The sequence below is a fragment of the Carcharodon carcharias genome, chromosome 6 (genome assembly GCF_017639515.1).
Source record: "Carcharodon carcharias isolate sCarCar2 chromosome 6, sCarCar2.pri, whole genome shotgun sequence".
Lineage (NCBI taxonomy): Eukaryota > Metazoa > Chordata > Chondrichthyes > Lamniformes > Lamnidae > Carcharodon > Carcharodon carcharias.
The window spans coordinates 194,995,309-195,064,597 of record NC_054472.1 but is presented as its reverse complement, the minus strand read 5'-3'; the positions used below and the strand labels follow the sequence as shown (position 1 = coordinate 195,064,597).

At 58.4% G+C, this 69,289-nt stretch overlaps 2 protein-coding genes and 1 pseudogene across 2 annotated transcripts; all 3 read right to left on the bottom strand.

The window, feature by feature from the left end:
- Nucleotides 1–31,600: 31,600 nt before the first annotated feature.
- Nucleotides 31,601–39,214, bottom strand: LOC121278872 (basic proline-rich protein-like; the record flags this gene model as incomplete). The annotated part of the gene is made up of 8 exons (XM_041189330.1): nt 31,601–31,724; nt 35,695–35,764; nt 36,351–36,539; nt 36,641–36,976; nt 37,257–37,565; nt 37,967–38,377; nt 38,495–38,599; nt 39,064–39,214. Coding segments are annotated over 8 exons (1,695 nt in total), but the record flags the coding sequence as incomplete, so codon positions are not given.
- A 24-nt stretch (nt 39,215–39,238) lies between these two features.
- LOC121278780 lies at nt 39,239–41,172 on the bottom strand (annotated as a pseudogene).
- A 119-nt stretch (nt 41,173–41,291) lies between these two features.
- LOC121278916 (basic proline-rich protein-like) lies at nt 41,292–43,313 on the bottom strand (the record flags this gene model as incomplete). Its single annotated transcript, XM_041189453.1, has 4 exons — nt 41,292–41,833; nt 42,221–42,793; nt 42,834–43,019; nt 43,070–43,313. Coding segments are annotated over 4 exons (1,545 nt in total), but the record flags the coding sequence as incomplete, so codon positions are not given.
- Nucleotides 43,314–69,289: the final 25,976 nt, after the last annotated feature.

Sequence of the window (69,289 nt, the reverse complement as noted above, 5' to 3'; positions counted from 1 at the left end):
AGTGCGTCTTTTCCTGTTGGATTGGACACATACTGCTGTAGAAAATTCTCCTGAACAAAAGCTAGGAACTTTTGTCCCTCTCCACCTTTTACACTACCAATGTCCTAGTCTAAATTCGGGTAATTAAAGTCCCCATTATAACTACTGTATAATGCCTGCATCTCTCTATAATTTCCCTGCAGATTTGCAACATAACTGAATGATATTCTGTTTATGAGACCTGGTTCAAACAGCCATACCCAAGAAATCAGTAACCAGATGTTGTGCTGATGTTTTACAGGTACACTCACCAATTGTTGCAGCCATCACCTCGATGTATAACTGTGCCTGGTAAGTATCTCTTCCTTGTTCTCAGATCCAGACACGTACATTCCTGTTTCTCAATACAGGATGTCTTGTTTGCATTTAAAACCTTCCCATTTGTACAGTAACAGCCCGGCTCACAGCTCCAGACACAGTGCTAAAAAACAGTAACACACAGGGAGACGCAGTGAGGGCGAGATGCAGTGACAGTGACAGGGAGACACAGTCATAGTGAGAGAGAGTGACACAGTGATGGAAACAGGGATACTCAGTAACATTGAAAAGTCATTGTAAAGCAGAGTCAATGATGGGTTTTACCTTTGCCAGTAATTGGTTTGATTTGGGTCAGTGTCCCGTCAGTGGCCATTCTCTATTTGGACCCGGGCATTGTCCAGTCAGTGACCATTCTCTGGTTCAAAGCTAGTCAGTGCCTAGTCAGTAGCTATTCTTTGTTTGAACTGGCCACTGCCCAGTCAATGGCCATTCTCTGATTGTCACCTGATATTTGTGTTACTGAAAAAGGACACCTTATTGAAATTTTGCATCTTGCGCTCGTTTGGACAATTCGCAAGAATACGGAAGGTAAAAGGAACAACCATTCATACTTCATGAGAAGAGAGTGCTGATTGGTTGGCAAGTGGACTGTGATTGGTAGAGGCATTGCCATGGAGAATGTACCAGTTAATTGATAACTGACAACTTGAACAAAACTTCTAGGGAATTGACTGGTGATACTCACCGAGATGTCATCACAGCTTCGGGGGCAGGAGGGTCCACAATGGTCATAGATGGACCCCTCGATTAATGAACAGTTGCTTGCTGAAATAAAATGAAGCATAGGTCAGCAGAACCTGTGACATCAGAGCTCCTCGACCCTGTGATATGACAAATTTTGTTAAAATTTTTTTAAATGGACACAAGGGGAGGGAGGTGGTGGCGTAGTAGTATTGTTGCTGTAGTAATCCAGAGACCCAGGGTAATGCCCTGAGAGCCCAGGTTCAATTCCCACCCAAATCCCAGATGGTGGAATTTGAATTCAATAAAAAATCTGGAACTAAAAGTCTAATGATGACCATGAAACCATTGCTGATTGTTGTAAAAACCCATCTGGTTCACTGAGGTCCTTTAGGAAAAGAAACCTTCTGGTCTGGCCTACACATGACTTCAGATCACAGCAATGTTGACTCTTAAGTGCCTTCTGAACAAGGGCAATTAGGGATGGGCAACAAATGCTAGCCTAGCCAGCTACACCCACATCCCATGAATAAATAAATTTAAAAAAGGATGTCGGCCAAAAGTCACCTGGTCTTTTGCAACTGCAATGTCAGACTCCCAGAAAGCTCCACATGGATTATCCACATATATGAAATCTGATTCACATTCTCCCATGGGTAAAGGGAATCTTATTGTGATCTCCTCCCTGGAGTGCAAGTAGCTCTTTCTTGTCTCCTCACACTTGGGAGAATGAGAACCATTCAGGTTAATGGATGAGGCCTTTAAAAGGTTAATTACCTTGGCTAAAACGACGCTAGGTGAGACTATGCCCCCTAGACTCACCCAATACCGAATATGGGAGCATGATTTGACAGTTTGGGATAGCAGCAATTTTAAGCTTTGGAGCTGGATAAAGTTTGGCTGTGACCAGCCATTTTATGAACATATGAACAAGGAGCAGGAGGAGGCCACTCGGCCCCTCGAGCCTGCTCTGCCATTCAACAAAATCATGGCTGATCTGATTGTAACCTCAACTCCACATTCCCACCTACTCCTTATAACCTTTGACTCCCTTGTTAGATAAGAATGTATCTACCTCTGCCTTAAAAGGACTCACTGACCCAGCCTCCAACACTCTTTGAGGAAGAATCATAGAATCACAGTGCAGAAGAGGCCCTTCGGCCCATCGAGTCTGCACTGACACGTGAGAAACACCTGAACTACCTACCTAATCCCATTTACCAGCACTTGGCCCATAGCCTTGAATGTTATGACGTGCCAAGTGCTCATCTAGGTACTTTTTAAAGGGTGTGAGGCAACCCACCTCCACCACCCTCCCAGTCAGCGCATTCCAGACCGTCACCACCCTCACATCCCCCCTAAACCTCCTGCCCCTCACCTTGAACTTATGCCCCCTCGTGACTGACCCTTCAACTAAGGGGAACAGCTGCTCCCTATCCACCCTGTCCATGCCCCTCATAATCTTGTACACCTCGATCAGGTCGCCCCTCAGCCTTCTCTGCTCCAACAAAAACAACGCAAGTCTATCCCACCTCTCTTCATAACTTAAATGTTTCATCCAAGGCAACATCCTGGTGAATCTCCTCTTTACCCCCTCCAGTGCAATCACATCCTTCCTATAATGTGGTGACCAGAACTGTACACATTACCCCAGCTGTGGCCTCACCAAGGTTCTATACAACTTCAACATGATCTCCCTACTTTTGTAATCTATGCCTTGATTGATAAAGACAAGTGTCCCCATATGCCTTTTTCATCACCCCACTAACATGCCCCTCCACCTTCAGAGATCTATGGACACACACGCCAAGGTCCCTTTGTTCCTCAGAACTTCCTAGTGTCATGCCGTTCATTGAATACTTCCTTGTCAAATTACTCCTTCCAAAGTGTATCACCTCACACTTTTCAGGGTTAAATTCCATCTGCCACTTATCTGCCCATTTGACCATCCCGGCTATACCTTTCTGTAGCCTAAGACACTCAACCTCACTGTTAATCACCTGGCCAATCTTTGTGTCATCCACAAACTTACTAATCCTAAACCTCACTTAGTCATCTCTGTCGTTTATAAAAATGACAAATAATAGGGGACCCAGCACAGATCCCTGTGGTACACCACTGGACAATGGCTTCCAGTCACTAAAGCTTCCTTCTGTCATCACCCTCTGTCTCCTACAACTAAGTCAATTTTGAATCCACCTTATCAAATTTCTATAGAATCCCCTATTACTATTGCTCTTCCTCCCCTCCTGTACAGACAGGCTGCTTGTGGTGCCAGAAACTTGGCTCTGTCCGCACTCCCTGGAGGAACCAGCACCCTCATCAGTCTCCAAAATGGAATACCGATTTGCGAGCGGGACCCCAGGGGACTCCTGAACTACCTGCCTGTTTCTCTTGGAATGCATGGTGGTCACCCATTCCTTTCCTTCCTCAAGTCCCTTCATCTGCGGTGTGACCACCTCTCTAAACATGCTACCTATGATGCTCTCAGACTCGTGGATGCTCCACAGTGTCCCCAGCCGCCGTTCCAGCTCTGAAACCAGAGCTTCCAGGAGCTGCAGCTGAACACACTTCCTGCACACATGCTGGTCCCGGGCACTGGAAATGTTCCCAGCTTCCCACATGGAGCACGAGGAGAACACCACGGCTTTGAGCTCTCCTGCCATGACTTATCCCTTTAAATTAAACCTTTTAAATCAATTACTCTAGGGCCCTTCTTTCCTGATCCACGTTACCAGAGAATATACAAACTATAAACCACAAAAATACTTTAAACTATTAGCGATAAAAGTTGTAAATACTTACCCGACCCTGCCCACTTCAATTAGTAATCATCATCTATTCAGGTCCTAATCAGGCTTCAGGTGATTGAAAGTTAACTGTCACACAGTCAGCTGAGTCAGCTGCCTTACCAACCTTTTAACTAGACCACTGAACTTACAAAAATTAAAGAGAAATTAAAGAGAAAGACTGACCAGTTCAATTCCCACTGTGCACCAACTTGCCAATCCCCGAGATAAAAACAAAAAACTGCGGATGCTGGAAATCCAAAACAAAAACAGAATTACCTGGAAAAACTCAGCAGGTCTGGAAGCATAGGCGGAGAAGAAAAGAGTTGACGTTTCGAGTCCTCATGACCCTTCGACAGAACTTGCGTTCGAGTCCAAGAAAGAGTTGAAATATAAGCTGGTTTAAGGTGTGTGTGTGGGGGGCGGAGAGATAGAGAGGCAAAGAGGTGGAGGGGGGGCGGTGTGGTTGTAGGGACAAACAAGCAGTGATAGAAGCAGATCATCAAAAGATGTCAACGACAATAGTACAATAGAACACATAGGTGTTAAAATTAAAGTTGGTGATATTATCTAAACGAATGTGCTAATTAGGAATGGATGGTAGGGCACTCAAGGTATAGCTCTAGTGGGGTTTTTTTTTTACATAATGGAAATAGGTGGCAAAAGGAAAATCTTTATAATTTATTGGAAAAAAAGGGGAAGGGGGAAACAGAAAGGGGGTGGGGATGGGGGAGGGAGCTTACGACCTAAAGTTGTTGAATTCATTATTCAGTCCGGAAGGCTGTAAAGTCCCTAGTCGGAAGATGAGGTGTTGTTCCTCCAGTTTGCGTTGGGCTTCACTGGAACAATGCAGCAAGCCAAGGACAGACATGTGGGCAAGAGAGCAGGGTGGAGTGTTGAAATGGCAAGCGACAGGGAGGTTTGGGTCATTCTTGCGGACAGACCGCAGGTGTTCTGCAAAGCGGTCGCCCAGTTTACGTTTGGTCTCTTCAATGTAGAGGAGACCACATTGGGAGCAACGAATGCAGTAGACTAAGTTGGGGGAAATGCAAGTGAAATGCTGCTTCACTTGAAAGGAGTGTTTGGGTCCTTGGACGGTGAGGAGAGAGGAAGTGAAGGGGCAGGTGTTGCATCTTTTGCGTGGGCATGGGGTGGTGCCATAGGAGGGGGTTGAGGAGTAGGGGGTGATGGAGGAGTGGACCAGGGTGTCCCGGAGGGAGCGATCCCTACGGAATGCCGATAAGGGGGGTGAAGGGAAGATGTGTTTGGTGGTGGCATCATGCTGGAGTTGGCGGAAATGGCGGAGGATGATCCTTTGAATGCGGAGGCTGGTGGGGTGATAAGTGAGGACAAGGGGGACCCTATCATGTTTCTGGGAGGGAGGAGAAGGCATGAGGGCGGATGCGCGGGAGATGGGCCAGACACGGTTGAGGGCCCTGTCAACGACCGTGGGTGGAAAACCTCGGTTAAGGAAGAAGGAGGACATGTCAGAGGAACTGTTTTTGAATGTAGCATCATCGGAACAGATGCGACGGAGGCGAAGGAACTGAGAGAATGGGATGGAGTCCTTACAGGAAGCAGGGTGTGAGGAGCTGTAGTCGAGATAGCTGTGGGAGTCGGTGAGTTTGTAATGGATATTGGTGGACAGTCTATCACCAGAGATTGAGACAGAGAGGTCAAGGAAGGGAAGGGAAGTGTCAGAGATGGACCACGTGAAAATGATGGAGGGGTGGAGATTGGAAGCAAAATTAATAAATTTTTCCAAGTCCTGACGAGAGCATGAAGCGGCACCGAAGTAATCATCGATGTACCGGAGAAAGAGTTGTGGAAGGGGGCCGGAGTAGGACTGCAACAAGGAATGTTCCACAAACCCCATAAAGAGACAGGCACAGCTGGGGCCCATGCAGGTACCCATAGCCACACCTTTTATTTGGAGGAAGTGAGAGGAGTTGAAGGAGAAATTGTTCAGTGTGAGAACAAGTTCGGCCAGACGGAGGAGAGTAGTGGTGGATGGGGATTGTTCGGACCTCTGTTCGAGGAAGAAGCTAAGGGCCCTCAGACCATCCTGGTGGGGGATGGAGGTGTAGAGGGATTGGACGTCCATGGTGAAGAGGAAGCGGTAGGGGCCAGGGAACTGGAAATTGTTGATGTGACGTAAGGTGTCAGAGGAATCATGGATGTAGGTGGGAAGGGACTGGACAAGGGGAGAGAGAAGGGAGTCAAGATAACGAGAAATGAGTTCTGTGGGGCAGGAGCAAGCTGAGACGATCGGTCTACCGGGGCAGTTCTGTTTGTGGATTTTGAGTAGGAGATAGAAGCGGGCTGTCCGAGGTTGGGCGACTATCAGGTTGCAAGCTGTGGGAGGGAGATCCCCAGAGGAGATGAGGTCACTGACAGTCCTGGAAACAATGGCTTGATGTTCAGTGGTGGGGTCATGGTCCAGGGAGAGGTAGGAGGAAGTGTCTGCGAGTTGACGCTCAGCCTCCGCGAGGTAGAGGTTTCACTGACCTCTAGAAAACAGGTCCAACCCTGACATTGTCATCAAACCCGCTGACAAGGGTGGTGCTGTTGTTGACTGGCGCACTGACCTCTAGAAAAGGTCTGTCCGCAAGAATGACCCAAACCTCCCTGTCGCTTGCCATTTCAACACTCCACCCTGCTCTCTTGCCCACATGTCTGTCCTTGGCTTGCTGCATTGTTCCAGTGAAGCCCAACGCAAACTGGAGGAACAACACCTCATCTTCCGACTAGGGACTTTACAGCCTTCCGGACTGAATATTGAATTCAACAACTTTAGGTCGTAAGCTCCCTCCCCCATCCCCACCCCCTTTCTGTTTCCCCCTTCCCTTTTTTTTCCAATAAATTATAAAGATTTTCCTTTTCCCACCTATTTCCATTATGTAAAAAAAAACCCCACTAGAGCTATACCTTGAGTGCCCTACCATCCATTCTTAATTAGCACATTCGTTTAGATAATATCACCAACTTTAATTTTAACACCTATGTGTTCTATTGTACTATTGTCGTTGACATCTTTTGATGATCTGCTTCTATCACTGCTTGTTTGTCCCTACAACCACACCGCCCCCCCTCCACCTCTTTGTCTCTCTATCTCTCCGCCCCCCACACACACACCTTAAACCAGCTTATATTTCAACTCTTTCTTGGACTCGAACGCAAGTTCTGTCGAAGGGTCATGAGGACTCGAAACGTCAACTCTTTTCTTCTCCGCCGATGCTGCCAGACCTGCTGAGTTTTTCCAGGTAATTCTGTTTTTGTTTTGGATTTCCAGCATCCGCAGTTTTTTTGTTTTTATCTCTGTGTTTAATTGACTGCCACTGCTCTTCAAGAAATGCCTACCTCCTTGAGGAAGTTCTGTTCCTCTCTGCGACAAGATTTCCGTATCTCTCTGTTGTCTTGCTCACCTTCCTTGCTTTCCATTTCCCTCCTAGTGTTTGACAAGTGTTTACTAAAACCCGCTTTCACAGCCATATCTCCTTTCTCAGTGACTGTCTCCATCTCCGACTTACCCCACGTGGATTTCAACTGAAATTCCACCCCTCATGTTTCGAACCCACCCAGGATTACAGGTATCTCCGGGACATAAAACGTTTCTTGGACTGCTGTTCCCGTCACATTCTGAAATCCACACTCAGTGCCATGCGCCGCCATATGAACACACTCGACCTCTCCCTCCAGCAGCACCGCCGTACCCTTTTTCAAAGCTGCGCGTGCCCCCAGTTCCATTTTATTCTTCGGCTCATCTGACGCCTCAACAAGAAACTTTTTCTCTTTCTCTCAAGTGCTAAGGAACGCAAGCTGCAACAACTCATCGACACCAACACCCATCTAGGACCCTCCACCCCGGCCTGTCCCTCCGTCCCCACCCTTCTTCCAATCCCAGCCCCAGCCGTGTATTCACTATACCCCCTGACCTTCCCCTCTCCGATGCTGAACGTTCAGTGCTCAGCAAAGGACTTAGTTTCATACCTTACGCCCTCACCTCAATGAATTTCGGGCTCGGCATGATACTGAACTCTTCTTCCACCGTCTTCGTCTCCGGGCTCACTTCTTTGGGCAGGAGTCCTCTCCCAGTTCAACGGATCCTTTTACCCATCTCCAATATTCTCCCTCCACCTGGACCCCTCCCTCTGGATTCTTACCTTCTCTCGATCTTTTCATTGAGAACTGTCGGCGCGACATTAGTCGTCTCAATTTCTCTGCTCCTCTCACCCATTCTAACCTGTCTCTCTCTGAACTTACTGCACTCCATTCTCTCAGGTCCAACCCTGACATTGTCATCAAACCCGCTGACAAGGGTGGTGCTGTTGTTGTCTGGCGCACTGACTTCTACCTCGCGGAGGCTGAGCGTCAACTCCTCCTACCTCTCCCTGGACCATGACCCCACCACTGAACATCAAGCCATTGTTTCCAGGACTGTCAGTGACCTCATCTCCTCTGGGCATCTCCCTCCCACAGCTTCCAACCTGATAGTCGCCCAATTTCGGACGGCCCGCTTCTAACTCCTACTCAAAATCCACAAACAGAACTGCCCCGGTAGACCGATCGTCTCAGCTTGCTCCTGCCCCACAGAACTCATTTCTCGTTATCTTGACTCCCTTCTCTCTCCCATCGTCCAGTCCCTTCCCACCTACATCCGTGATTCCTCTGATACCTTACGTCACATCAACAATTTCCAGTTCCTTGGCCCCAACCGCTTACTCTTCACCATGGACGTCCAATCCCTCTACACCTCCATCCCCCACTAGGATGGTCTGAGGGCCCTTAGCTTCTTCCTCGAACAGAGGTCCGAACAATCCCCATCCACCACTACTCTCCTCCGTCTGGCTGAACTTGTTCTCACACTGAACAATTTCTCCTTCAACTCCTCTCACTTCCTCCAAATAAAAGGTGTGGCTATGGGTACCCGCATGGGCCCCAGCTATGCCTGTCTCTTTATGGGGTATGTGGAACATTCCTTGTTCCAGTCCTACTCCGGCCCCCTTCCACAACTCTTTCTCCGGTACATCGATGATTACTTCGGTGCTGCTTCATGCTCTCGTCAGGACTTGGAAAAATTTATTAATTTTGCTTCCAATCTCCACCCCTCCATCATTTTCACGTGGTCCATCTCTGACACTTCTCTTCCCTTCCTTGACCTCTCTGTCTCAATCTCTGGTGATAGACTGTCCACCAATGTCCATTACAAACCCACCGACTCCCACAGCTATCTCGACTACAGCTCCTCACACCCCGCTTCCTGTAAGGACTCCATCCCATTCTCTCAGTTCCTTCGCCTCCGTCGCATCTGTTCCGATGATGCTACATTCAAAAACAGTTCCTCTGACATGTCCTCCTTCTTCCTTAACCGAGGTTTTCCACCCACGGTCGTTGACAGGGCCCTCAACCGTGTCCAGCCCATCTCCCGCGCATCCGCCCTCATGCCTTCTCCTCCCTCCCAGAAACATGATAGGGTCCCCCTTGTCCTCACTTATCACCCCACCAGCCTCCGCATTCAAAGGATCATCCTCCGCCATTTCCGCCAACTCCAGCATGATGCCACCACCAAACACATCTTCCCTTCACCCTCCTTATCGGCATTCCGTAGGGATCGCTCCCTCCGGGACACCCTGGTCCACTCCTCCATCACCCCCTACTCCTCAACCCCCTCCTATGGCACCACCCCATGCCCACGCAAAAGATGCAACACCTGCCCCTTCACTTCCTCTCTCCTCACCGTCCAAGGACCCAAACACTCCTTTCAAGTGAAGCAGCATTTCACTTGCATTTCCCCCAACTTAGTCTACTGCATTCGTTGCTCCCAATGTGGTCTCCTCTACATTGGAGAGACCAAACGTAAACTGGGCGACCGCTTTGCAGAACACCTGCGGTCTGTCCGCAAGAATGACCCAAACCTCCCTGTCACTTGCCATTTCAACACTCCACCCTGCTCTCTTGCCCACATGTCTGTCCTTGGCTTGCTGCATTGTTCCAGTGAAGCCCAACGCAAACTGGAGGAACAACACCTCATCTTCTGGCTAGGGACTTTACAGCCTTCCGGACTGAATATTGAATTCAACAACTTTAGGTCGTAAGCTCCCTCCCCCATCCCCACCCCCTTTCTGTTTCCCCCTTCCCTTTTTTTTCCAATAAATTATAAAGATTTTCCTTTTCCCACCTATTTCCATTATGTAAAAAAAAAACCCCACTAGAGCTATACCTTGAGTGCCCTACCATCCATTCTTAATTAGCACATTCGTTTAGATAATATCACCAACTTTAATTTTAACACCTATGTGTTCTATTGTACTATTGTCGTTGACATCTTTTGATGATCTGCTTCTATCACTGCTTGTTTGTCCCTACAACCACACCGCCCCCCCTCCACCTCTTTGTCTCTCTATCTCTCCGCCCCCCACACACACACCTTAAACCAGCTTATATTTCAACTCTTTCTTGGACTCGAACGCAAGTTCTGTCGAAGGGTCATGAGGACTCGAAACATCAACTCTTTTCTTCTCCGCCTATGCTGCCAGACCTGCTGAGTTTTTCCAGGTTTTTCTGTTTTTGTTTTGCCAATCCCCACACTCACTCTGGCTGTGTCTCACTCAGGATGAGGTCTCTCCCCAGTTCATGTGCATGCTTACTGATCTTTGTTTCCTATTAGCTAACCAATTCTCTATCCATGCTAACATGCTACCCCTTACACCATGAGCCCTTATTTTGTGTCGTTACCATCGATGTGGCACTTTGTCAAATGGCTTCTGGAAATCTAAATATAGCACATTGACAGGTTCCCCTTTATCCACATTGTTTGTTACTTCCTTGAGTAACTCCAATAAATTCGTCAAACGTTATTTCCCTTTCACAAAACCACGTTGACTCTGCCTGATTGAGATTTTCTCTCCGGTTGGTGCTAGAATGTGCTGCTTGATGAAATTGTCCCCGCAGCACTCTATGACTCATTATCTAGGTTACATTTGTGAATATATATGTAGATTAAAATCACCTATGATTATTGCTGTACCTTTTTCACTAGCCCTATTTATTTCTTCCTGTATACCCTGTCATGTACTTACTGTTGGGGGGCCTATAAATTACTCCCCACAAGGGACTTCTTACCTTTACTATTTCTCATCTCCAGAACTAAGTTCATCTCTCTCTATTGTACCAATGTCATCCTTAATTAACACAGTTACCCCTCTACCTTTTGCTAGTTCCCTGCAGAATCATAGAACCATAGAAAAGTTACAACACAGAAGGGGGCCATTTGGCCCATCTTGTCCATGCCATGTACTTCCTAAATGCCATGGACCCTTGAACATTCAGGTCCCAGTCTTTGTCATCCTGCAGCCATGTCTCTGTAATGGCTATCAGATCGTACTGATTTATTTCTAGTTGAGCTGTCAAACAATATGTTTTCTTACAAATGCTATGTGCATTCAGATACAGAGCCTTTAGTTCTGTTTTTTTTACTATTTTTGTAACCTCTAGCATTATCTGCTGGTGCACTCTGAGGTTAATAAACTCTGTCACTTCCTCTCCCACTCTGCTCATCATTTCCTTTATTCCTATCTTGCTGTCTTGCCTTGTCTTCTCTATTTAATTTATCACATCTGCCCAAATTTGATCCCTTCCCCCCAGTTATTTTGTTTTAGGCCCTCCCTACTGCTGTCTTTATACAACTTGCCAGAACAATGGTCCCAGCACGGTTCAGGTGTAGACTGTCTCAATGTTACAGCTCCCACATTCCCCAGTACCACTGCCTGTGCCCCATGAATCAAAACCCATTGTTCCCACAACAATCCTTCAGCCACACATTTAACTCTCTAATCTTATTTACCTGATTCCAATTTGCTTGTGGTTCGGGGAATAATCCAGAGATTAACACATTTGAGATTCTGCTTTTTAATTTAGTCCCCTAGCTGCTCATACTACCTCAGCAGAACCTCTTTTCTAGTTCTGCTATGTCATTGGTACCTACGTGGACCAGGACAACTGGATCATCCAGCACCCCCCTACCACCCCCCCTCCCCCACCCACTGCAAGTTCCTCTCCAGCACACAGTCATCTGAACTCTTGCTCTTTTCTGCAGAGAACAGAGTATGTCCTCCTCATTACACTGTCCCATACTACCACTATATTCCTAATAACTCCTTCCACTTGAATGGCTTCCTGTCCCACGGTGCCATGGTCAGTTTGTTCATCCACCCTGCAGTCCCCACTCTCATCCAAACAAACTGAGAGAACTTCAATCCTACTGGGCAACTGCAAGGGCTGAGGCTCCTGTACTCCTGCCCTCCGGGTCCCCTTTCCTGCCTCACTCGCAGTCCCACCCTCCTGTCCCTGGCCACTGATCAAATCAGAAGACCCCATCCTAAGGGGTGTGAGCACCTCCTGGTATAAAGCATCCAGGTAATGTTTCCCCCTCCCTGATGTGTCGCAGTGTCTGCAGCTCGGCCTCCAGCTCACTGACTCTGAGCCAAAGCTCCACAAGTCACAGACGTGTTTCCCCTGGATCACAGTGTTACTCAGGAGCACCCACATGCTGCAGCCTTGACACATCACCTGTCCTGCCATCCTTAATGTCTTTTAATTAGCTAATTATTTATTTTCCCTTTTTTTAAAATACATTTTATTTAGTGCCTCTCTTGGCCACCACTTACTGTTTTAATCTGAACCTTAGTGATAGAGTAGATCTTTACCATTCAAAATAAATATTTAAAACTGTTGGTTTTTCTAATTTCCAGCTGTTTATATATTCTCCCTTAGAGCAGTTACTCAGCAGCCAATCAGTTTACAGCTTTCCTGTGAAGTCACGATTTGATATGTTTCCTCCTCCAGCGTCTGCTCCCCACCGCGCACACCCCCGAGGCTCAGTCTGCATCTACACCCCCTCAATCTCTGTCCTGTTCCTTACAGGTCTGCTTTCTGCCCGAGAGCCTCCTGTCCTCTGCATTTCAATCTGCTCATGGCTTTGCAGATTGGAGGTAGCACATTTCCTTCCCCCCGACCTTTTATCCAATGGGCAGAACCACCAGCTCCACAAAAGATTTCAGCCTTTGTACATTTATGTAGATGCTTATAATCCTGTCTTTTTATTCCTTCTACTCCCTCTTAGTCTGGTCCTATTGAATACAGGATCTTCCTTCTCCAGTATCATACAAAATTCTCACCCTGCTACGTACCTTATTTGTATTTTCTACTTCGAGTGTTATGGTCCCTTGAGAGAACAATAACTTTGAAAAAGAAAGGAATCCTCACAAAGCCAATGGCAAGAAAACCGCTGGGCATGATTTCACTTTTTAAAACTTTTATTGCAACAAACCAGAAATGTAGAGATGAGCGAGAAGCAGAGAAAGTAAAGGGAGGACAACAGAAAGGAAGAGAAGAGTGAGAAGCTCAGAAAGGAAGAGAGGAGTGAGAAGCTGAGAATGGAAGAGAGAAGCTGAGAATAATGAAGAGAAGAGCGGGAAGCTGAAAAAGGAAGGGAGGAGTGAGAATCTCAAAGAAAGAGAGGAGCGAGAAGCTGAGATAGGAAGGGAGGAGCGAGATACTGGAAAAAAAAGGAAGGAGCAAGAAGCCTAGTAAGGAAGGGAGGAGTGAAAAGTTGACAAAGGGATGGAGGAGTCAGAAGCTGGGAAATCAAGTGTGGAACAAAAAGCTGAGAAACAAAGAGATGAGCAAGAAGCTGAGAAAGAAAGAGAGGAACGAGAAGCTGAGAGAGGAAAAAAGGAGCGAGAAGCTGAGAAAGGAAGGGAGGAGCCAGAAGCTGAGAAAGGAAGAGGGGAGTGAGAAATAGAAAAAGGAGGGAAGGTGTGAGAAGATCAGAAAGAAAGAGAAGAACGAGATGCTAAGAAAGAAAGAGGAGGGGGAACCTGAGAAAGGAATGGAGGAGTGAGAAGCTGAGAAATGAAGGAAGGAGCGAGAAACTGAGAAAGGAGGGGAGGAGTGAGAAGCTAAGAAAGAAAGAGAGGAATGAGACGCTAAGAAAGAAAGAGGAGTGAGCCACTGATAAAGCAATGGAGGAATGAGAAGCTGAGAAAGGAAGAGAGGAGTGAGAAGATCAGAATGAAAGAGTGAGAAGCTGAGAAAGGAAGGGAGGAGCAAGAAGATCAGAATGAAAGACTGAGAAGCTGAGAAAGGAAGGGAGGAGCAAGAAGCTGACAAAGGAAGAGAGGAGTGAGATGCTGAGAAAAAAAGGAAGGAGCGAGAAGCCTAGTAAGGAAGGAAGGAAGGAGTGAAAAGCTGACGAAGGAATTGAGGAGTCAGAAGCTGCGAAAGGAAGGGGTGTGTAAGAAGCTGAGAAGAGAGGAGCCAGAAGCTCAAAAAGAAAGAGGAGCAAGAAGTTGAGAAAGGAAGAGAGGATAACAGAAAGGAAGAGAGGAGCGAGAAGCTCGGAAAGAAAGAGGAGCAAGAAACCAAGAAAGGAAGAGAGGAGTGATAAGCTCAGAATTAAAGAGAGGACCCAGAAGCTGAGAAAGGAAGAGAGGAATGAGAGGCTAAGAAAGAAAAAGGAGCAAGAAGCTGAGAAAGAAAGAGAGGAGCGAGATGCTGAGAAAAAAAGGAAGGAGAGAGAAGCCCAGTAAGGAAGGGAGGAGTGAGAAGCTGAGAAAGTACCGCTTCCCTAGTGATTTCAATTTCACCAATTTCCTCTCTCCCTTCCACCTCCTGATTTACCGTCATTACTGGAATGTTTTTTGTATCCTCTATAGTGGAGTCAGAAGTCAAATGAACCAGCGCTGCCTGCACAAGGTCCTCCAATCCATTGGCAGGATAGACACACCAACGTCAGTGTTCTCACTCAGGCCAACACCCCCAGCATAGAAGTATTGATCACGCTCAATCAGCTCTGCTGGTCAGGCCACATCGTCCCCGTGTCTGACACGAGACTTAAGTGGGTGATTAGTTGTCGGTGGGCACACTGCCAACTCGCACCGATGGTAATATCGCATCAGTGGACAATGACGTCAGGACATGTGCCGAAAACTAACAAACAAATTCTGGCCATGAAGTGTTCTAGCCTTTCTCCATGTCTCCAAGCGCATCCCAGCTTCCTGGTACCAAATACCTCTCCACATCTGAGTACCCAATCTTTTTAAATCTCTGCTCTGATTCTCAGTGACCGCTCTTTCACTGAGTCCCTGAAGCAGCATCTTCCTTGAGCAACAGCCTCCACCCCTGTGCACCCACTGCTCATGTCACACCGAGAGCACACGTTACCTGGACAGTGCCCCATGTGGCACCATTCTGTTCCAGTACTCAAGCCTTCACAGAAATCTCCATCTCCCTGTGGAGGGGGGCTGTCACAGAGTCGGCTACGGGTCCGCACACCCTCCCCACAGCTCCTTGAGCAGTCTGTCCATGGGGCCCAATCTCCCCAGTGACCATCCCCTGCAACAGAAGGTTAGGTAAGAATAGGCTGCAATTCATTCAAAGACAATCCATCCTGATTAGAATGAAAAACCACCAAAGTTTAGGACAGAGAGTGATTTAACCCAAGGACAGGTCAGGTGCAGAGACAGACTGAGGCAAACTTTGTACCAGCTATGGCAGAGTTGGTAGCTCACTCACCTCCAAGACAGGAGGATGTGAATTCAGGTCCAACAGCAAGACACCAGAGCTGACATTCAGTGCAATATTGAGGGAATCCTACACTGTCAGAGGGTCAGTACTGAGGGAAATATGCAATATCAGGCGGTTACTATTAGGGAGTGCTGCGCTGTCGGAGGGTCAGTACCGAGGGAGTGCTGCACTGTCGGAGGGTCAGTACCCAGGGAGTGCTGCACTGTCGAAGGGTCAGTACCAAGGGAGTGCTGCACTGTCGAAGGGTCAGTACCCAGGGAGTGCTGCACTGTCAAAGGGTCAGTACCCAGGGAGTGCTGCACTGTCGGAGGGTCAGTATTGAGGGAGTGCTGCATGTCAGAGGGTCAGTACCGAGGGAGAGCTGCACTGTCGGAGGGTCAGTGCCGAGGGAGTGCTGCACTGTCGAAGGGTCAGTGCCGAGGGAGTGCTGCACTGTCGACGGGTCAGTACCCAGGGAGTGCTGCACTGTCAGAGGGTCAGTATTGAGGGAGTGCTGCATGTCAGAGGGTCAGTACCGAGGGAGAGCTGCACTGTCGGAGGGTCAGTACTGAGGGAGTGCTGCACTGTCGAAAGGTCGGTGCCGAGGGAGTGCTGCACTGTCGAAGGGTCAGTATCCAGGGAGTGCTGCACTGTCGAAGGGTCAGTACTGAGGGAGTGCTGCACTGTCAGAGGGTCAGTACCGAGGGAGTGCTGCACTGTCGAAGGGTCAGTACCCAGGGAGTGCTGCACTGTCGAAGGGTCAGTACCGAGGGAGTGCTGCACTGTCGAAGGGTCAGTACCGAGGGAGTGCTGCACTGTCGAAGGGTCAGTACCGAGGGAGTGCTGCACTGTCGAAGGGTCAGTACCGAGGGAGCGCTGCACTGTCGGACGGTCAGTACCGAGGGAGCGCTGCACTGTCGGACGGTCAGTACTGAGGGAGTGCTGCACTGTCGGAGGGTCAGTACCAAGGGAGCGCTGTACTGTCGGAGGGTCAGTACTGAGGGAGTGCTGCACTGTCGAGGGGTCAGTACCGAGGGAGTGCTGCACTGTCGAAGGGTCAGTACCGAAGGAGTGCTGCACTGTCGGAGGGTCAGTACCCAGGGAGTGCTGCACTGTCGGAGGGTCAGTACCCAGGGAGTGCTGCACTGTCGAAGGGTCAGTACCGAGGGAGTGCTGCACTGTCGAAGGGTCAGTACCGAGGGAGTGCTGCACTGTGGGAGGGTCAGTATTGAGGGAGTGCTGCACTGTTGGAGGTTCAATACCGAGGGAGAGCCGCACTGTCGGAGGGTCAGTACTGAGGGAGTGCTGCACTGTTGAAAGGTCAGTACTGAGGGACATATGCAATATTGGGGTGTCAGTATTAGGGAGCGCTGCTTTTTTGGAGGTCAGTAACAAGGCAGTTTTGTTTTATTCATTCATGGGATGTGGGCTTCGCTGGGTGGGTCAGCATTTATTGCCCATCCCTAGTTGCCCTTGAGAAGGTGGTGGTGAGCTGCCTTCTTGAACCAGTCCATGTGGTGTAGGTACACCCACAGTGCTGTTGGGGAGGGAGTTCCAGGATTTTGACCCAGCGACAGTGAAGGAACGGTGATATATTTCCAAGTCAGGATGGTGTGTAGCCTGGAGATGAACTTCCAGGTGATGGTGTTCCCATGTGTCTGCTGCCCTTGTCCTTCTAGATGGTAGTGGTTGTGGGGTTGGAAGGTGTTGACCAAGGAGCCTTGGTGAATTCCTGCAGTGCATCTTGTAGATGGTACACACGCTGCTGCTACTGTGTGTCGGTGGTGGAGGGAGTGAATGTTTGTGGATGTGGTGCCAATCAAGTGGGTCAGCGCTGAGGGAGTGCCACACTGTTAGAGGGTCAGCGCTGAGGGAGTGCCACACTGTTAGAGGGTCGGTACTGAGGGAGGGCCACATTGTTGGGGTGGTACTAAGCAGATACCGCATTGAGATGAGACATTAAGCAGAGGTCCCAACTGCTCCTCAAATTGGAATTAAGTTACCCCTTGGCTCAATTTTGGAGAAGCGTTTGAAACTCTCTTTAATACCCTTTAAAACCCTTTAATATCCCACCCAGTCTAATCCCACTCTCCCCTCACACCCTGCACCCATTAATATCCCACCCAGTCTAATCCCACTCTCCCCTCCCCGCACCTATTAATATCCCACCCAGTCTAATCCCACTCTCCCCTCACTCCCTGCACCCATTAATATCCCACCCAGTCTAATCCCACTCTCCCCTCCCCGCACCCATTAATATCCCACCCAGTCTAATCCCACTCTCCCCTCCCCGCACCTATTAATATCCCACCCAGTCTAATCCCACTCTCCCCTCACTCCCTGCACCCATTAATATCCCACCCAGTCTAATCCGACTCTCCCCTCCCCGCACCTATTAATATCCCACCCAGTCTAATCCCACTCTCCCCTCACTCCCTGCACCCATTAATATCCCACCCAGTCTAATCCCACTCTCCCCTCCCCGCACCCATTAATATCCCACCCAGTCTAATCCCACTCTCCCCTCCCCGCACCTATTAATATCCCACCCAGTCTAATCCCACTCCCCCCTCCCCGCACCTATTAATATCCCACCCAGTCTAATCCCACTCTCCCCTCACTCCCTGCACCCATTAATATCCCACCCAGTCTAATCCCACTCTCCCCTCCCCGCACCTATTAATATCCCACCCAGTCTAATCCCACTCTCCCCTCACTCCCTGCACCCAGTAATATCCCACCCAGTCTAATCCCACTCTCCCCTCCCCGCACCCATTAATATCCCACCCAGTCTAATCCCACTCTCCCCTCCCCGCACCTACTAATATCCCACCCAGTCTAATCCCACTCTCCCCTCCCCGCACCTATTAATATCCCACCCAGTCTAATCCCACTCTCCCCTCCCCGCACCTATTAATATCCCACCCAGTCTAATCCCACTCTCCCCTCCCCACACCTATTAATATCCCACCCAGTCTAATCCCACTCTCCCCTCCCCGCACCTATTAATATCCCACCCAGTCTAATCCCACTCTCCCCTCCCCGCACCTATTAATATCCCACCCAGTCTAATCCCACTCTCCCCTCCCCGCAACTATTAATATCCCACCCAGTCTAATCCCACTCTCCCCTCCCCGCACCTATTAATATCCCACCCAGTCTAATCCCACTCTCCCCTCACTCCCTGCACCCATTAATATCCCACCCAGTCTAATCCCACTCTCCCCTCCCCGCACCCATTAATATCCCACCCAGTCTAATCCCACTCTCCCCTCCCCGCACCTATTAATATCCCACCCAGTCTAATCCCACTCTCCCCTCCCCGCACCTATTAATATCCCACCCAGTCTAATCCCACTCTCCCCTCCCCGCACCTATTAATATCCCACCCAGTCTAATCCCACTCTCCCCTCACTCCCTGCACCCATTAATATCCCACCCAGTCTAATCCCACTCTCCCCTCACTCCCTGCACCCATTAATATCCCACCCAGTCTAATCCCACTCTCCCCTCCCCGCACCTATTAATATCCCACCCAGTCTAATCCCACTCTCCCCTCCCCGCACCTATTAATATCCCACCCAGTCTAATCCCACTCTCCCCTCCCCGCACCTATTAATATCCCACCCAGTCTAATCCCACTCTCCCCTCCCCGCACCTATTAATATCCCACCCAGTCTAATCCCACTCTCCCCTCACTCCCTGCACCCATTAATATCCCACCCAGTCTAATCCCACTCTCCCCTCCCCGCACCTATTAATATCCCACCCAGTCTAATCCCACTCTCCCCTCCCCGCACCTATTAATATCCCACCCAGTCTAATCCCACTCTCCCCTCCCCGCACCTATTAATATCCCACCCAGTCTAATCCCACTCTCCCCTCACTCCCTGCACCCATTAATATCCCACCCAGTCTAATCCCACTCTCCCCTCCCCGCACCTATTAATATCCCACCCAGTCTAATCCCACTCTCCCCTCCCCGCACCTATTAATATCCCACCCAGTCTAATCCCACTCTCCCCTCCCCGCACCTATTAATATCCCACCCAGTCTAATCCCACTCTCCCCTCCCCGCACCTATTAATATCCCACCCAGTCTAATCCCACTCTCCCCTCCCCGCACCTATTAATATCCCACCCAGTTTAATCCCACTCTCCCCTCCCCGCACCTATTAATATCCCACCCAGTCTAATCCCACTCTCCCCTCCCCGCACCTATTAATATCCCACCCAGTCTAATCCCACTCTCCCCTCCCCGCACCTATTAATATCCCACCCAGTCTAATCCCACTCTCCCCTCCCCGCACCTATTAATATCCCACCCAGTCTAATCCCACTCTCCCCTCCCCGCACCTATTAATATCCCACCCAGTCTAATCCCACTCTCCCCTCCCCGCACCTATTAATATCCCACCCAGTCTAATCCCACTCTCCCCTCCCCGCACCTATTAATATCCCACCCAGTCTAATCCCACTCTCCCCTCACTCCCTGCACCCATTAATATCCCACCCAGTCTAATCCCACTCTCCCCTCCCCGCACCTATTAATATCCCACCCAGTCTAATCCCACTCTCCCCTCCCCGCACCTATTAATATCCCACCCAGTCTAATCCCACTCTCCCCTCCCCGCACCTATTAATATCCCACCCAGTCTAATCCCACTCTCCCCTCCCCGCACCTATTAATATCCCACCCAGTCTAATCCCACTCTCCCCTCACTCCCTGCACCCATTAATATCCCACCCAGTCTAATCCCACTCTCCCCTCCCCGCACCTATTAATATCCCACCCAGTCTAATCCCACTCTCCCCTCCCCGCACCTATTAATATCCCACCCAGTCTAATCCCACTCTCCCCTCCCCGCACCTATTAATATCCCACCCAGTCTAATCCCACTCTCCCCTCACTCCCTGCACCCATTAATATCCCACCCAGTCTAATCCCACTCTCCCCTCCCCGCACCTATTAATTTCCCACCCAGTCTAATCCCACTCTCCCCTCCCCGCACCTATTAATATCCCACCCAGTCTAATCCCACTCTCCCCTCCCCGCACCTATTAATATCCCACCCAGTCTAATCCCACTCTCCCCTCCCCGCACCTATTAATATCCCACCCAGTCTAATCCCACTCTCCCCTCCCCGCACCTATTAATATCCCACCCATTCTAATCCCACTCTCCCCTCCCCGCACCTATTAATATCCCACCCAGTCTAATCCCACTCTCCCCTCACTCCCTGCACCCATTAATATCCCACCCAGTCTAATCCCACTCTCCCCTCCCCGCACCTATTAATATCCCACCCAGTCTAATCCCGCTCTCCCCTCACTCCCGCTCCCTGTATTAATCGCCTGTGTTTTTTTGCTCGAATTTACAGATGTGGTCTCCACATTTGAAGCACCATCTGAGTGCGGCTCTGTGTCTGCACTCGGTAATTCTATATCAATCTTGTACACTCGCTAATGGAACAGGATACTTATCCACGACATCACAATTCCTCAGCCCGTGTGAAATTGCTGGGAATTTCCCCAATTCCTGGCAAAATCGAACCACTGGCTTCACCTTGGAAGAATCAATCACTCTGGGGGTCAGTAGCAGTGTGGGTTTCCCTGGGTAATGTGGGGACCAGGGGAAGGTGGGGTAGGGAGAAGGATTGAGGGGCATGAGGCAGTGTGGGTTTTCCTTGGCAATGTGGGAGAGGAGGTTATCGGGGGTTGGCAGGAATGTGGGGCTGAGGTTACAATCAGATCAGCCATGGTTGGACGGTGGACCAGGCTGGAGGAGACAAGTGGCCTCTTCCTGCTCCTAACCTGCAAGGGGTGAGTAGCCCCCTGTCTGATCTCCCCAAAATTGAAAGACTCTTCAAGGCCCTGGAGACAAAACTGTGCCTTTTCCAGGTTTTCTATACCCACTGCTACCCCACCAGTACCTGCCCCAGAGCCCTCTGCTCCAACCCCCGCCCTTCCCCCCAACGTCTTCCTCCATGGCTCCCCATAACCCCTCCTCAGCCCTAATCCATTTGCCCCTCCAACCCCACTTTCCCCGCCCCCCCCCCACCCCCCCCAACCCTCCACCCTGCCCTCCCAGGTTTACTCACTCGGACATTGCTGGATATTACAAGGTGTAACCTCTTCCTCTGGACCGATGCAGGGTAGACCATTGCCAGAGGTGGGGGGATTAGTACAGAACCGGAATCGATGTTGGTTCCCCCCTCCACATGAAGTGGAACAATCACTCCATGGAGTCCAATCCGACCAGTCACCATTCACTGCAAAAGAATAACACTGGTCAATCTCTATAGCAATGTACCTGGGACATCAGGGTCAGAGTGAAGGGTTCAGTGGGCGTCAGGGATGAAGGCTGGGGTCTCAGTGGGTCTTCAGGAATACTAGGTAGATAGGATCCTAGGAAATAAGAGGATTAGGCCATTCTGCCCCTCAAGCCTATTTTGTCATTCAATTATATCATGGCTGATCTCCTACCTCCATGCCATTTTCCCACACTATCCCACACCCCTTGATGTCTGTATTTTCTAGAAATCTATCGATCTCTGTCTTGAACATACTCAATGATTGAGGTTCCACAGCCCTCTGGGGTAGAGAAAATTCAAAACTCTCTGAGTGAAGAAATTCCTCCTCATAGTCTGTTCCTTACCCTGAGACTGAGTCCCTTGGTTCTAGACCCCCCAGCCCAGCCAGGGGAAACATTCTCCCTGTATCTTCTCACGTGCTGTAAAGTATTTTGTATTTTTCAACGAGTTCACCCCTCATTCTTCAAACCTCTAGTGAATAGAGACCCAGTTTTCTCAATCTCCCCTCATAGAACAATCCCTCCATCCCAGAAATCAGTCTGGTGAACCTCTGTTGCACTCCCTCTATGGCAAGTATATCCTTCCTTAGATAAGGAGACCAAAAACTGTACACAATACCCCAGGTGAGGTCTCACCAAGGCTCTATTTAATTGCAGCAAGACATCTTTACTCCTGTACTCAAATCCTCTGATGATGAAGGCCAACATACATTCACCTTCCTGATTACTTGCTGCACTTGCATGTTAGTTTTCATGACTCATGAACAAGGACACCCAGGTCCCTTTGGCAGCAACATTTTCCAACCTCTCACCGTTTAAGAAATACTCTGTATTTCTGTTTTTCCTATCAAAGTAAAGAACTTCACATTTGTCTACATTATATTCCATCTGCCATGTTTTTGTCTACTCACTGAGTCTGTCCAAATATCCTTGAAGCCTCTTTGCATCCTCCTCACAACTCACATTCCCACCATGTTTTGTGTCATCAGCAAACTTGGAAATATTACATTTAATCCCCACATCCAAATCATTGATATATATTGTGAACAGCTGGGGCCCAAGTCAGAGTCCATGCAGTGCCCCACTAGTCACCGCCTGCCATCCTGAGAATGACAATAGTGAACTGACCTTGCTATCATGCTACAAGAAGCCATTCCAGTGGGGGGAGTTAATTGGATGTAGTGGTAGTTCAGGACAGTAAGGTCAGGGGGATAGACACAGTTTCATGCAGCTAAGAGCAGGAGTCCAGGCGGCTGTGTTGCCTGCCCAGTGTCAGGGTTCGGGAAATCTACTCGGGGCTGGAAAGGAACTTGCAGTGGGAGGGGGAGGGTCCAGTGGTCATGGTCCATGTAGGTACCAACGACATTGGTAGAACTAGGAAAAGGGTTCTGCTGAAGGAATATGAGCAGCTAGGGGCCAAATTAAGAAGCAGAACATCAAAGGTACTGATCTCTGGATTAGCAAATTGGCATCACGTAAAAAAGATTAGAGAGTTAAATGCATAACTCAAAGACTGGTCTGAGAGAAATGGGCTTTGATTCATGGGGCACTGGCACCAATACTGGGGAAAGTGGGAGCTGTATCACTGGGACTGTCTACACCTGAACTGCGCTGGGACCAGTGTTCTGGCAAGTTGAATAACTAGGGTGGTAGAGAGGGTTTTAAACTAAATAGTAGGGGCAAGGGATCAAGTTTGGGGAGATGTGACAAATTAAATAGAGAAGACAAGGCAAAGGAACAAGATGGGAATAAAGGAAATGATGAGCAGAGTGGGAGAGGAAAGGACAGAGTTTACTAACCTCAGTGCACCAGCAGATAATGCTAGAGGTTACAAAACTAGTAAAAAGACAGAACTAAAGGCCCTGTATCGGAATGCACATAGCATTTGTAACAAAGCAGGTGAATTGACAGCTCAAATAGAAATAATTATGTATGATCTGATAGATATTACTGAGACATGGCTGCAGGATGACAAAGACTGGGGCCTGAACATTCAAGGGTACATGAAATTAAGGAAGGACAGGAAGCTAGGAAAAGGTGGAGGGGTAGCTCTGTTAATTAAGGATGACATTGGTACAATAGAGAGAGATGAACTTAGTTCTGGAGATCAAGATGTAGGATCAGTTTGGGTAGAGATGGAAATAGTAAAGGTAAAAAGTCACTTGTGAGAGTGGTTTACAGGCTCCCTCACAGTAATCACACTGCAGGACAGGGTATACAGGAAGAAATAATGGGGCTTGTGAGAAAGATAGAGGATAATCATGCATGATCTGCATATAACTTTGAGCTTATTAACTCAGTAACTCACATGGTTGAGTTCAGCTTTAATGACACCATGTATGCCCAAATAGATGGTGTTGCCATGGGACACCCTCTTGGCCCAGTTCACACAACCATCTTTGTTGGGTTCCATGAGAAATGCATCCTTGATGGAATACACCCAACCTCCTACCCCTTGCATATTTCCAATGTGTAGATCATACGTTTCTTATACTTGAATTGGCAGCTGCATGTACAAATTTCCTAACACACCTGAATGGGCTCTATCCTGCGCTCAAATTCACCTTTGAAATGGAGCAGACAAATGAGCACCCCTTCCTGAAGGTTCTAGTGGAGAAATCTGCCAGGGTTCCCTACCTCCGTCTACCATAAACCTCACTGTGCCAGCTCAATGCTGAAATAGGGCACATCAAAGACATCCTGCAGGATAATGGCTACCCTGATCAGATCATTTCATGCTGTATACCTCACAAACTCATGAACAGGCCTATGGCCATCACTGGCCCTGAAAAGTGTCCTGTCTACCTCAGATTACCCAAGAAGGGTAAGGTATTTCAAACATTTCATCAACAGACAAAGCTACCTGTTTCGCGCTGTTACTACACAGGCGCAACACGAGTGGTATTCGCCACTAACAGGAAGCTGCTGTCAGGTCAAAAAGATGTTCTGCCTATCACACAAATGAGTGATGTGGTACATGAATTTCAGTGGCAGTGTGATGCTGGGTATGTAGGCTGTACGTCCCAAAGACTGGTGAATCGTATCAAACAGCCTGTCCCAGCCGCTGTTCGCAATGAGCATGATACAGACCATACCCAACCAGCCTGTGCTTGCAAAACTCAAAACACAGTGTCCAACATTGGATGTGATTTCACGATTGTGGCACATTCACGCATGCTCGAAGCTACATATATTCACACACACGGTCCTGTTTTTTGCAGACAGAAAGAATATGTACACATGTTGCACCTCTTTCGGCTAAACAAAACTGGTGACAGCCATTCTCTGGTTCATTCCCCAGGGTAATGCTTTAGCCAATCAATCAGTGTCAACCTGCCTGGTTTGAATTTGAACAAAGCTTGACAGTTAACTGTGAGTCATCAATTAGCTGGTGTATTCTCCATGGCAATGTCTCTACCTATCTACCAATTGCCAGCCAATCAACACTCTCTTCTCATGAAGTATAAATTATTTTCTTTATATTTGGCATTCCTGTGAATTATCCTGAAGTGCAAGACAAAAAGCTTTGACAACAGGTGTCTTTTTTCAGCAAAACTCAAATTCTGTACTATTATAATACTATTAATCTACATATAGATTGCCAATCTGATTTGTCCAAAGGTAGCCTGGATGATGAGTTCATAGAGTGCTTTTGGGACAGTTTCTTACAGCAGCACATTTTAGTTCCAAACAGGGAGCAGGCTTTACTGGTAATGTGCAATGAGACAGGATTAATCGATGACTTCATAGTGAAAATGCCCCTAGGTAGCAGTAATCACAATATGATTGAATTTCACATTCAGTTTCAGGGAGAGAGGAGTGGATCTAAGGCTAGTGTTTTAAACTTAATTACAGGCAATTATGATGGCATGAAGGCAGAGCTGGCTAAAGTGAACTGGGAAATTAGGTTAAGGGATAGCTCAGTAGAGATACAGTGGTGGACATTTAAAGAGATGTTTCAGAATACTCAGAAAAGTTACATTCCAGTGAGAAAGTAAGACTCTAAGGGAAGGACACACTATCCAGAACTAACTAAAGAAATAAAGAGAGTCAGCCAGACAGCATAGCAGACCAGGCTATGGCTCTGACTGCAAATCCCTGTTGCTGCATGCCTGAGAGTGTGGGTGAGGTTAAACAAATCCCCAAGTGTTACAAGGATTATGTATCTGAAGGAAGGATGGCCACATTACTCCAGGGTGAGTGAGATGAGTAAGCAGGTCATGATACTGAGGGATACAGGGGTCAGCCAAACACTACTGCTGGGAAAAGGCATGACCTTCCCACCAGAGAGTGCAGTAAGCGCCAAGGTGCTGGTAACAGGGATTGAAGGAGGGTACATGCCCATCCATACCTTTATACCAGGTGCATGTGGAGTGCAACCTTGTGTTAGGACCAGTGGCCGTGAGAGTTGTTCCCAGTTTGCCTACGCATGAGGTTGACCTACTTCTCAGCAATGACCTGATGGGATCAAAGATAGTAGCAACCCCAGTGGTCTCAGAGAAGCCAACTGGGGTCAGGGAGACAGAACAGCTGCAGGAGAAAGTGCCAGTCATCTTCCCTGACTGTGTGGTAACTCGGTCAATGGAGGCTTCAGTAAAGGCTGAAGTGACACTGCAGACAGAAGACCCTCTGGTCTGGTTATCTGAAACCTTTTTTGGGATTCTATAAAATCCTAAGGAGGTAATAAATAGATCTTCCTTGGTAGCAGCCCAGCAAGCTAACCCACTGTTAAAAACATTAGCTCAGACTGGCTACACTGAAGCTGAGGCAGAAGCAGTCCCTGACGCTAGTACGTTAATGATGAGGTGCTGATGTGGAAATGGAGACCCCACTCTCAGGCCTGAAACGGGGAGTGGACAGTGATCCACCAGGTAGTGGTGCCACTAAGGTACCGTGGGGAAATATTGCAGCTAGCTCACAGAATTCCAATGGCTGGGCATGTCGATATACATAAAAGCCAAGCCCGCATCAGCCAGCATTTATACTGGCCACACCTCCACAGGGAGACAGTGAGGCTTTGCTGAAGCTGCCACACCTGCCAGGTTGTGGGTAAACCCCAGCCAGCAATAGTACCTATGATTCCACCTATGATTCAGCAAGGTGTTAGTGGACTATGTGGGGCCCCTGCCCAAAACAAAAGAGGGTGACCAGGTATCCTTCCCATCATGGACATGACTACCTGCATCCCAGAGGCTCTTCCCCTGAGAACAATATCTGACAAAACAGTGGTGAGGGAATTGACCCAATTCTTTACCAGGTATGTTCTACCCACTGAGATCCAGTTGGATCAGGGCTCAAATGTCATGTCCAAAATATTCCAGGAAGTCATGGGTAACCTGGGTGTGACCCAGCTGAAGTCCTCAGTGTATCACCCACAGTCCCAGGAGGTGCTAGAATGGTACCATCAGACCCTAAAAACAATGGTCAGCGCACACTGCCATGAGTACCCGCATGACTGGGATAAAGGACCAGGTTTTCTTCTGTTCGCTACCGGGGACCCACCCAATGAGTCCACTGGCTTTACTCAGATTGAATTAGTTTACGGGCACCAAGTGCGAGAGCCTCTAAAACTAATCAAGGAGAGGTCTTTAGAACAGAAGAAGGAAGTCTCCATGTTAGACTATTTAACAATTTTCTGGGGCAGCTCATGAGAGCCTGTGATCTGTCCTGAGAACATGTGAAAACCTCCCAGACAGGGAGGAACAGACAAGTGAAACATTCAGCCAGGAGACTGTGTGTTAGTGCTCTACCAATACCAGGTGAACCCTTCAAAGCCCAGTTCAGTCGCCTGGACAAAGTAGCAAAGGAGCTCAGGGAAGTAAATTATCTAATTAAGACCCCAGATCGGAGGAAAAAGTAAAGTCTGTGTCATGTCAACATGAAAGAGCGATATCACAGTCAAGAGGAAGACAAGCAGGTAATGGTCTGTCCCATTGCCACCCACCTAGAGGAAGAGGATACCAGTGGGGGTGAATTGGAGGGAGACGTGGGTGATGCCCACAGTGAACCCCCCACTTGCCTGGTTGAGTGCAGCTCCCACAACACCCGAGAAGCTCGACATCATCCAGGACAAAGCAGCAACTTGATTGGCATCACATCCACAAACATTCACTCCCTCCACCACCGACACACAGTAGCAGCAGTGTGTGTACCATCTACAAGATGCACTGCAGGAATTCACCAAGGCTCCTTTGACAGCACCTTCCAAACCCATGACCACTACCATCTAGAAGGACAAGGGCAGCAGATAGATGGGAACACCACCACCTGCAAGACCCTCCAAGTCACTCACCATCCTGACTTGGAAATATATCACCGTTCCGTCACTGTCGCTGGGTCAAAATCCTGGAACTCCCTCCCTAACAGCACTGTGGATGTACCTACACCACATGGACTGCAGCGATTCAAGAAGGCAGCTCATCACCACCTTCTCAAGGGCAACTAGAGATGGGCAATAAATACTGGCCCAGCCAGCGAAGCCCACATCCCGTGAATGAATGAAAACTACCCGGTTAACCAACACTGAGATACTAGCGAACTTAGACACCTTATTCACCCACCTAAGTGCAGAACAGCAAGCAGACTTGACGAGGCTGTTCACTGCATTGAGAGGCCCCTCCCATAAGACAACATCTCTATCATCTAGGCCCAGAGAAGCAGGCCCTGGTCTGGGAGGAGATTAACTACATGCTGGAGCACTAACCCAAGAGCCTAACAGTAGCTGGAGCTCTCTAGTTGTGCTCATGCCCAATCTGGATGCTCCACAGGGCTCGACATTGACACCCAAAAGGTTAATTCAGCAGCTCGAGCAAACTCCAATCCGATACCCCGACTGGAAGATGGCATAGGTAGGGTCGGTAAAGCAGCCTACATTGCAAAGATGGGGGGGATACTGGCAGGTTCCCTTGACTGACCACGCGAAGGAAATCACACCTTTGTAAATCTGGATAGCAACTCAAAACTGGGCATCCATGAGGTGCTGTGGGCCATCAGCAGCAGCAGAATTGTACTCAAACACAATCTGTAACCTCATGGCCCAGCATATCCCCCACTCTACCATTACCATCAAGCCAGGGGATCAACCCTGGTTCAATGAAGAGTGCAGGAGGGCATGTCAGGAGCAGCACCAGGCATACCTAAAAATGAGGTGTCAACCTGGTGAAGCTATAACACAGGATTACTTGCATGTCAAACAGCATAAGCAGCAAGTGATAGACAGAGCTAAGCGATCCCACAACCAACGGATCAGATCTAAACTCTGCAGTCCTGCCACATCCAGTCGTGAATGGTGGTGGACAATTAAACAACTCACTGGAGGAAGAGACTCCACAAATATCCCCATCCTCAATGATGGAGGAGCCCAGCACATCAGTGTAAAAGATAAGGCTGAAGCATTTGCTACAATCTTCAGCCAGAAGTGCCAAGTGGATGATCCATCTCAGCCTCCTCTGGAGGTCCCCAGCATCACAGGTGCTAGTCTTCAGCCAATTCAATTCATTACATGTGATATCAAGATACAACTGAAGGCACTGGATACTGCAAAGGCTATGGGCCCTGACAATATTTCGGCAATAGTACTGAAGACTTGTGCTCCAGAACTTGCTGTGCCCCTAGCCAAGCTGTTCCAGTACAGCTACAACACTGGCATCTACCCGGCTATGTGGAAAATTGCCCAGGTATGTCCTGTACACAAAAAGCAGGACAAATCCAACCCGGACAATTACCGCCCCATCAGTCCGCTCTCCATCATCAGTAAAGTAATGGAAGGGGTCATCAACAGTGCTATCAAGCAGCACTTGCTTAGCAATAACCTGCTTACTGACACCCAGTTTGGGTTCCACCAGGGTCACTCAGCTCCTGACCTCATTACAGCCTTGGTTCAAACATGGACAAAAGAGCTGAGCCCCCGAGGTGAGGTGAGAGTGACTGCCCTTGACATCAAGGCAGCATTTGACCGAGTGTGGCATCAAGGAGCCCCAGCAAAACTGGAGTCAATGGGAATCAGGGGGAAAACTCTCCACTGGTTGGAGTCATATCTAGCACAAAGGAAGATGGTTGTGGTTGTTGAAGGTCAGTCATCTCAGCTCCAGGACATCACTGCAGGAGTTCCTCAGGGTAGTGTCCTTGGCCCAACCATCTTCAGCTGCTTCAGCAATGACCTTCCTTCCATCATAAGGTCAGAAGTGGGACGTTCGCTGATGATTGCACAATGTTCAGCACCATTCATGACTCCTCAGATACTGAAGCAGTCCATGTCCAAATGCACCAAGACCTGGACAATATCCAGGTTTGGGCTGACAAGTGGCAAGTAACATTCACACCACACAAGTGTCAGGCAATGACCATCTCCAACAAGAGAGAATCTAACCAGCACCCCTTGATGTTCAATGGCATTACCATCACTGAATCCCCCACTATCAACATCCTGGGAGTGTTACCATTGACCAGAAACTGAACTGGACTAGCCATATAAATACTGTGACTACAAGAACAGGTCAGAGGCTAGGAATCCTGTGGTGAGTAACTCACCTCCTGGCTCCCCAAAGTCTGTCCACTATCTGCAAGCACAAGTCAGGAGTGTGATGGAATACTCCCCACTTGCCTGGATGAGTGCAGCTCCCACAACATTCAAGAAGCTTGACACCGTCCAGGACAAAGCAGCCACTTGATTGGCACCACATCCACAAACATTCACTCCCTCCACCACTGATTCACAGGAACTCACCAAGGCTCCTTCAACAGCACCTTCCAAACCCACGGGCAGCAGATAGATGGGAACACCACCACCTGGAAGTTCCCCTTCAAGTCCCTCACCATCCTGACTTGGAAACATATCGCCGTTCCTTAACTATCGCTGGGTCAAAATCCTGGAACTCCCTCCCTAACAGCACTGTGGGTGTACCTACACCACATGGACTGTAGTGGTTCAAGAAGGCAGCTCACCACCACCTTCTCAAGGGCAACTAGAGATGGGTAATAAATGCTGGCCCAGCCAGTGAAGCCCACATCCCACGAGTGACTAAAAAATAAACCAGTGTTAAGTCACGCCATTTGGACTCTGAAATGCCCCAGCCAACTTTCAAAGGTTGATGAAGCAGGTGGTGGTGGGCTTATCCAATCGCCTAGTGGATCTAGACTACCCCGGAGTGTACAGCAACACTGGGAAACTCAATTAGAGCAACTGGAAGCCCTGTTCCAGAAAGTACAGTCAGCTGACCTATGGTCAATCTCACAATGAGGCTCAGGTGACCGGTCTGGGACACGTAGTGGGTCAAGGTTTTGTACTGCCCAGGGCTATAAAGGTACAAGCAATAGTACAGTTCCCCCTTTCAACAACAAAACTGGAAATCAGGGGGAGGGAGGATTTTCCCCTCGTTGGGTAGACACAGTGGGCAGACCCAGGAGCAACCAGACAATGGACCACTGCCCGTGATCAGACCTGCTGCCGGGGTGGGAGTAGGGGTGGGAGGAGTGTGAGTGATGAAGTGTGCACATGCTCGGGGGAGTGAGCACTGACAGGTCCCTGAAGGTACAGAATTGCCTCAAGGAGCTGAAGGTTTTTAACATGACAAATAAAGATTTAAAAAATAATAAATAAATGAACAGGGACGTGTGAAATATCAGTTTTAGGAATTTTTATTGTTTTTTTAGTCACCGTTTGAAACCTTATCCTGCCCATGGATGAAGTTTTATTAAAATGCAAAGGCCGTCTGGCCTATTCGCCAACCAAACAGTTAGACAGGCAGTGATTAAGGGCCTTCTTAGGCCTCTTCATTGTCGGTGGGCGCGTTGCCACCTCTCGTGTACACCCACTGACCGAAAGATGACTTCGGGATGCCGCTGCACCCCACCACCCCCCAAACCCCGGGGATGCGCCCTCCCACCGGGCACTGTTTCACTCCTGTTCAGGCCAGGCCTGGGACACGAGGATTCTGTCCAGGAGGGTCTCGGGGATGTGTGGGTTGTACCACAAGCTCATCCCAAACTCCAGCACAGTAGCCGCCCCACAGACAGGCCTCCTACAGGAAAAAGTAAAGGCCGTTTGGGCTGAGAAATGTCAGAGGCTTTGGAAAAGCTGAAAGTCTTTCTAATCAGCCAGACTGTGCTTACAGCTGCGGACTTTAACAAACTGCTAAAGGAGCCATCGATGTGAGTGACATCGGGGTAGAGGCTTCCCTCCTGCAGGAAGACCAATCAGGCACTTCTCCTAAATACTTAACAAGCCTCAGAATTGGTACTCCACAGTGGGGAAGGAAACCCTCGGTTTATTACCGGCTCTCTCACACTTTGACCTCTATGTGTCCCAAATGGATACTGACCACAACCCTCTGGCCTTTGTGGAAAAGTTTAAGATACAGAATTCCAGGGGCAGATTTTTGCCTCGCTTGACGGGCTCGGTGGGGGTGGGGTCGGTGGGGGTGGGGTCAGGGTCGGGTGGGGTCGGGGTTGGGTGGGGTCGGGGTCGGGTGGGGTCGGGGTCGGGTAGGGGTCGGGGTCGGGTGGGGTCGGGGTCGGGTGGGGATGGGTTGGTGGGCTTGGGGGGGCGTGGGGTCGGTGGGGGTGGGGTCGGTGGGGGTGGGGTCGGTGGGGGTGGGGTCGGTGGGGGTGGGGTCGGTGGGGGTGGGGACAGTGGGGGTGGGGTCAGGGTCGGGTGGGGTCGGGTGGGGTCAGGGTCGGGTGGGGTCGGGTGGGGTCAGGGTCGGGTGGGGTCAGGGTCGGGTGGGGTCGGGGTCGGGTGGGGTCGGGGTCGGGTGGGGTCGGGGTCGGGTGGGGTCGGGGTCGGGGTCGGGTAGGGGTCGGGGTCGGGTGGGGTCGGGGCCGGGTGGGGGTGGGGTCGGTGGGCTTGGGGGGCGTGGGGTCGGTGGGGGTGGGGTCGGTGGGGGTGGGGTCGGGGTTGGGTGGAGTCGGGATCGGGTAAGGGTCGGGGTCGGGTGGGGTCGGGGTCGGGTGGGGGTGGGGTCGGTGGGCTTGGGGGGCGTGGGGTCGGTGGGGTGGGGTCGGTGGGGGTGGGGTCGGTGGGGGTCGGGTGGGGTCAGGGTCGGGTGGGGTCGGGGTTGGGTGGAGTCGGGGTCGGGTAGGGGTCGGGGTCGGGTGGGGTCGGGGTCGGGTGGGGGTGGGGTCGGTGGGCTTGGGGGGCGTGGGGTCGGTGGGGGTGGGGTCGGTGGGGGTGGGGTCGGTGGGGATGGGGTCAGTGGGGGTGGGGTCAGTGGGGGTGGGGTCAGTGGGGGTGGGGTCGGGTGGGGTCAGGGTCGGGTGGGGTCGGGATCGGGTGGGGGTGGGGTCGGTGGGGGTGGGGTCGGTGGGGGTGGTGTCGGTGGGGATGGGGTCAGTGGGGGTGGGGTCAGGGTCGGGTGGGGTCGGGTGGGGTCAGGGTCGGGTGGGGTCGGGATCGGCTGGGGGTGGGGCCGGTGGGGGTGAGGTCGGTGGGGGTGGGGTCGGTGGGGGTGGGGTCGGCGGGGGTGGGGTCGGTGGGGGTGGGGTCGGTGGGGGTGGGGTCAGTGGGGGTGGGGTCGGGTGGGGTCAGGGTCGGGTGGGGTCAGGGTCGGGTGGGGTCGGGTGGGGTCGGGATCGGGTGGGGGTGGGGTCGGTAGTGGGCGGTTGGGAAGACGACCAGCGCCTGTGATTGGAGCCAGGCCACAATTTCTCACTGGCGGAGGCCAGCGAAGGTGTGAAACCCGTGCTGCAACGCTCAGCACCATCTGTGTGGTTGGGGGGAGTGTAGGAGGGCGAGCATGAACTTCATATGCACACGGGTGTGCACTGGGTATGTTCCCTGAGGCACAGAGCTGCCTTAGAGGGGTGAACAGTTTTGAAAATAAAAAATAATGATTTTAAAGGTGTTAAAAAACATGTCTCCTCAGGCGAGTGCACAACGATGGGACAGGTCTCACTGTCCTTCCTAAAAATCACCCACATCACCAGGAAATTAAACGTGGGAGCAGACACCCTGTCCAGAACTTAGAGACACCTGGTTAGAACTGAAAAGGTAACATTGTCCAAGGCCAAGGGGAATGAATGCTTGCGTGAAAAGCTGAATACAGCCGCGAATTACTTACAGGCAAATTGAACTTTTTAAGGAAGACGTGTGGGTTTTTACAGAAATAAAAGAAAGGAACTGAGCGAAAGATGGCTGATAATTTAAAGTGGCCACTTTCTGGAAAATTCCTACGTGGATTACACTGACTGATTTATCCTGAGAGAACATGCAATGTTGCACCTGAAAAGGTGTCATGGCCTTTTTCAAGGCAGAGACACCTGAAAGGGAAATAGGAAAGATGCAAAAGACTGAATTTTAATCTCCTGTGGTTGCAGAGACAGAGAATGATTACCACGTCTCAGCAATCATCCAGAAATCCATCTCCTGCTGATTTATATCTCAGGATGTGTAAAATGGTCAGAGATGAAAAAACTATTGAACCAGAGAAAAGTTATGGTGCAAAAAGAGGCCATTTAGCCCATCGTGTCTGTGCCGGCCAAAAACAGTAAAAATAAACTAGCTGCTCATTTTAATCCCGCTTTCCAGCACCTGGTCCATGGCCTTGCAGGTTACAGTGCTTCAGATGCAGATCCAGGCACCTTTTAACTGAGCATTTCAGCCTCAACCACCAATTTAGATGGTGAATTTCAAACACTCACCACCCTCTGGGTGAAAAGGTTTTTCCTCATGTCCCCTCTAATCCTTCTACCAATCGCTTTACATCTATGCCTCCTGGTAATTGACCCCTCAGCCAGGAGAAACAAGTCTTTCCTGTCTACCCTATCTCGGCCCCTCATTATTTTGTACTCCTCAACTAGGTCAGCCTCCTCTGTTCTAAGGAAAACAAACCCAGACCATCCAATCTCTCCTCATAGCTGCAATTTTCCATCCCTGGCAACATTCTTGTAAATCCCCTCTGACTCTCTCCAGAGTAATTCTGTCCTACCTGTAATGTGGTGACCAGAACAGTACACAACATTCCAGCTGTGGCCTAACCAGTGTTTTATACAATTCCATCATTCCATCCCTGCTTTTGTATTCAATACCTCGCCAATAAAGGAAAATATTCCATATGCTTTCTTGACCATCTTATCCACCTGTCCTGCCACCTTCAAGGGCCTGTGGACTTGCACTCCAAGGTCTCTCACTTCCTCTGCCCCTCCCAATAACTTCCCATTTATTTAATATTCTCTTGCTTTGTTTACCCTCCCCCAAATGCATTACCTCACACTTTTCCAGATTGAATTCCATTTGCCAATTCTCTGCCCACTGAAACAAACCATTGATATGATTCTGAAATCGACAGCTATCCTCTTCACTACCAACTACACGGCCAATTTTTGTGCCATCTGAAAGTTTCCCAATCATGCCTCCCACATTTAAATCTAAATCATTAATATATGCAACAAACAGCAGGGGCCCCATCACTAAGCCCTGAGGAACTCCACTGGAAGCCATTTTCCATTCACATACTGGAGGCAGTGGTGTGGTGGCATTTTCACCAGACTAATAGTCCAGAGACTCAGGGTAATGCTGTGAGGACACCCTGGTCCACTCCTCCAACACCTCATCCCCTGCAATCGCAGAAGTTGCAACACCTGCCCCTTTACCTCCTCCCTGTTCAAGCCTCCAAACACTCCTTTCAGGTAAAGCGGCACATTCGCTGCTCCCAATGTGGTCTCCTCTACATTGGAGAGACCAAACACAGACTGGGTGACATTAGCGAACCGGATGGGTTTTTACAACAATCGACAATGGTGTCATGGTCATCATTAGACTTTTAATTCCAGATTTTTATTGGATTCAAATTCCACCATCTGCTGTGGTGGGATTCAAACCCAGGTCCCCAGAGCATTACCCTGGGTCTCTGGATGATTGATCCAGTGACAATATCACTACACCACTGCCTCTCCGGTCCATAGGGGGATGAGAATTAGAAGTGATGAAAGGGGAGTTGGGAATTGAAGGGAATTTTTGGGAGTGACGGGAAGGGAATGGGGCTGAAATCTTGCTCAGTGGGGGTCACTCGAGTAGCTGGGGGTGCTGGGGGCAGTGCTGGAGGGGGTGCTGGAGGGGGAGGTGCTGGGGGAGGTGCTGGGGGAGGTGCTGGGGGGGGGAGGTGCTGGGGGAGGTGCTGGTGCTGGGGGGAGGTGCTGGGGAGGTGATGGGGGAGGTGCTGGAGGGGGTGCTGGAGGAGGAGGTACTGGGGGAGGTGCTGGGGGGGGGGAGGTGCTGGGGGGGGGAGGTGCTGGGGGAGGTGCTGGGGGAGGAGGTGCTGGGGGAGGTGCTGGAGGAGGTGCTGGAGGAGGTGCTGGAGGAGGTGCTGGGGGAGGTGCTGGGGGAGGTGCTGGGGGAGGTGCTGGGGGAGGTGCTGGGGGGGGGAGGTGCTGGGGGAGGTGCTGGTGCTGGGGGGAGGTGATGGGGGAGGTGCTGGAGGGGGTGCTGGAGGAGGAGGTACTGGGGGAGGTGCTGGGGGGGGGAGGTGCTGGGGGGGGGAGGTGCTGGGGGAGGTGCTGGGGGAGGAGGTGCTGGGGGAGGTGCTGGGGGGGGAGGTGCTGGGGGGGGAGGTGCTGGGGGGGGGAGGTGCTGGGGGAGGTGCTGGGGGGGGAGGTGCTGGGGGAGGTGCTGGGGGAGGTGCTGGGGGGGGAGGTGCTGGGGTGGGAGGTGCTGGGGGGGGGAGGTGCTGGGGGAGGTGCTGGGGGGGGAGGTGCTGGGGGAGGTGCTGGGGGGGGAGGTGCTGGAGGAGGAGGTGCTGGGGGAGGTGCTGGGGGAGGTGTTTGGGGGGGAGGTGCTGGGGGAGGTGCTGGGGGAGGTGCTGGGGGAGGTGCTGGGGGGGGAGGTGCTGGGGGGGGAGGTGCTGGGGGGGGGAGGTGCTGGGGGGGGAGGTGCTGGGGGAGGAGGAGGTGCTGGGGGAGGTGCTGGGGGAGGTGCTGGGGGGGGAGGTGCTGGGGGAGGTGCTGGGGGGGGGAGGTGCTGGGGGGGGAGGTGCTGGGGGAGGTGCTGGAGGAGGTGCTGGTGCTGGAGGAGGTGCTGGGGGAGGTGCTGGGGGAGGAGGTGCTGGGGGAGGAGGTGCTGGGGGAGGTGCTGGGGGAGGTGCTGGGGGAGGTGCTGGAGGAGGTGCTGGTGCTGGAGGAGGTGCTGGGGGGGGAGGTGCTGGGGGAGGTGCTGGGGGAGGTGCTGGGGGAGGTGCTGGGGGGGGAGGTGCTGGGGGAGGTGCTGGAGGAGGTGCTGGAGGAGGTGCTGGGGGAGGTGCTGGAGGAGGTGCTGGGGGGGGAGGTGCTGGGGGGGGAGGTGCTGGGGGGGGGAGGTGCTGGGGGAGGTGCTGGAGGAGGTGCTGGGGGAGATGCTGGGGAAGGTGATGGGGGAGGTGCTGGAGGGGGTGCTGGAGGAGGAGGTACTGGGGAGGTGCTGGGGGGGGAGGTGCTGGGGGGGGAGGTGCTGGAGGAGGTGCTGGAGGAGGTGCTGGGGGAGGTACTGGGGGGGAGGTGCTGGTGGGGGAGGTGCTGGGGGAGGTGCTGGGGGAGGTGCTGGGGAGGGAGGTGCTGGGGGGGGGGAGGTGCTGGGGGGGAGGTGCTGGGGGGGGGAGGTGCTGGGGGAGGTGCTGGGGGGGGAGGTGCTGGGGGAGGTGCTGGGGGAGGTGCTGGGGGAGGTGCTGGGGGGGGAGGTGCTGGGGGGGGAGGTGCTGGAGGAGGTGCTGGGGGAGGTGCTGGGGGAGGTGCTGGGGGAGGTGCTGGGGGGGGAGGTGCTGGGGGAGGTGCTGGGGGGGGAGGTGCTGGGGAAGGTGCTGGTGCTGGGGGAGGTGGTGCTGGGGGAGGTGCTGGTGCTGGGGGAGGTGCTGGGGGAGGTGCTGGAGGAGGTGCTGGAGGAGGTGCTGGGGGAGGTGCTGGGGAGGGAGGTGCTGGGGGGGGGAGGTGCTGGGGGGGGAGGTGCTGGGGGGGGGAGGTGCTGGGGGAGGTGCTGGGGGAGGTGCTGGGGGAGGTGCTGGGGGAGGTGCTGGGGGAGGTGCTGGGGGGGGAGGTGCTGGGGAAGGTGCTGGTGCTGGGGGAGGTGCTGGGGGAGGTGCTGGGGGAGGTGCTGGGGAAGGTGCTGGTGCTGGGGGAGGTGCTGGGGGAGGTGCTGGAGGAGGTGCTGGAGGAGGTGCTGGGGGAGGTGCTGGGGGAGGTGCTGGGGGAGGTGCTGGGGGGGAGGTGCTGGGGGAGGTGCTGGTGCTGGGGGAGGTGCTGGGGGAGGTGCTGGAGGAGGTGCTGGAGGAGGTGCTGGGGGAGGTGCTGGGGAGGGAGGTGCTGGGGGGGGGAGGTGCTGGGGGGGGAGGTGCTGGGGGGGGAGGTGCTGGAGGAGGTGCTGAGGGAGGTGCTGGGGGAGGTGCTGGGGGGGTAGGTGCTGGGGGGGGAGGTGCTGGAGGAGGTGCTGGGGGAGGTGCTGGGGGAGGAGGTGCTGGTGCTGGAGGAGGTGCTGGGGGAGGTGCTGGGGGAGGTGCTGGGGGAGGTGCTGGGGGAGGTGCTGGGGGAGGAGGTGCTGGTGCTGGGGGAGGTGCTGGGGGAGGTGCTGGGGGGGGAGGTGCTGGGGGGGGAGGTGCTGGGGGGGGAGGTGCTGGAGGAGGTGCTGAGGGAGGTGCTGGGGGAGGTGCTGGGGGGGTAGGTGCTGGGGGGGGAGGTGCTGGAGGAGGTGCTGGGGGAGGTGCTGGGGGAGGAGGTGCTGGTGCTGGGGGAGGTGCTGGGGGGGGGAGGTGCTGGGGGAGGTGCTGGGGGAGGTGCTGGGGGGGGGAGGTGCTGGGGGAGGTGCTGGAGGAGGTGCTGGTGCTGGGGGAGGTGCTGGGGGGGGGAGGTGCTGGGGGAGGTGCTGGGGGAGGTGCTGGGGGAGGTGCTGGGGGGGGAGGTGCTGGGGGAGGTGCTGGGGGAGGTGCTGGGGGAGGAGGTGCTGGGGGGGAGGTGCTGGGGGAGGTGCTGGGGGGGGAGGTGCTGGGGGAGGTGCTGCGGGAGGTGCTGGGGGAGGTGCTGGAGGAGGAGGTACTGGGGGAGGTGCTGGTGCTGGGGGAGGTGCTGGGGGGGGAGGTGCTGGGGGAGGTGCTGGGGGGGGAGGTGCTGGGGGAGGTGCTGCGGGAGGTGCTGGGGGAGGTGCTGGGGGAGGTGCTGGGGGAGGTGCTGGGGGAGGTGCTGGGGAGGTGCTGGGGGGGGAGGTGCTGGGGGGGGAGGTGCTGGGGGAGGTGCTGCGGGAGGTGCTGGGGGAGGTGCTGGGGGAGGTGCTGGGGGAGGTGCTGGGGGAGGTGCTGGGGGGGGAGGTGCTGGGGGGGGAGGTGCTGGGGGAGGTGCTGCGGGAGGTGCTGGGGGAGGTGCTGGGGGAGGTGCTGGGGCAGGTGCTGGGGGAGGTGCTGGGGGAGGTGCTGGGGGGGGGAGGTGCTGGGGGAGGTGCTGGGGGAGGTGCTGGGGGAGGTGCTGGGGGAGGTGCTGGGGGAGGTGCTGGGGGAGGTGCTGGGGGAGGAGGTGCTGGGGGAGGTGCTGGGGGAGGTGCTGGTGCTGGGGGAGGTGCTGGGGGGGGAGGTGCTGGGGGAGATGCTGGAGGAGGTGCTGGAGGAGGTGCTGGTGCTGGGGGAGGAGGTGCTGGGGGAGGTGCTGGAGGAGGTGCTGGGGGAGATGCTGGAGGAGGTGCTGGGGGGGGAGGTGCTGGGGGAGGTGCTGGTGCTGGGGGAGGTGCTGGGGGGGGAGGTGCTGGGGGGGGAGGTGCTGGGGGGGGAGGTGCTGGGGGAGGTGCTGGAGGAGGTGCTGGGGGGGGGAGGTGCTGGGGGGGGAGGTGCTGGGGGAGGTGCTGGAGGAGGTGCTGGGGGGGAGGTGCTGGGGGAGGTGCTGGTGCTGGAGGAGGTGCTGGGGGGGAGGTGCTGGGGGAGGTGCTGGTGCTGGGGGAGGTGCTGGGGGGGGAGGTGCTGGGGGAGATGCTGGAGGAGGTGCTGGAGGAGGTGCTGGTGCTGGGGGAGGAGGTGCTGGGGGAGGTGCTGGTGCTGGGAGAGGTGCTGGGGGGGGAGGTGCTGGGGGAGGTGCTGGTGCTGGGAGAGGTGCTGGGGGAGGTGCTGGTGCTGGGGGGGGAGGTGCTGGAGGAGGAGGTGCTGGGGGAGGTGCTGGGGGGGGAGTTGCTGGGGGGGGAGGTGCTGGGGGAGGTGCTGGGGGAGGTGCTGGGGGAGGTGGTGCTGGAGGAGGAGGTGCTGGGGGAGGTGCTGGGGGAGGTGCTGGGGGGGGAGGTGCTGGGGGGGGAGGTGCTGGGGGAGGTGCTGGAGGAGGAGGTGCTGGTGGGGGAGGTGCTGGGGGGGAGGTGATGGGGGAGGTGCTGGTGGGGGAGGTGCTGGGGGGGGAGGTGCTGGGGGAGGTGCTGGGGGAGGTGCTGGGGGAGGTGCTGGTGGGGGAGGTGCTGGGGGGGGAGGTGCTGGGGGAGGTGCTGGGGGAGGTGCTGGGGGGGGAGGTGCTGGGGGAGGTGCTGGGGGGGGAGGTGCTGGGGGAGGTGCTGGGGGAGGTGCTGGGGGAGGTGCTGGGGGAGGAGGTGCTGGGGGAGGTGCTGGGGAGGTGCTGGGGGGGGGAGGTGCTGGGGGAGGTGCTGGGGGAGGTGCTGGGGGGGGAGGTGCTGGGGGAGGTGCTGGGGGGGGAGGTGCTGGGGGAGGTGCTGGGGGAGGTGCTGGTGCTGGGGGAGGTGCTGGGGGGGGAGGTGCTGGGGGAGGTGCTGGGGGAGGTGCTGGGGGGGGGAGGTGCTGGGGGAGGTGCTGGAGGAGGAGGTGCTGGGGGAGGTGCTGGGGGAGGTGCTGGGGGGGGAGGTGCTGGGGGAGGTGCTGGGGGGGGAGGTGCTGGGGGAGGTGCTGGGGGGGGGAGGTGCTGGGGGGGAGGTGCTGGGGGAGGTGCTGGAGGAGGTGCTGGGGGAGGTTCTGGGGGAGGTGCTGGGGGAGGAGGTGCTGGAGGAGGAGGTGCTGGAGGAGGTGCTGGAGGAGGTGCTGGTGCTGGGGGAGGTGCTGGGGGAGGTGCTGGAGGAGGTGCTGGAGGAGGTGCTGGGGGAGGTTCTGGGGAGGGAGGTGCTGGGGGGGGGAGGTGCTGGGGGGGGAGGTGCTGGGGGGGGAGGTGCTGGAGGAGGTGCTGAGGGAGGTGCTGGGGAGGTGCTGGGGGGGTAGGTGCTGGGGGGGGAGGTGCTGGGGGAGGTGCTGGGGGAGGAGGTGCTGGTGCTGGAGGAGGTGCTGGGGGAGGTGCTGGGGGAGGTGCTGGGGGAGGTGCTGGGGGAGGTGCTGGGGGGGGGAGGTGCTGGGGGGGGAGGTGCTGGGGGGGGAGGTGCTGGTGCTGGGGGAGGTGCTGGGGGGGGGGGGTGCTGGGGGAGGTGCTGGAGGAGGTGCTGGGGGGGGGAGGTGCTGGGGGAGGTGCTGGGGGAGGAGGTGCTGCGGGAGGTGCTGGGGGAGGTGCTGGGGGAGGTGCTGGGGGAGGTGCTGGGGGAGGTGCTGGGGGGGGAGGTGCTGGGGGAGGTGCTGGGGGGGGGAGGTGCTGGGGGAGGTGCTGGGGCAGGTGCTGGGGGAGGTGCTGGGGGGGGGAGGTGCTGGGGGAGGTGCTGGGGGAGGTGCTGGGGGAGGAGGTGCTGGGGGAGGTGCTGGGGGAGGTGCTGGTGCTGGGGGGGGAGGTGCTGGGGGGGGAGGTGCTGGGGGGGGAGGTGCTGGAGGAGGTGCTGGGGGAGGTGCTGGGGGGGGAGGTGCTGGGGGGGGAGGTGCTGGGGGGGGAGGTGCTGGGGGAGGTGCTGGGGGAGGTGCTGGGGGGGGAGGTGCTGGGGGAGATGCTGGAGGAGGTGCTGGAGGAGGTGCTGGTGCTGGGGGAGGAGGTGCTGGGGGAGGTGCTGGGGGAGGTGCTGGGGGGGGAGGTGCTGGGGGGGGAGGTGCTGGGGGGGGAGGTGCTGGGGGGGGAGGTGCTGGGGGGGGAGGTGCTGGAGGAGGTGCTGGGGGAGGTGCTGGGGGGGGAGGTGCTGGGGGGGGAGGTGCTGGGGGGGGAGGTGCTGGGGGAGGTGCTGGGGGAGGTGCTGGGGGGGGAGGTGCTGGGGGAGGTGCTGGGGGAGGAGGTGCTGGGGGAGGTGCTGGTGCTGGGGGAGGTGCTGGGGGGGGAGGTGCTGGGGGAGGTGCTGGGGGAGGAGGTGCTGGGGGAGGTGCTTGTGCTGGGGGAGGTGCTGGGGGGGGAGGTGCTGGGGGAGGTGCTGGGGGGGGAGGTGCTGGGGGAGGTGCTGGTGCTGGGGGAGGTGCTGGGGGGGGAGGTGCTGGGGGAGGTGCTGGGGGGAGGTGCTGGGGGGGGAGGTGCTGGGGAGGTGCTGGTGCTGGGGGAGGTGCTGGAGGAGGTGCTGGGGGAGGTGCTGGGGGAGGTGCTGGAGGAGGAGGTGCTGGGGGAGGTGCTGGGGGGAGGTGCTGGAGGAGGTGCTGGGGGAGGTGCTGGGGGAGGTGCTGGGGGGAGGTGCTGGGGGGGGAGGTGCTGGAGGAGGTGCTGGGGGAGGTGCTGGGGGAGGTGCTGGAGGAGGTGCTGGGGGAGGTGCTGGGGGAGGTGCTGGGGGGAGGTGCTGGGGGGGGAGGTGCTGGAGGAGGTGCTGGGGGAGGTGCTGGAGGAGGTGCTGGGGGAGGTGCTGGGGGAGGTGCTGGGGGAGGTGCTGGGGGGGGAGGTGCTGGGGGGGGAGGTGCTGGGGGGGGAGGTGCTGGGGGGGGAGGTGCTGGGGGGGGAGGTGCTGGGGGAGGTGCTGGGGGAGGTGCTGGGGGAGGAGCTGGGGGAGGAGGTGCTGGGGGAGGTGCTGGGGGAGGTGCTGGAGGAGGTGCTGGGGGAGGTGCTGGGGGAGGTGCTGGGGGAGGTGCTGGTGCTGGGGGAGGTGCTGGGGGAGGTGCTGGGGGAGGTGCTGGGGGGGGAGGTGCTGGGGGAGGTGCTGGAGGAGGTGCTGGAGGAGGTGCTGGGGGAGGAGGTGCTGGGGGAGGTGGTGCTGGGGGAGGTGCTGGGGGGGGAGGTGCTGGGGGGGGAGGTGCTGGGGGAGGTGCTGGGGGGGGAGGTGCTGGGGGGCGAGGTGCTGGTGGGGGAGGTGCTGGGGGGGGAGGTGCTGGGGGAGGTGCTGGAGGAGGTGCTGGGGGGGGAGGTGCTGGAGGAGGAGGTGCTGGGGGAGGTGCTGGGGGAGGTGCTGGGGGGAGGTGCTGGGGGGGGAGGTGCTGGAGGAGGTGCTGGGGGAGGTGCTGGAGGAGGTGCTGGGGGAGGTGCTGGGGGAGGTGCTGGGGGAGGTGCTGGGGGGGGAGGTGCTGGGGGGGGAGGTGCTGGGGGGGGAGGTGCTGGGGGGGGAGGTGCTGGGGGGGGAGGTGCTGGGGGAGGTGCTGGGGGAGGTGCTGGGGGAGGAGCTGGGGGAGGTGCTGGGGGAGGTGCTGGGGGGGAGGTGCTGGGGGAGGTGCTGGAGGAGGTGCTGGAGGAGGTGCTGGGGGAGGAGGTGCTGGGGGAGGTGGTGCTGGGGGAGGTGCTGGGGGGGGAGGTGCTGGGGGGGGAGGTGCTGGGGGAGGTGCTGGGGGGGGAGGTGCTGGGGGGCGAGGTGCTGGTGGGGGAGGTGCTGGGGGAGGTGCTGGGGGAGGTGCTGGGGGAGGTGCTGGGGGAGGTGCTGGGGGAGGTGCTGGGGGGGGAGGTGCTGGGGGAGGTGCTGGGGGGGGAGGTGCTGGGGGAGGTGCTGGGGGGGGAGGTGCTGGGGGAGGTGCTGGTGCTGGGGGAGGTGCTGGGGGGGGGAGGTGCTGGGGGAGGTGCTGGAGGAGGTGCTGGTGCTGGGGGGGAGGTGCTGGGGGGGGAGGTGCTGGAGGAGGTGCTGGGGGGAGGTGCTGGGGGGGGAGGTGCTGGGGGAGGTGCTGGGGGAGGTGCTGGGGGGGGAGGTGCTGGGGGAGGTGCTGGGGGGGGAGGTGCTGGGGGAGGTGCTGGGGGAGGTGCTGGGGGGGGAGGTGCTGGGGGAGGTGCTGGGGGGGGAGGTGCTGGGGGAGGTGCTGGGGGAGGTGCTGGTGCTGGGGGAGGTGCTGGGGGAGGTGCTGGGGGGGAGGTGATGGGGGGGGAGGTGCTGGGGGAGGTGCTGGTGCTGGGGGAGGTGCTGGGGGAGGTGCTGGTGCTGGGGGAGGTGCTGGGGGGGGAGGTGCTGGGGGAGGTGCTGGGGGAGGTGCTGGTGCTGGGGGAGGTGCTGGGGGGGGAGGTGCTGGGGGAGGTGCTGGGGGAGGTGCTGGGGGAGGTGCTGGTGGGGGAGGTGTGGGGGAGGTGCTGGGGGGGGGAGGTGCTGGGGGGGGAGGTGCTGGGGGGGGAGGTGCTGGGGGAGGTGCTGGGGGGGGAGGTGCTGGGGGGGGAGGTGCTGGGGGAGGTGCTGGGGGAGGTGCTGGGGGGGGGAGGTGCTGGGGGAGGTGCTGGGGGAGGTGCTGGGGGGGAGGTGCTGGGGGAGGTGCTGGAGGAGGAGGTGCTGGGGGAGGTGCTGGGGGAGGTGCTGGGGGGGGAGGTGCTGGGGGAGGTGCTGGGGGGGGAGGTGCTGGGGGAGGTGCTGGGGGGGGGAGGTGCTGGGGGGGAGGTGCTGGGGGAGGTGCTGGAGGAGGTGCTGGGGGAGGTTCTGGGGGAGGTGCTGGGGGGGAGGTGCTGGGGGAGGTGCTGGGGGGGAGGTGCTGGGGGAGGTGCTGGGGGAGGAGGTGCTGGGGGAGGTTCTGGGGGAGGTGCTGGGGGGGGAGGTGCTGGGGGAGGTGCTGGGGGAGGTGCTGGGGGAGGTGCTGGGGGAGGTGCTGGGGGGGGAGGTGCTGGGGGGGGAGGTGCTGGTGCTGGGGGAGGTGCTGGGGGAGGTGGTGCTGGGGGAGGTGCTGGGGGGGGAGGTGCTGGGGGAGGTGTGGGGGGGGAGGTGCTGGGGGAGGTGCTGGGGGAGGTGCTGGGGGGGGAGGTGCTGGGGGAGGTGCTGGGGGAGGTGCTGGGGGGGGAGGTGCTGGGGGAGGTGCTGGGGGGGGAGGTGCTGGGGGGCGAGGTGCTGGGGGAGGTGCTGGGGGAGGTGCTGGAGGAGGAGGTGCTGGTGGGGGAGGTGCTGGGGGGCGAGGTGCTGGTGGGGGAGGTGCTGGAGGAGGTGCTGGAGGAGGTGCTGGGGGAGGTGCTGGGGGAGGTGCTGGGGGAGGTGCTGGGGGAGGTGCTGGGGGAGGTGCTGGGGGGGGGAGGTGCTGGAGGAGGAGGTGCTGGTGGGGGAGGTGCTGGGGGGGGAGGTGCTGGGGGAGGTGCTGGGGGAGGTGCTGGGGGAGGTGCTGGAGGAGGTGCTGGGGGGGGAGGTGCTGGGGGAGGTGCTGGGGGAGGTGCTGGGGGAGGTGGTGCTGGAGGAGTAGGTGCTGGGGGAGGTGCTGGGGGAGGTGCTGGGGGAGGTGCTGGGGGAGGTGCTGGGGGGGGAGGTGCTGGGGGGGAGGTGCTGGGGGGGGAGGTGCTGGGGGAGGTGCTGGGGGAGGTGGTGCTGGAGGAGTAGGTGCTGGAGGAGGTGCTGGAGGAGGTGCTGGGGGGGGGAGGTGCTGGAGGAGGTGCTGGAGGAGGTGCTGGGGGGGGGAGGTGCTGGAGGAGGTGCTGGGGGAGGTGCTGGGGGGGGAGGTGCTGGGGGAGGTGCTGGGGGAGGTGCTGGTGCTGGGGGAGGTGCTGGGGGAGGTGCTGGGGGAGGAGGTGCTGGGGGAGGTGCTGGGGGAGGTGCTGGGGGAGGTGCTGGGGGAGGAGGTGCTGGGGGAGGTGCTGGGGGAGGTGCCGGTGCTGGGGGAGGTGCTGGGGGAGGTGCTGGGGGAGGTGCTGGGGGAGGTGCTGGAGGAGGTGCTGGGGGAGGTGCTGGGGGAGGTGCTGGTGCTGGGGGAGGTGCTGGGGGAGGTGCTGGGGGAGGAGGTGCTGGGGGGGGAGGTGCTGGGGGGGGAGGTGCTGGGGGGGGAGGTGCTGGGGGAGGTGCTGGGGGGGGAGGTGCTGGGGGGGAGGTGCTGGGGGGGGAGGTGCTGGGGGGGGAGGTGCTGGGGGAGGTGCTGGGGGGGGGAGGTGCTGGGGGAGGTGCTGGGGGGGGAGGTGCTGGGGGGAGGTGCTGGGGGAGGTGCTGGTGCTGGAGGAGGTGCTGGGGGAGGTGCTGGGGGAGGTGCTGGAGGAGGAGGTGCTGGTGGGGGAGGTGCTGGGGGAGGTGCTGGGGGGGAGGTGCTGAGGGAGGTGCTGGGGGAGGTGCTGGAGGAGGTGCTGGAGGAGGTGCTGGAGGGGGAGGTGCTGGAGGAGGTGCTGGGGGAGGTGCTGGGGGAGGTGCTGGGGGAGGTGCTGGAGGAGGTGCTGGAGGAGGTGCTGGAGGAGGTGCTGGGGGAGGTGCTGGGGGGGGAGGTGCTGGAGGAGGTGCTGGAGGAGGTGCTGGAGGAGGTGCTGGAGGAGGTGCTGGGGGAGGTGCTGGGGGGGGATGTGCTGGGGGAGGTGCTGGAGGAGGTGCTGGAGGAGGTGCTGGAGGAGGTGCTGGGGGAGGTGCTGGGGGAGGTGCTGGGGGAGGTGCTGGGGGAGGTGGTGCTGGAGGAGGAGGTGCTGGGGGGTTGGTGCTGGGGGAGGTGCTGGGGGGGGAGGTGCTGGGGGAGGTGCTGGGGGGGGAGGTGCTGGGGGAGGTGCTGGGGGAGGAGGTGCTGGGGGGGGAGGTGCTGGGGGAGGAGGTGCTGGGGGAGGTGCTGGGGGAGGTGCTGGGGGAGGTGCTGGAGGAGGAGGTGCTGGGGGGGGAGGTGCTGGGGAGGAGGTGCTGGGGGAGGTGCTGGAGGAGGTGCTGGAGGAGGTGCTGGGGGGGAGGTGCTGGTGCTGGGGGAGGTGCTGGGGGGGGAGGTGCTGGGGGGGGAGGTGCTGGGGGGGGAGGTGCTGGGGGAGGTGCTGGGGGGGGAGGTGCTGGGGGGGGAGGTGCTGGGGGAGGTGCTGGGGGAGGTGCTGGTGCTGGGGGAGGTGGTGCTGGAGGAGGAGGTGCTGGGGGAGGTGCTGGTGCTGGGGGAGGTGCTGGGGGAGGTGCTGGGAGAGGTGCTGGAGGAGGAGGTGCTGGGGGGGGAGGTTCTGGGGGAGGTGCTGGAGGAGGAGGTGCTGGGGGAGGTGGTGCTGGAGGAGGTGCTGGTGCTGGAGGAGGTGCTGGGGGAGGTGCTGGGGGAGGTGCTGGAGGAGGAGGTGCTGGGGGAGGTGCTGGTGCTGGAGGAGGTGCTGGGGGAGGTGCTGGGGGGGGGAGGTGCTGGGGGAGGTGCTGGAGGAGGAGTTGCTGGGGGAGGTGCTGGGGGGGGGAGGTGCTGGAGGAGGTGCTGGGGGAGGTGCTGGGGGGGGAGGTGCTGGGGGAGGTGCTGGGGGAGGTGCTGGTGCTGGGGGAGGTGCTGGGGGAGGTGCTGGGGGAGGTGCTGGGGGAGGTGGTGCTGGAGGAGGTGCTGGTGCTGGAGGAGGTGCTGGAGGAGGAGGTGCTGGGGGAGGTGGTGCTGGAGGAGGTGCTGGTGCTGGAGGAGGTGCTGGAGGAGGTGCTGGGGGAGGTGCTGGGGGAGGTGCTGGGGGAGGTGCTGGGGGGGGAGGTGCTGGGGGAGGTGCTGGAGGAGGAGGTGCTGGGGGGGGAGGTGCTGGGGGGGGAGGTGCTGGGGGAGGTGCTGGGGGAGGTGCTGGGGGAGGTGCTGGGGGAGGTGCTGGAGGAGGTGCTGGGGGAGGTGCTGGAGGAGGTGCTGGGGGAGGTGCTGGGGGAGGAGGTGCTGGGGGAGGTGCTGGAGGAGGAGGTGCTGGGGGAGGTGCTGGGGGGGGAGGTGCTGGGGGGGGAGGTGCTGGGGTAGGTGCTGGAGGAGGTGCTGGAGGAGGTGCTGGAGGAGGTGCTGGGGGAGGTGCTGGGGGGGGAGGTGCTGGGGGAGGTGCTGGAGGAGGTGCTGGAGGAGGTGCTGGAGGGGGAGGTGCTGGAGGAGGTGCTGGGGGAGGTGCTGGGGGAGGTGCTGGGGGGGGAGGTGCTGGGGGGGAGGTGCTGGGGGGGGAGGTGCTGGGGGAGGTGCTGGGGGAGGTGGTGCTGGAGGAGTAGGTGCTGGAGGAGGTGCTGGGGGAGGTGCTGGTGCTGGGGGGGAGGTGCTGGGGGAGGTGCTGGGGGGGGAGGTGCTGGAGGAGGTGCTGGGGGGGGGAGGTGCTGGAGGAGGTGCTGGGGGAGGTGCTGGGGGGGGAGGTGCTGGGGGAGGTGCTGGGGGAGGTGCTGGTGCTGGGGGAGGTGCTGGGGGAGGTGCTGGGGGAGGTGCTGGGGGAGGAGGTGCTGGGGGAGGTGCTGGGGGAGGTGCTGGGGGAGGTGCTGGTGCTGGGGGAGGTGCTGGGGGAGGTGCTGGGGGAGGTGCTGGGGGAGGAGGTGCTGGGGGAGGTGCTGGGGGAGGTGCTGGGGGAGGTGCCGGTGCTGGGGGAGGTGCTGGGGGAGGTGCTGGGGGAGGTGCTGGGGGAGGTGCTGTGGGAGGTGCTGGGGGAGGTGCTGGGGGAGGTGCTGGGGGAGGTGCTGGGGGGGGAGGTGCTGGGGGGGGAGGTGCTGGGGGAGGTGCTGGGGGAGGTGCTGGGGGGGGAGGTGCTGGGGGGGGAGGTGCTGGGGGAGGTGCTGGGGGGGGAGGTGCTGGGGGAGGTGCTGGGGGGGGAGGTGCTGGGGGAGGAGGTGCTGGGGGGGGAGGTGCTGGGGGGGGGAGGTGCTGGGGGAGGAGCTGGGGGAGGTGCTGGGGGGGGAGGTTCTGGGGGGAGCTGCTGGGGGAGGTGCTGGTGCTGGAGGAGGTGCTGGGGGAGGTGCTGGGGGAGGTGCTGGAGGAGGAGGTGCTGGTGGGGGAGGTGCTGGGGGGGAGGTGCTGAGGGAGGTGCTGGGGGAGGTGCTGGAGGAGGTGCTGGAGGAGGTGCTGGAGGAGGTGCTGGGGGAGGTGCTGGGGGAGGTGCTGGGGGAGGTGCTGGAGGAGGTGCTGGAGGAGGTGCTGGAGGAGGTGCTGGAGGAGGTGCTGGGGGAGGTGCTGGGGGGGGAGGTGCTGGGGGGGGAGGTGCTGGGGTAGGTGCTGGAGGAGGTGCAGGAGGAGGTGCTGGAGGAGGTGCTGGGGGAGGTGCTGGGGGGGGATGTGCTGGGGGAGGTGCTGGAGGAGGTGCTGGAGGAGGTGCTGGAGGAGGTGCTGGGGGAGGTGCTGGGGGAGGTGCTGGGGGAGGTGCTGGGGGAGGTGGTGCTGGAGGAGGAGGTGCTGGGGGGGAGGTGCTGGGGGAGGTGCTGGGGGGGGAGTTGCTGGGGGAGGTGCTGGGGGGGGAGGTGCTGGGGGAGGTGCTGGGGGAGGTGCTGGAGGAGGAGGTGCTGGGGGGGGAGGTGCTGGGGGAGGAGGTGCTGGGGGAGGTGCTGGAGGAGGTGCTGGAGGAGGTGCTGGGGGGGGAGGTGCTGGTGCTGGGGGAGGTGCTGGGGGGGAGGTGCTGGGGGGGGAGGTGCTGGGGGAGGTGCTGGGGGGGGAGGTGCTGGGGGGGGAGGTGCTGGGGGAGGTGCTGGGGGAGCTGCTGGGCGGGAGGTGCTGGGGGAGGTGCTGGTGCTGGGGGAGGTGCTGGGGGAGGTGCTGGGGGAGGTGCTGGTGCTGGGGGAGGTGGTGCTGGAGGAGGAGGTGCTGGGGGAGGTGCTGGTGCTGGGGGAGGTGCTGGGGGAGGTGCTGGGAGAGGTGCTGGAGGAGGAGGTGCTGGGGGGGGAGGTTCTGGGGGAGGTGCTGGAGGAGGAGGTGCTGGGGGAGGTGGTGCTGGAGGAGGTGCTGGTGCTGGAGGAGGTGCTGGGGGAGGTGCTGGAGGAGGAGGTGCTGGGGGAGGTGGTGCTGGAGGAGGTGCTGGTGCTGGAGGAGGTGCTGGGGGAGGTGCTGGGGGAGGTGCTGGGGGAGGTGCTGGGGGAGGTGCTGGGGGAGGTGCTGGTGCTGGGGGAGGTGGTGCTGGAGGAGGAGGTGCTGGGGGAGGTGCTGGTGCTGGGGGAGGTGCTGGGGGAGGTGCTGGGAGAGGTGCTGGAGGAGGAGGTGCTGGGGGGGGAGGTTCTGGGGGAGGTGCTGGAGGAGGAGGTGCTGGGGGAGGTGGTGCTGGAGGAGGTGCTGGGGGAGGTGCTGGGGGAGGTGCTGGAGGAGGAGGTGCTGGGGGAGGTGCTGGTGCTGGAGGAGGTGCTGGGGGAGGTGCTGGGGGGGGGAGGTGCTGGGGGAGGTGCTGGGGGAGGTGCTGGGGGGAGGTGCTGGTGCTGGAGGAGGTGCTGGGGGAGGTGCTGGGGGAGGTGGTGCTGGAGGAGGTGCTGGTGCTGGAGGAGGTGCTGGGGGGGGAGGTGCTGGGGGAGGTGCTGGGGGGGGAGGTGCTGGGGGGAGAGGTGCTGGGGGGGGAGGTGCTGGGGGAGGTGCTGGAGGAGGAGGTGCTGGGGGAGGTGCTGGGGGAGGTGCTGGAGGAGGAGGTGCTGGGGGAGGTGCTGGGGGAGGTGCTGGAGGAGGAGGTGCTGGGGGGGGGGAGGTGCTGGGGGGGGAGGTGCTGGGGAGGTGCTGGGGGAGGTGCTGGGGAGGTGCTGGAGGAGGAGGTGCTGGGGGAGGTGCTGGGGGAGGTGCTGGAGGAGGTGCTGGAGGAGGTGCTGGAGGAGGTGCTGGAGGGGGAGGTGCTGGAGGAGGTGCTGGGGGAGGTGCTGGGGGAGGTGCTGGGGGAGGTGCTGGAGGGGGAGGTGCTGGAGGAGGTGCTGGAGGAGGTGCTGGAGGAGGTGCTGGGGGAGGTGCTGGGGGGGGAGGTGCTGGGGGGGGAGGTGCTGGGGTAGGTGCTGGAGGAGGTGCTGGAGGAGGTGCTGGAGGAGGTGCTGGGGGAGGTGCTGGGGGGGGAGGTGCTGGGGGAGGTGCTGGAGGAGGTGCTGGAGGAGGTGCTGGAGGGGGAGGTGCTGGAGGAGGTGCTGGGGGAGGTGCTGGGGGAGGTGCTGGGGGAGGTGCTGGAGGGGGAGGTGCTGGAGGAGGTGCTGGAGGAGGTGCTGGAGGAGGTGCTGGGGGAGGTACTGGGGGGGAGGTGCTGGGGGGGGAGGTGCTGGGGTAGGTGCTGGGGGGGGAGGTGCTGGGGGGGGAGGTGCTGGGGGGGGAGGTGCTGGGGGGGGAGGTGCTGGGGGAGGTGCTGGAGGAGGTGCTGGGGGGGGAGGTGCTGGGGGAGGTGCTGGGGGAGGTGCTGGGGGAGGTGCTGGGGGGGGAGGTGCTGGGGGGTGAGGTGCTGGGGGAGGTGCTGGGGGAGGTGCTGGGGGAGGTGCTGGGGGAGGTGCTGGGGGGGGAGGTGCTGGGGGGGGAGGTGCTGGGGGAGGTGCTGGGGGAGGTGCTGGGGGAGGTGCTGGGGGAGGTGCTGGGGGAGGTGCTGGGGGGGGAGGTGCTGGGGGGGGAGGTGCTGGGGGAGGTGCTGGGGGAGGTGCTGGGGGAGGTGCTGGGGGGGGAGGTGCTGGGGGAGGTGCTGGGGGAGGTGCTGGAGGAGGAGGTGCTGGGGGGGGGAGGTGCTGGGGGAGGTGCTGGAGGAGGTGCTGGAGGAGGTGCTGGGGGAGGTACTGGGGGGGAGGTGCTGGGGGGGGAGGTGCTGGGGGGGGAGGTGCTGGGGGAGGTGCTGGGGGAGGTGGTGCTGGGGGGGGAGGTGCTGGGGGAGGAGGTGCTGGGGGAGGAGGTGCTGGGGGAGGTGCTGGGGGAGGTGGTGCTGGGGGGGGAGGTGCTGGGGGAGGAGGTGCTGGGGGAGGAGGTGCTGGGGGAGGTGCTGGAGGAGGTGCTGGAGGAGGTGCTGGGGGGGGAGGTGCTGGTGCTGGGGGAGGTGCTGGGGGGGGAGGTGCTGGGGGGGGAGGTGCTGGGGGAGGTGCTGGGGGGGGAGGTGCTGGGGGGGGAGGTGCTGGGGGAGGTGCTGGGGGAGGTGCTGGTGCTGGGGGAGGTGGTGCTGGAGGAGGAGGTGCTGGGGGAGGTGCTGGTGCTGGGGGAGGTGCTGGGGGAGGGGCTGGGAGAGGTGCTGGAGAAGGAGGTGCTGGGGGGGGAGGTTCTGGGGGAGGTGCTGGAGGAGGAGGTGCTGGGGGAGGTGCTGGAGGAGGAGGTGCTGGGGGAGGTGGTGCTGGAGGAGGTGCTGGTGCTGGAGGAAGTGCTGGGGGAGGTGCTGGGGGAGGTGCTGGAGGAGGAGGTGCTGGGGGAGGTGCTGGTGCTGGAGGAGGTGCTGGGGGAGGTGCTGGGGGAGGTGCTGGGGGAGGTGCTGGGGGAGGTGCTGGAGGAGGAGGTGCTGGGGGAGGTGCTGGTGCTGGAGGAGGTGCTGGGGGAGGTGCTGGGGGGAGGTGCTGGTGCTGGAGGAGGTGCTGGGGGAGGTGCTGAGGGAGGTGCTGGGGGAGGTGCTGGGGGTGGTGGTGCTGGAGGAGGTGCTGGTGCTGGAGGAGGTGCTGGGGGAGGTGCTGGGGGAGGTGCTGGAGGAGGAGGTGCTGGGGGAGGTGCTGGTGCTGGAGGAGGTGCTGGGGGAGGTGCTGAGGGGGGAGGTGCTGGGGGGGGAGGTGCTGGAGGAGGTGCTGGGGGAGGTGCTGGGGGAGGTGCTGGGGGAGGTGCTGGGGGAGGTGCTGGTGCTGGAGGAGGAGGTGCTGGGGGAGGTGCTGGGGGAGGTGCTGGGGGAGGTGCTGGGGGAGGTGCTGGGGGAGGTGCTGGGGGGGGAGGTGCTGGGGGAGGTGCTGGGGGAGGTGCTGGGGGAGGTGCTGGTGGGGGAGGTGCTGGGGGAGGTGCTGGGGGAGGAGGTGCTGGAGGAGGTGCTGGTGCTGGGGGAGGTGCTGGAGGAGGAGGTGCTGGGGGGGGAGGTGCTGGGGGGGGAGGTGCTGGGAGGAGGTGCTGGAGGAGGTGCTGGGGGAGGTGCTGGGGGAGGTGCTGGAGGAGGAGGTGCTGGGGGGGGAGGTGCTGGGGGGCGAGGTGCTGGTGGGGGAGGTGCTGGGGGAGGTGCTGGGGGAGGTGCTGGGGGAGGTGCTGGTGGGGGAGGTGCTGGGGGAGGTGCTGGGGGAGGAGGTGCTGGAGGAGGTGCTGGTGCTGGAGGAGGTGCTGGAGGAGGAGGTGCTGGGGGGGGAGGTGCTGGGGGGGGAGGTGCTGGGAGGAGGTGCTGGAGGAGGTGCTGGGGGAGGTGCTGGGGGAGGTGCTGGAGGAGGAGGTGCTGGGGGGGGAGGTGCTGGTGCTGGGGGAGGTGCTGGAGGAGGTGCTGGGGGAGGTGCTGGGGGGGGAGGTCCTGGGGGGGGAGGTGCTGGGGTAGGTGCTGGAGGAGGAGGTGCTGGAGGAGGTGCTGGAGGAGGTGCTGGGGGAGGTGCTGGGGGGGGTGCTGGAGGAGGTGCTGGGGGAGGTGCTGGGGGGGGGAGGTGCTGGGGGAGGTGCTGGGGGGGGAGGTGCTGGAGGAGGTGCTGGAGGAGGTGCTGGGGGAGGTGCTGGGGGGGGAGGTGCTGGGGGAGGTGCTGGGGGAGGTGCTGGGGGAGGTGCTGGAGGAGGTGCTGGAGGAGGAGGTGCTGGGGGAGGTGCTGGAGGAGGTGCTGGGGGGGGAGGTGCTGGGGGAGGTGCTGGAGGAGGAGGTGCTGGGGGAGGTGCTGGAGGAGGTGCTGGGGGGGGAGGTGCTGGGGGAGGTGCTGGGGGAGGTGCTGGGGGAGGTGCTGGGGGGGGAGGTGCTGGAGGAGGTGCTGGGGGAGGTGCTGGGGGGGGAGGTGCTGGGGGGGGAGGTGCTGGGGTAGGTGCTGGGGGGGGAGGTGCTGGGGGGGGAGGTGCTGGGGGAGGTGCTGGAGGAGGTGCTGGGGGGGGAGGTGCTGGGGGAGGTGCTGGGGGGGGAGGTGCTGGGGGGGGAGGTGCTGGGGGAGGTGCTGGGGGAGGTGCTGGGGGAGGTGCTGGGGGGGGAGGTGCTGGGGGGGGAGGTGCTGGGGGAGGTGCTGGGGGGGGAGGTGCTGGGGGAGGTGCTGGAGGAGGAGGTGCTGGGGGAGGTCCTGGTGCTGGAGGAGGTGCTGGGGGAGGAGCTGGGGGAGGTGCTGGGGGAGGTGCTGGGGGAGGTGCTGGAGGAGGAGGTGCTGGGGGAGGTGCTGGGGGGGGAGGTGCTGGGGGAGGTGCTGGAGGAGGAGGTGCTGGGGGAGGTGCTGGGGGGGGAGGTGCTGGGGGGGGAGGTGCTTGGCGAGGTGCTGGGGGGGGAGGTGCTGGGGGAGGTGCTGGAGGAGGAGGTGCTGGGGGAGGTGCTGGGGGAGGTGCTGGAGGAGGAGGTGCTGGGGGAGGTGCTGGTGCTGGGGGGGAGGTGCTGGGGGGGGAGGTGCTGGGGGAGGTGCTGGGGGAGGTGCTGGGGGAGGTGCTGGTGCTGGGGGGGAGGTGCTGGGGGGGGAGGTGCTGGGGGAGGTGCTGGGGGAGGTGCTGGGGGAGGTGCTGGGGGGGAGGTGCTGGGGGGGGAGGTGCTGGGGGGAGGTGCTGGGGGGAGGTGCTGGGGGAGGTGCTGGAGGAGGTGCTGGGGGGGGGAGGTGCTGGGGGAGGTGCTGGGGGAGGTGCTGGGGGAGGTGCTGGGGGAGGTGCTGGAGGTGGAGGTGCTGGGGGAGGTGCTGGAGGAGGTGCTGGGGGGGGAGGTGCTGGGGGAGGTGCTGGGGGGGGAGGTGCTGGGGGGGAGGTGCTGGGGGGGGAGGTGCTGGGGGGGGAGGTGCTGGGGGGGGAGGTGCTGGAGGAGGAGGTGCTGGAGGAGGTGCTGGGGGAGGTGCTGGGGGAGGTGCTGGGGGAGGTGCTGGTGCTGGGGGAGGTGGTGCTGGAGGAGGAGGTGCTGGGGGAGGTGCTGGGGGAGGTGCTGGGGGAGGTGCTGGTGCTGGGGGAGGTGGTGCTGGAGGAGGAGGTGCTGGGGGAGGTGCTGGTGCTGGGGGAGGTGCTGCTGGGGGAGGTGCTGGAGGAGGTGCTGGGGGAGGTGCTGGGGGAGGTGCTGGGGGAGGTGCTGGTGCTGGGGGAGGTGGTGCTGGAGGAGGAGGTGCTGGGGGAGGTGCTGGGGGAGGTGCTGGGGGAGGTGCTGGGGGAGGTGCTGGTGCTGGGGGAGGTGGTGCTGGAGGAGGAGGTGCTGGGGGAGGTGCTGGTGCTGGGGGAGGTGCTGCTGGGGGAGGTGCTGGGGGAGGTGCTGGGGGAGGTGCTGGGGGAGGTGCTGGGGGAGGTGCTGGGGGAGGTGCTGGGGGAGGTGCTGGTGCTGGGGGAGGTGCTGGAGGAGGTGCTGGGGGAGGTGCTGGGGGAGGTGCTGGGGGAGGTGCTGGGGGAGGTGCTGGAGGAGGAGGTGCTGGAGGAGGTGCTGGAGGAGGTGCTGGAGGAGGTGCTGGGGGAGGTGCTGGGGGAGGTGCTGGGGGGGGAGGTGCTGGAGGAGGAGGTGCTGGGGGGGGAGGTGCTGGGGGAGGTGCTGGGGGGAGAGGTGCTGGGGGGGGAGGTGCTGGGGGGGGAGGTGCTGGGGGGGGAGGTGCTGGGGGGGGAGGTGCTGGGGGAGGTGCTGGGGGGGGTGGTGCTGGGGGGGGAGGTGCTGGGGGGGGAGGTGCTGGGGGGGGAGGTGCTGGGGGGGGAGGTGCTGGGGGAGGTGTTGGGGGGGGTGGTGCTGGAGGGGGAGGTGCTGGGGCAGGTGCTGGGGGAGGTGCTGGGGGAGGTGCTGGGGGAGGTGCTGGGGGGGGAGGTGCTGGGGGAGGTGCTGGGGGGGGAGGTGCTGGGGGAGGTGCTGGGGGGGGAGGTGCTGGGGGAGGTGCTGGAGGAGGTGCTGGGGGGGGAGGTGCTGGGGGAGGTGCTGGGGGAGGTGCTGGGGGAGGAGGTGCTGGGGGAGGTGCTGGGGGGGGAGGTGCTGGGGGAGGAGGTGCTGGGGGAGGTGCTGGGGGAGGTGCTGGTGCTGGGGGAGGTGCTGGGGGGGGAGGTGCTGGGGGGGGAGGTGCTGGAGGAGGAGGTGCTGGGGGAGGTGCTGGGGGGGGAGGTGCTGGAGGAGGAGGTGCTGGGGGAGGAGGTGCTGGGGGAGGAGGTGCTGGGGGGGGAGGTGCTGGAGGAGGAGGTGCTGGGGGAGGTGCTGGAGGAGGTGCTGGGGGAGGTGCTGGGGGAGGTGCTGGGGGGGGAGGTGCTGGGGGGGGAGGTGCTGGAGGAGGAGGTGCTGGGGGAGGTGCTGGAGGAGGTGCTGGGGGAGGTGCTGGAGGAGGAGGTGCTGGGGGAGGAGGTGCTGGGGGGGGAGGTGCTGGGGGAGGTGCTGGGGGAGGTGCTGGGGGAGGTGCTGGGGGAGGTGCTGGTGCTGGAGGAGGTGCTGGAGGAGGAGTTGCTGGGGGAGGTGCTGGAGGAGGAGGTGCTGGGGGAGGTGCTGGGGGAGGTGCTGGTGCTGGAGGAGGTGCTGGGGGAGGTGGTGCTGGAGGAGGTGCTGGAGGAGGAGGTGCTGGGGGAGGTGCTGGTGCTGGAGGAGGTGCTGGGGGAGGTGCTGGGGGGGGAGGTGCTGGGGGGGGAGGTGCTGGGGGAGGTGCTGGGGGAGGTGCTGGGGGAGGTGCTGGAGGAGGTGCTGGGGGAGGTGCTGGAGGAGGAGGTGCTGGGGGAGGAGGTGCTGGGGGGGGGAGGTGCTGGGGGAGGTGCTGGGGGAGGTGCTGAGGGGGGAGGTGCTGGGGGAGGTGCTGGAGGAGGAGGTGCTGGGGGAGGAGGTGCTGGGGGGGGTGCTGGGGGGGGAGGTGCTGGGGGAGGTGCATGGGGGGGAGGTGCTGGAGGAGGAGGTGCTGGGGGAGGAGGTGCTGGGGGGGGAGGTGCTGGGGGAGGTGCTGGGGGGAGGTGCTGGAGGAGGTGCTGGGGGAGGTGCTGGGGGAGGTGCTGGGGGAGGTGCTGGGGGAGGTGCTGGTGCTGGAGGAGGTGCTGGAGGAGGAGTTGCTGGGGGAGGTGCTGGGGGAGGTGCTGGAGGAGGTGCTGGGGGAGGTGGTGCTGGAGGAGGTGCTGGAGGAGGAGGTGCTGGGGGAGGTGCTGGGGGAGGTGCTGGTGCTGGAGGAGGTGCTGGGGGAGGTGCTGGGGGGGGAGGTGCTGGGGGGGGAGGTGCTGGGGGAGGTGCTGGGGGAGGTGCTGGGGGAGGTGCTGGAGGAGGAGGTGCTGGGGGGGAGGTGCTGGAGGAGGAGGTGCTGGGGGGGGAGGTGCTGGGGGGGGAGGTGCTGGGGGGGGAGGTGCTGGGGGGGGAGGTGCTGGGGGGGGAGGTGCTGGGGGAGGTGCTGGGGGGAGAGGTGCTGGAGGAGGAGGTGCTGGGGGAGGTGCTGGAGGAGGTGCTGGGGGGGGAGGTGCTGGAGGAGGAGGTGCTGGGGGGGGAGGTGCTGGGGGGGGAGGTGCTGGGGGGGGAGGTGCTGGGGGGGGAGGTGCTGGGGGGGGAGGTGCTGGGGGAGGTGCTGGGGGGAGAGGTGCTGGGGGGGGAGGTGCTGGGGGAGGTGCTGGTGCTGGGGGAGGTGCTGGGGGGGGAGGTGCTGGGGGAGGTGCTGGGGGAGGTGCTGGGGGGGGAGGTGCTGGGGGAGGTGCTGGGGGAGGTGCTGGGGGAGGTGCTGGGGGAGGTGCTGGGGGGGAGGTGCTGGGGGAGGTGCTGGGGGAGGTGCTGGGGGAGGTGCTGGGGGGGGAGGTGCTGGGGGGGGAGGTGCTGGGGGAGGTGCTGGGGGGGGAGGTGCTGGGGGAGGTGCTGGGGGGGGAGGTGCTGGGGGGGGAGGTGCTGGGGGAGGTGCTGGGGGAGGTGCTGGGGGAGGTGCTGGGGGGGGAGGTGCTGGGGGAGGTGCTGGGGGAGGTGCTGGGGGAGGTGCTGGAGGAGGAGGTGCTGGAGGAGGAGGTGCTGGGGGGGAGGCGCTGGGGGGGGAGGTGCTGGGGGAGGTGCTGGGGGGGAGGTGCTGGGGGGGAGGCGCTGGGGGGGGAGGTGCTGGGGGGGGAGGTGCTGGGGGGAGGTGCTGGGGGAGGTGCTGGAGGAGGAGGTGCTGGGGGGGAGGCGCTGGGGGGGGAGGTGCTGGGGGAGGTGCTGGAGGAGGAGGTGCTGGGGTGGGAGGTGCTGGGGGGGAGGTGCTGGGGGGGGAGGTGCTGGGGGAGGTGCTGGGGGGGGAGGTGCTGGGGGAGGTGCTGGAGGAGGAGGTGCTGGGGGAGGTGCTGGTGCTGGAGGAGGTGCTGGGGGAGGTGCTGGTGCTGGAGGAGGTGCTGGGGGAGGTGGTGCTGGAGGAGGTGCTGGAGGAGGAGGTGCTGGGGGAGGTGCTGGTGCTGGAGGAGGTGCTGGGGGAGGTGCTGGGGGAGGTGCTGGGGGAGGTGCTGGGGGAGGTGCTGGGGGGGGAGGTGCTGGGGGGGGAGGTGCTGGGGGAGGTGCTGGAGGAGGTGCTGGAGGAGGTGCTGGGGGGAGAGGTGCTGGGGGGGGGAGGTGCTGGGGGAGGTGCTGGGGGGAGAGGTGCTGGGGGGGGGAGGTGCTGGGGGAGGTGCTGGGGGAGGTGCTGGTGCTGGGGGAGGTGCTGGGGGAGCTGCTGGGCGGGAGGTGCTGGGGGAGGTGCTGGTGCTGGGGGAGGTGCTGGGGGAGGTGCTGGGGGAGGTGCTGGGGGAGGTGCTGGGGGAGCTGCTGGGCGGGAGGTGCTGGGGGAGGTGCTGGTGCTGGGGGAGGTGCTGGGGGAGGTGCTGGTGCTGGGGGAGGTGCTGGGGGAGCTGCTGGGCGGGAGGTGCTGGGGGAGGTGCTGGTGCTGGGGGAGGTGCTGGGGGAGGTGCTGGGGGAGGTGCTGGGGGGGGAGGTGCTGGGGGGGGAGGTGCTGGGGGAGGTGCTGGTGCTGGGGGAGGTGCTGGGGGAGGTGCTGGGGGGGGAGGTGCTGGGGGGAGGTGCTGGGGGAGGTGCTGGGGGAGGTGCTGGGGGAGGTGCTGGGGGGGGAGGTGCTGGGGGAGGTGCTGGGGTGGGAGGTGCTGGGGGAGGTGCTGGGGGAGGTGCTGGGGGGGGAGGTTCTGGGGGAGGTGCTGGGGGAGGTGCTGGGGGAGGTGCTGGGGGAGGTGCTGGGGGGGGAGGTTCTGGGGGGGGGAGGTGCTGGGGGAGGAGGTGCTGGAGGAGGTGCTGGGGGGGGGAGGTGCTGGAGGAGGTGCTGGGGGAGGTTCTGGGGGGGGGAGGTGCTGGGGGAGGAGGTGCTGGAGGAGGTGCTGGGGGAGGTGCTGGGGGAGGTGCTGGTGCTGGAGGAGGTGCTGGGGGAGGTGCTGGTGCTGGGGGAGGTGCTGGGGGAGGTGCTGGGGGAGGTGCTGGGGGGGGAGGTGCTGCGGGAGGTGCTGGGGGGAGGTGCTGGGGGAGGTGCTGGGGGAGGTGCTGGGGGGGGAGGTGCTGGGGGAGGTGCTGGTGCTGGGGGGGGTGCTGGAGGAGATGCTGGGGGGAGGTGCTGGGGGAGGTGCTGGGGGAGGAGGTGCTGGAGGAGGAGGTGCTGGAGGAGGTGCTGGAGGAGGTGCTGGTGCTGGAGGGAGGTGCTGGGGGAGGTGCTGGAGGAGATGCTGGGGGAGGTGCTGGGGGAGGTGCTGGAGGAGGAGGTGCTGGAGGAGGTGCTGGTGCTGGGGGGAGGTGCTGGGGGAGGTGCTGGAGGAGATGCTGGGGGAGGTGCTGGGGGAGGTGCTGGAGGAGGAGGTGCTGGAGGAGGTGCTGGTGCTGGGGGGAGGTGCTGGGGGAGGTGCTGGTGCTGGGGGGGGTGCTGGAGTAGATGCTGGGGGAGGTGCTGGGGGGGGGGTGCTTAGATTGACCTCAATGGGTGGTGGGGACATCGCTTTGATGAACAGCAATATGGGTCGGCTGGGAGGTGGGTGGCAAGGGCATTGCTGTTTAGGGTGATGGGGCAGCCGGAATCTTCCTGTGCATGTGTGAGGTTGTAGGTTTAAATTTGACAAGACAGGCATCATTTTGAGGGTTCCCGGCTTCCTCTACACGATTCATTGATCACATTTTCAATTCACTCTCAGCTAATCTTTGGCTTAACTGTGTCCAGCGAATCAGCAGAGTAAACATGTCTCACCGTCACATATTCTCTGAGTGCAGTTTACAATCTGGCCAGAAAGGCAGGAGCTGAAGGAGACAAAAAAATATAAATGTATTTATAACCAGATATACGCAAACCCAGAGCCAGGAGCAGAGACAGGGACAGAGACAGGGACAGAGACAGAGACAGAGACAGAGACGGGGACGGGGACGGGGACGGGGTCGGGGACGGGGACGGGGACGGGGACGGGGACAGGGGGACAGGGACAGGGGGACAGGGACAGGGACAGGGGGACAGGGACAGGGGGACAGGGACAGGGGGACAGGGACAGGGGGACAGGGACAGGGACAGGGACAGGAACAGGGACAGGGACAGGGACAGGGACAGGGGGACAGGGACAGGAACAGGGACAGGGACAGGGACAGGGACGGAGACGGAGACGGAGACGGAGACGGAGACGGAGACGGAGACGGAGACGGAGACGGAGACAGGGACAGGGACAGGGACAGAGACAGGGACAGGGACAGGGACAGAGACGGAGACAGAGACAGAGACGGGGACAGGCACGGAGACGGAGACGGGGACGGGGACGGGGACGGAGACGGAGACGGAGACGGAGACGGGGACGGAGACGGGGACGGAGACGGAGACGGAGACGGAGACGGAGACAGGGACAGGGACAGAGACAGGGACAGAAACAGAGACGGAGACAGAGACAGAGACGGGGACAGGCACGGAGACGGAGACGGGGACGGGGACGGGGACAGAGACGGAGACGGGGACGGAGACGGAGACGGGGACGGAGACGGAGACGGGGACGGAGACGGAGACGGAGACAGAGACAGAGACAGAGACAGGGACAGGCACGGAGACGGAGACGGGGACGGAGACGGAGACGGGGACGGGGACGGGGACGGGGACGGAGACGGAGACGGAGACGGGGACGGGGACGGGGACAGGGACAGGGGCAGGGACAGGGACAGGCACGGAGACGGAGACGGGGACGGGGACGGAGACGGAGACGGAGACGGAGACAGAGACAGAGACAGGGACAGGCACGGAGACGGAGACGGAGACGGGGACGGGGACGGAGACGGAGACGGGGACGGGGACGGGGACGGGGACGGGGACGGGGACGGAGACGGGGACAGGGACAGGGGCAGGGACAGAGACAGGGGCAGGGACAGAGACAGAGACAGGGACGGGCACGGAGACGGAGACGGAGACGGAGACGGGGACGGGGACGGGGACGGGGACGGGGACGGGGGCAGGGACAGGGACAGGGACAGGGACAGGGACAGGGACAGGGACAGGGACAGGGACAGAGACAGGGACAGAGACAGGGACAGGGACAGGGACAGGGACAGGGACAGGGACAGGGACGGAGACGGAGACGGAGACAGGCACGGAGACGGAGACGGAGACGGGGACGGGGACGGAGACGGGGACGGGGACGGAGACGGGGACGGGGACGGGGACGGAGACGGGGACAGAGACAGGGACAGGGACAGGGACAGGGACAGGGACAGGGACAGAGACAGAGACAGGGACAGGGACAGGGACAGGGACGGAGACGGAGACGGAGACAGGCACGGAGACGGAGACGGAGACGGGGACGGGGACGGAGACGGGGACGGGGACGGGGACGGAGACGGGGACGGGGACAGGGGCAGGGACAGGGACAGGGACAGGGACAGGGACAGGGACAGAGACAGAGACAGAGACAGAGACAGAGACAGCGACAGGGACAGGGACAGGGACAGGGACAGGGACAGGGACAGGGACAGGGACAGGGACAGAGACAGAGACAGGGACAGGGACAGGGACAGGGACAGGGACAGGGACAGGGACAGGGACAGGGACAGGGACAGGGACAGGGACAGGGACAGGGACAGAGACAGGGACAGGGACAGGGACAGGGACAGAGACAGGCACAGAGATGGAGACTGATGCTGAGCATACCCATTCCCCTGGTTCCACAGGGTGTCCCTAACCCTGATGTAAGGCAGTTGTCTCATATACAGGACATAATCAATATGCTTCGAGTTGTGAATCATTGGCTGTACTATTACACCACTGGGTGTGTTCCATAGATCAGCAGTTAGTGGGAAAGGCATACATCCATAGAATGGTTACAGCACAGGGTGAGGCTATTTGTGCCCATCATGTCTGTACTGGCTCCATGCAACAGCAATCAGCTAGCCTCATTCCCCAACCCTTTCCCTGTACCCCTGCACATTCTTCCTTCTCAGATAACAGTCTCATTCCCTTCTGAATTCCTCAATTGAACCTGCTTCCACCATACTCTCAGGCAGTGCATTGCAGACCCCAGCCTGAACCTGCTTCCACCATACTCTCAGGCAGTGCATTGCAGACCCCAGCCTGAACCTGCTTCCACCATACTCTCAGGCAGTGCATTGCAGACCCCAGCCTGAACCTGCTTCCACCATACTCTCAGGCAGTGCATTCCAGACCCCAGCCTGAACCTGCTTCCACCATACTCTCAGGCAGTGCATTGCAGACCCCAGCCTGAACCTGCTTCCACCATACTCTCAGGCAGTGCATTCCAGACCCCAGCCTGAACCTGCTTCCACCATACTCTCAGGCAGTGCATTGCAGACCCCAGCCTGAACCTGCTTCCACCATACTCTCAGGCAGTGCATTGCAGACCCCAGCCTGAACCTGCTTCCACCATACTCTCAGGCAGTGCATTCCAGACCCCAGCCTGAACCTGCTTCCACCATACTCTCAGGCAGTGCATTGCAGACCCCAGCCTGAACCTGCTTCCACCATACTCTCAGGCAGTGCATTCCAGACCCCAGCCTGAACCTGCTTCCACCATACTCTCAGGCAGTGCATTGCAGACCCCAGCCTGAACCTGCTTCCACCATACTCTCAGGCAGTGCATTGCAGACCCCAGCCTGAACCTGCTTCCACCATACTCTCAGGCAGTGCATTGCAGACCCCAGCCTGAACCTGCTTCCACCATACTCTCAGGCAGTGCATTGCAGACCCCAGCCTGAACCTGCTTCCACCATACTCTCAGGCAGTGCATTCCAGACCCCAGCCTGAACCTGCTTCCACCATACTCTCAGGAAGTGCATTGCAGACCCCAGCCTGAACCTGCTTCCACCATACTCTCAGGCAGTGCATTGCAGACCCCAGCCTGAACCTGCTTCCACCATACTCTCAGGCAGTGCATTCCAGACCCCAGCCTGAACCTGCTTCCACCATACTCTCAGGCAGTGCATTGCAGACCCCAGCCTGAACCTGCTTCCACCATACTCTCAGGCAGTGCATTCCAGACCCCAGCCTGAACCTGCTTCCACCATACTCTCAGGCAGTGCATTGCAGACCCCAGCCTGAACCTGCTTCCACCATACTCTCAGGCAGTGCATTGCAGACCCCAGCCTGAACCTGCTTCCACCATACTCTCAGGCAGTGCATTGCAGACCCCAGCCACTCGTTGAGTAAAGGTTTCTCCTCATGTCACCTTTTCTTCTTTTACCAATCACTTTAAATCTGTGCCCTATCGTTCTTGATCTTGTTACGAGTGAGAACAGCTTCTCCCTATCTACTCTGTCCAGCCCCCTCATGATTTTGAACATCTCTATCAAATCTCCTCTTAGCCTTCTCCTCTCCAAGGAGAACAGTCCCAACCTCTCCAATCTATCCTCATAGCTGAAGTTTCTCATCCCTGGAACTATTCTCGTGAATCTTTTCCGCACTCTCCCTGTTGCCTTCATATCCTTCCTAAAGTGCGGCACCCAGAACTACATACAATACTGTAGCTGAGTAATAAAGCCCAGGATACTGTCTACTTTACTGACCGTGCTCTCAGCCTGTCCTGCCACCTTCAATGATTTATGCACAGACACCCAGCTCCCTCTGCCCCTTTAGAATTTACCCTTTATTTTATAGTGTCTCTCCACGTTCTTCCTACTGAAATGCATCACTTTGCATTTCTCTGCACTAAATTTCAGCTGCAATTCCACCAACTTATCTTCACAGTTCATAATTGTTTCCATGTTTAGTGTCATCTGCAAACTTTGAAATTGTCCCCTGCACACCAAGGTCTAGGTCATTAATATATATTAGGAAAAGCGAGGGTCCCAACACTGACCCCTGGGGAACTCCACTACAAACCTTTCTCCAGCCCAAAAACATCCAGTAACCATTACTCTCTGCTTTCTGTCACCCAACCAATTCCATATCCACATTGCTACTGTCCCTTTTATTCCATGAGCAATAACTTTCTCACAAGTCTGTTGTGTGGCACTGTATCAAATGCCTTTTGAAAGTCCATGTACACCACATCAACAGCATTACCCTCATCAACCTTTTCTGTTACCTCTTCAAAAAACTCCAGCAAGTTAGTTCAACATGATTTTCCCTCAAGAAATCCATGCTGGTTTTCCTTAATTAACCCACATTTATCCATGTCACTATTAATTTTGTCCTGAATTATGTTTCTATCTTTGGTTTGGTGAGCGGGAACAGGGCCTGCTCGCTGAAGTGTAAAATGAATTGTCAAAGGCCTATTAAGGCCTGTTAAAAAGCAATTAAGGCAATCGGCTGAGCTGCCCATCTCACCTCACGGTTGGTGGGCAGGTGAAGAGCCCAGGCAGCCTTCGCATTTATCATGAAACTTCATCTACAGCGGGATGAGGTTTCATGAATGATTTAAAATTTTGAGAAAAAACTTTTATTAAAATTAATGCACATGTCCCAACTCATGTGACAGTTTCACTTGAGGCTGTTCCATGTTTCAATCAGGTCATGGCTGATTTGATTGTGGCCTCAACTCCACATTCTGACCGTTGTTTCCAAAATAAGTTTCTCACTCCCAAACTGAATGCTGAATTCTACCATGTTATGGTCACTCTTTCCTTGGGGATTCTTTACTCAGAGATCATTTATTAAACCTGCTTCGTTACACATTACCAGATCCAAAATAGCCTGATCCCTAGTTCTAGTCTCTCCCTCACAGGGAGATGTCCTCTCAGCATCCACTCTGTCAAGACCCCTCAGGGTCTCGTATGAATAATAAGATCACCTCTCAATCTTCTAAACTCCAGTGGATACAGGCCCAGCCTGTCCAACCTTTCCTCATGAGATATATCATCCCAGGTATCAGTCGAGTGAACTTTCTCTGAACTGCTTCCAACATATTTATATCCTTTCTTAAATAAGCAGACCAAAACTGTACACAGTACTCCAGATGTGGTTTCACCAAGGCCTGTACAACTGCAGTAAAACTTGCCTACTTTTATATTCCATTCCCCTTGCAATAAACAATAACATTCCATTTCCATTCCTAATCACTTGCTGTAGCTGCAAACTAACCTTTCCTGATTCATGTACCAGGACACCCAGGTCCCCGATAATTACAAAGGAATGAGGGCAGAATTGGCTGGAGTGGACTGGGAAAGGGGTTTAGCAGAAAAGACAGTTGATGAACAATGGCAGATGTTTAAGAAAATAATTCATGACTCACAATAAAGAAATATCCCAGTGAGGAAGAAGGATTCCAGGAAGGGGGTTAACCAACTCTGGCTAACCAAGGAAATTAACAATAGTATCAAATTGAAGGAAAAACATACAATGTGACAAAGATTCGCAGTAAGTCAGAGGATTGGGAAAATTGGAAAAAACCAACAAAAGATGACCAAAAAAATGAACTTTCAGTGCAAAATAGCAAATAATATAAAAACGGGTGTAAGGGCTTCTTCTGGTTGGATGCACAACATATGGTTCAAAGAAACTGTCCCGAGTAAACACTATGATCTCCTGCTCATGTCGACCTCTGCCAATTTGATTTTTCCCAATCTACATAATGCACTGTCTGAGAGTACGGTGGAGACAGGGTCAATCGAGTCGTTAGGATCTGGAATGCATTGTCTGAGAGTGTTGGGGAGACAGGGTCAATTGAGTGGTTAGGGTCTGGAATGCATTGTCTGAGAGTGTTGGGGAGACAGGGTCAATTGAGTGGTTAGGGTCTGGAATGCATTGTCTGAGAGTGTGGTGGAGACAGGGTCAATCGAGTGGTTAGGGTCTGGAATGCATTGTCTGAGAGTGTGGTGGAGACAGGGTCAATCGAGTGGTTAGGGTCTGGAATGCATTGTCTGAGAGTGTGGTGGAGACAGGGTCAATCGAGTGGTTAGGGTCTGGAATGCATTGTCTGAGAGTGTGGTGGAGACAGGGTCAATCGAGTGGTTAGGGTCTGGAATGTACCGTCTGAGAGTGTGGTGGAGACAGGGTCAATCGAGTGGTTAGGGTCTGGAATGTACCGTCTGAGAGTGTGGTGGAGACAGTGTCAATCGAGTGGTTAGGGTCTGGAATGTACCGTCTGAGAGTGTGGTGGAGACAGTGTCAATCGAGTGGTTAGGGTCTGGAATGTACCGTCTGAGAGTGTGGTGGAGACAGTGTCAATCGAGTGGTTAGGATCGGGAATGTACCGTCTGAGAGTGTGGTGGGGACAGGGTCAATTGAGTGGTTAGGGTCTGGAATGTACCGTCTGAGAGTGTGGGGGAGACAGGGTCAATCGAGTGGTTAGGATCGGGAATGTACCGTCTGAGAGTGTGGTGGGGACAGGGTCAATCGAGTGGTTAGGGTCTGGAATGTACCGTCTGAGAGTGTGGTGGAGACAGTGTCAATCGAGTGGTTAGGATCGGGAATGTACCGCCTGAGAGTGTGGTGGAGACAGGGTCAATCGAGTGGTTAGGGTCTGGAATGCATTGTCTGAGAGTGTGGTGGAGACAGGGTCAATCGAGTGGTTAGGGTCTGGAATGCATTGTCTGAGAGTGTGGTGGAGACAGGGTCAATCGAGTGGTTAGGGTCTGGAATGCATTGTCTGAGAGTGTGGTGGAGACAGGGTCAATCGAGTGGTTAGGGTCTGGAATGCATTGTCTGAGAGTGTGGTGGAGACAGGGTCAATCGAGTGGTTAGGGTCTGGAATGTAGCGTCTGAGAGTGTGGTGGAGACAGGGTCAATGGAGTGGTTAGGGTCTGGAACGTACCATCTGAGAGTGTGGTGGAGACAGTGTCAATCGAGTGGTTAGGATCGGGAATGTACCGTCTGAGAGTGTGGTGGGGACAGGGTCAATTGAGTGGTTAGGGTCTGGAATGTACCGTCTGAGAGTGTGGGGGAGACAGGGTCAATCGAGTGGTTAGGATCGGGAATGTACCGTCTGAGAGTGTGGTGGGGACAGGGTCAATCGAGTGGTTAGGGTCTGGAATGTACCGTCTGAGAGTGTGGTGGAGACAGTGTCAATCGAGTGGTTAGGGTCTGGAATGTACCGTCTGAGAGTGTGGTGGAGACAGTGTCAATCGAGTGGTTAGGGTCTGGAATGTACCGTCTGAGAGTGTGGTGGAGACAGTGTCAATCGAGTGGTTAGGGTCTGGAATGCACTGTCTGAGAGTGTGGTGGAGACAGGGTCAATCGAGTGGTTAGGGTCTGGAATGCACTGTCTGAGAGTGTGGTGGAGACAGGGTCATTCGAGTGGTTAGGGTCTGAATGCACTGTCTGAGAGTGTGGTGGAGACAGGATCAATCGAGTGGTTAGGGTCTGGAATGCACAGTCTGAGAGTGTGGTGGAGACAGGGTCAATCGAGTGGTTAGGGTCTGAAATGTACTGTCTGAGAGTGTGGGAGAGACAGGGTCAATCGAGTGGTTAGGGTCTGGAATGTACCGTCTGAGAGTGTGGTGGAGACAGTGTCAATCGAGTGGTTAGGGTCTGGAATGTACCGTCTGAGAGTGTGGTGGAGACAGGGTCAATCGAGTGGTTAGGGTCTGGAATGTACCGTCTGAGAGTGTGGTGGAGACAGTGTCAATCGAGTGGTTAGGATCGGGAATGTACCGTCTGAGAGTGTGATGGGGACAGGGTCAATTGAGTGGTTAGGGTCTGGAATGTACCGTCTGAGAGTGTGGGGGAGACAGGGTCAATCGAGTGGTTAGGATCGGGAATGTACCGTATGAGAGTGTGGTGGGGACAGGGTCAATCGAGTGGTTAGGGTCTGGAATGTACCGTCTGAGAGTGTGGTGGAGACAGTTTCAATCGAGTGGTTAGGATCGGGAATGTACCGTCTGAGAGTGTGGTGGGGACAGGGTCAATCGAGTGGTTAGGGTCAAGAATGTACCGTCTGAGAGTGTGGTGGAGACAGTGTCAATCGAGTGGTTAGGATCGGGAATGTACCGTCTGAGAGTGTGGTGGGGACAGGGTCAATCGAGTGGTTAGGGTCTGGAATGTACCGTCTGAGAGTGTGGTGGAGACAGGGTCAATCGAGTGGTTAGGGTCTGGAATGTACCGTCTGAGAGTGTGGTGGGGACAGGGTCAATCGAGTGGTTAGGGTCTGGAATGCATTGTCTGAGAGTGTGGTGGAGACAGGGTCAATCGAGTGGTTAGGGTCTAGAGTGCATTGTCTGAGAGTGTGGTGGAGACAGGGTCAATCGAGTGGTTAGGGTCTGGAATGTACCATCTGAGAGTGTGGTGGAGAGAGGGTCAATCGAGTGGTTAGGGTCTGGAATGTACCGTCTGAGAGTGTGGTGGAGACAGGGTCAATCGAGTGGTTAGGGTCTGGAATGCATTGTCTGAGAGTGTGGTGGAGACAGGGTCAATCGAGTGGTTAGGGTCTAGAGTGCATTGTCTGAGAGTGTGGTGGAGACAGGGTCAATCGAGTGGTTAGGCTCTGGAATGCATTGTCTGAGAGTGTGGTGGAGACAGGGTCAATCGAGTGGTTAGGGTCTGGAATGCATTGTCTGAGAGTGTGTTGGAGACAGGGTCAATCGAGTGGTTAGGGTCTGGAATGTACCGTCTGAGAGTGTTGGGGAGACAGGGTCAATCGAGTGGTTAGGGTCTGGAATGTACCGTCTGAGAGTGTGGTGGAGACAGGGTCAATCGAGTGGTTAGGGTCTGGAATGTACCGTCTGAGAGTGTGGTGGAGACAGGGTCAATCGAGTGGTTAGGGTCTGGAATGTACCGTCTGAGAGTGTGGTGGAGACAGTGTCAATCGAGTGGTTAGGGTCTGGAATGTACCGTCTGAGATTGTGGTGGAGACAGGGTCAATCGAGTGGTTAGGGTCTGGAATGTACCGTCTGAGAGTGTGGTGGAGATAGTGTCAATCGAGTGGTTAGGGTCTGGAATGTACCGTCTGAGAGTGTGGTGGAGACAGGGTCAATCGAGTGGTTAGGGTCTGGAATGCATTGTCTGAGAGTGTGGTGGAGACAGGGTCAATCGAGTGGTTACGGTCTGGAATGCATTGTCTGAGAGTGTGGTGGAGACAGGGTCAATCGAGTGGTTAGGGTCTGGAATGTACCGTCTGAGAGTGTGGTGGAGACAGGGTCAATCGAGTGGTTTGTGTCTGGAATGTACCGTCTGAGAGTGTGGTGGAGACAGTGTCAATCGAGTGGTTAGGGTCTGGAATGTACCGTCTGAGTGTGTGGTGGAGACAGAGTCAATCGAGTGGTTAGGATCGGGAATGTACCATCTGAGAGTGTGGTGGGGACAGGGTCAATCGAGTGGTTAGGGTCTGGAATGTACCGTCTGAGAGTGTGGTGGGGACAGGGTCAATTGAGTGGTTAGGGTCTGGAATGTACCGTCTGAGAGTGTGGTGGAGACAGTGTCAATCGAGTGGTTAGGATCGGGAATGTACCGTCTGAGAGTGTGGTGGGGACAGGGTCAATCGAGTGGTTAGGGTCTGGAATGCACTGTCTGAGAGTGTGGTGGAGACAGGGTCAATCGAGTGGTTAGGGTCTGGAATGTACT